At 46.5% G+C, this 60,948-nt stretch overlaps 1 protein-coding gene across 1 annotated transcript; it reads right to left on the bottom strand.

The window, feature by feature from the left end:
* Positions 1 to 1,522: 1,522 nt before the first annotated feature.
* Kcng3 (potassium voltage-gated channel modifier subfamily G member 3) lies at positions 1,523 to 54,669 on the bottom strand. The gene is made up of 2 exons (XM_059248729.1): positions 54,278 to 54,669; positions 1,523 to 2,168 (listed from the first exon to the last, which is right to left on the bottom strand). Exons 1-2 carry the CDS (start codon positions 54,667 to 54,669, stop codon positions 1,523 to 1,525), a joined length of 1,038 nt encoding a protein of 345 aa, XP_059104712.1.
* Between the last annotated feature and the right edge of the window lie 6,279 nt (positions 54,670 to 60,948).

Genomic DNA, 60,948 nt, shown 5'->3' with positions numbered 1-60,948 from the left:
CGAGAAAGAAGTGTGGCCCATGGCAGTTCCTGCCAAACCTAGAGGTGTGGGCAGAAGAAACCGCTGGGCCTGCTTACAGGAGACAAAGATTTCATCCCTCACTCCTTAATTAGTGCACTCTCTCTCTCGCCTTGGCTTTTCTACCCGCAATGGTGGAAGCTGACTGATGGCTAATATTCCTTTAGTGGACACTTCCGGCAATTCTTTCTTTGAAACACACATCCAGGCCCCAACCCACTTCCTTCACCCCTGATAATCACAGTATGCAAACTAAAGTATTGGTGAATCAGTGACTTTGATTTTTGTGTGCGTTCAGATGATTTCTTTATTAAGACTTATTGAAGATTCAACAGTCTAAGTCATAGTGTGAAAATTTAGCACTCAACGACCATCGCTTCTGCGCAGTCTAACACTAGCGATCTAGACAGAGTTCATGATTGCCTGATACCCTTGCAAGAATTTTAGTCTAACTGTGGTTCATGGTGATGGGGAATCAGGACAAATAATTGTGTCTGCACTGCTTACAGCTGGCTTAGAGTTGACTCAGTGACATTGAACTAAGATAGTAACATTTCTCCTTTTATGGCAACCTAAACAACACATAAGTATGATTGTTGTGCCAAAGGCTAAATAAATTATCTTTTCATCTTTTAAACTCATGGCACTGAGGGAGAGTGAAGAGCTGCAGAAGAGAACTATGGGTTCTAACGCTGAGAATATCAGAATATCAAACTATTTCTATCATCATTTTATGTTAGAAATTCTTGGCTATCTGAATGTTAGGACTCTTGTGGCCTAGTCATGGCAATGGATTCTAATATCACCCAACAAAACACTAAATGACACAAGCTCTCTCTGTTTTCACATACTCTTTGGAAGTTATTTCAGGAAAGTGGGGAACCTAACTAGGAAGAGGAAACACACGTAAGGTTCCATGAAGTTGTTAAGACAAGGGAAGTGCCGGGCACAAAAACTAAACTGCAGATCGAGAAGTGTGCAAAGTTTTTCAAATAATATTTTTGCTTGTCTCTAGCTCCACGATACAGTTTAAATTTGGGCCAACTTTTTAAAGTATTTGTTAAACAGTTCCCACATGTGACATATGTTTCCAGGATACTTCTGACATTGATATGAGAAATTATAAAACATTTAGAAACGAAAATGTTAGTCTCAAAAATAACACTGTAAGTTCCAAGCCTCTTCTGAATTCGTTAAGACGGGAAAGCATTTGGAGAATGGTGTCTTTCTGCTTTCAAGTGTTCAAATAATGTGCCTAACAACATCCCACCATGGAACTGCAAGAGCCAAGACCAAAGAGCGCCAGGTTCTAAAGCTTCCTCTTGGTTTGTGAGGTCCCGGTCCTGTCTACTCTTTACCCCTTCAGCTGGGCAGGATATATCGCTGGCCCCACCAGCACGATGACAATGCCCCTACTGGGCTCACCCCGGGAGAAACACATGGATAAGAAGCAGCGTCAAATCTCAACCAAATGAAGTGTGAGCAAGGACTGATCTGCAACGCATTAATTCAGAAACTCAGCCGAGAGGCTCCTACTATATCTAGCCGATCTAAACTTGAGCTCGTGATAACACTGCACAAAGCTATGGTAGATGAAAGTGATCGGTAATGCCAACAGAACAATCCCACTGACAACACAAACTCCTCCAAGGATTCTTCCAGGCACTGTGATAGGATACATATCTCCATAGCCAACTGTCGTCATGGAGATAATCACCCACCAGCAGGCAGCGGGGATGCTGGCGAAGTCCTTGTTGGATGTTTCCAGGTCCAACCCATGTTCAAGAAGCTGAGAAAGTGCACTAAAGATTGCCATGGCAACACAGATGAAGACAAGTAACATAACCATCTCCCGGTAGCATCGCTTGAGAGTCAAACCCAGTGTCTGTAGACCAATGAAGTGCCGGGCAAGCTTAATCACCCAGAAGATCCTCATCATCCGGAGTACCCTCAAGGTGACTCCAGCCCTCTGGAGTTGCGAGTTCTCGCCTGTAAACACGGTCATGAGCACAGAGATGTAATAGGGCGTGATTGCCAGTAAGTCAATGATGTTCAGGGGTCTCTTGACAAACTCACACTTGTTCTTGGAGACGATGAACCTCACGATGCACTCTGCGGTGAACCAACCTATGCAGATAGCTTCAATTATCCTGTCAAGGGATACAAAGGGAGAATTGATCATTGTATTTTTAAGCATTTTAATAGCTCTCCGATTCTTCAGATAGTACTACACTGACATATTAATTCAGTCACTTTTCCAGAAAACATGAAGAACAGACAGTGTTCACATCACCAGACCCACCAGGACGCAACACGACAATAATACTACAATGATAACTGAATTTCAAAAAGTTCTGATGCCTTAGCCTACAGGAAACACCATTTAGAAGAAGTAGGTTGGTTGTTTTTTTGTTTTTTTTTTTTTTTTTTTTTTTAGCCCATCATTAGCACTTGAAAAAAAATCTCTCTCCTATTTGGTGGTGTGAACTTAGCTTAAACTGATCTAACCATGTGAGATCTCACATATTCTTTGAGGACAATGGTTCCCAACTATGGGTTCAGCGGTGGAGGATGGGACAGGAAGGTTTTGTTCCTAGAAAGTGAAAAATGTCCTAAAATGTGACTCTTCTTTTACGTCCCTCCCCCAATAGCCTTGTGCGGGGGACATTGAGGCTGGGGCAGCTTTTACAGATTTCATGAAAGAATACTGCAGAGAAGTTCCAGGTCCACTTCCCTCAGTCTGGAAAAGAGACTAAGGACCCCTGGGCTGGGCCAAACCATTACTAAGAGCTCCCCAAAGACCACCACTACTTGGTTTGTTACTTTCATAATGATTTTTATGCAGCATATAGATGTCTTTATTTTTATTTTTTGTGTATGGGTGTTTGCCTGCATGTATGTATGTGCACCATATGTGTGCAGTACCCACATTGTCCAGAGGAGGTCATCAGATCCCCTGAAGTGGAGTCAGAAATACCTGGAGTTATAGGCACCTGGACTTACAGCCACCATGTGGGTGACAGGAATCCAACCCGAGTCCTCTGGAAGAGCAACAAGTGCCATTATTTCTCAAACTTCCTATACCGCTGCCCATGTTGAAAATGATATTTGCAGAGCATCTTAGAGATAAGGGGCAAGCTTCTTAGAAAGAAGCAGCGGCTGAAAGGCTCCAGCCCCGCCCCCCCATCCCCATCTGCACTGTAAGGCTAAAGAAATCCAATTTTAGCCTACTGGTTAGGAAGCTCTGGCCTGGAAGAGCAGCTAATCCAGAGGTAATTGCAAACTGACTTAAACATTTTAATTCCAAGTTAAAGTTATTTTTGGTGTTACATTATTCACTTTCCACACCTAATCAAGGAGGTGGATGGAAGCAGACAGACAGTATTATGAAAAAGAATTACTCTAAGTTCATACCACAGAACCCAAGCTGCCCTGAACGTCACTTGAAAATGAGTAAATACAATTAACCGGGTTTCCTTATTATGTAGCTTTCCAGGGCCATGAAGATGAACTTTATAAATTTGTACTTATTTTTTGAGTAAATACTCACCTTCACATGGCTCAAAACTACAAAGATGGCCAGGCCTTTTGGCACACGCCTATAGTCTCAGAACTTGTGGAGGCAAGAGGATCAGAATTCATGGCTAGCCTCTGCCACGTAGCAAATGAGAGACCATCCTGGGCTTCATAGAACATACCACCTCTACCCCCCCCCCCCAAAAAAAAAAACCAACAACAACAAAACAATACAAAACAAGAATACAGAAGGGGAAATCTCTCTCAGCCAGGCATGGTGATGTGTGCCTATACACCCCGAAGCTTGGATGCTTAGGAAGGAGCATCACTGTAGCTCCTAAGTTAAGGACCAGCCACAGGGAGACTCAAAGAGTCAGACGGTCTCACTCTAATCCTGTTTCCAAGCCACCCAGTTATCCTCCCCAGAGGCAAGAAATAGTTTCTTGCGAACCCCTACAGAGTTATTTTATGTATGCTATAAACAAGTAATATCCGTAGTGTGTGTCCTCAGCATCTCTTGGCGGATCATTTCTTTCAAGTCAGTGAATAAAAAGTTTTCTCGGTGGGGGGATGGGAAGGGTACATGTAGGGTTGGGGAGGGCGTGCGTGCATTCATGTGCCTATATATTACTCTCTACCTTATTCTCTTGAGACACCGTCTGTCGCTGAACCTAGAGCCAGGACAGAGGCCAGCAAGCCTCCTCACTCCTCCTGTTTCTGCCCACCCCACCCACCAGCACTAGAATTACATGTGTGTGCATAGCTATGACCAGTTTTTTATATAGGTGTTGAGGATCTGAACTCAGGTTCCCAGGCCTTTGCAGCAAATGCTTTTACCCACTATACCAGTGGTTCTTAACCTGTGAGTCATGACCCCACAGGGGTCACATATCAGATATTTAGACAGAGAGCTCTCTGGAAGAAGAAATGGGCAAGTCGCCAGCCAGATGCAGGGGAGGCAGGACATACAGGAGGAGAGGTAAAAGCCACGAGGCATGTAGCAGCATGTAGATAAATAAAAATGGGTTAATTTAAGTCATAAGAGCTAGTTAGAAACAAGCCTTGCCGGGTAATGGTGGTGCACACCTTTAATCCCAGCACTTGGGAGGCAGAGGCAGGCGGATCTCTGTGAGTTCGAGGCCAGCCTGGTCTACAGAGTGAGTTCCAGGAAAGGCACCAAAACTACACAGAGGAACTCTGTCTCGAAAAAAACCAAAAAGGAAAAAAAAAAGAAACAAGCCTAAGCTAAGGTCAAGCTTTCATAATTAATAAGAAGTCTCTGTCACTATTTGGGAGCTGGCTGGCAGGACAGAAAAAGACTCATTACAATGGCATTTGCAGGAAAAGTGAGGCAGGAGAATTGTGAGTTCTAGGCCAGCATGGGTTACATGTTGAGACCCTGTCTCAAAAAAAAAAAAAAAAAAAAGAAATAGGGTGCAAAATTATATTGTACCTGTGTTATGTGTTTCATTTTTTTAAAGACATTTATTTATTTAATGTATGTGAGTGCTCTGGCTGAATGTACACCTTTCCGCCAGAAGAGGGCATCAGATCCCACTGTAGATCGTTGGGAGCCACCATGTGGTTGTTGGGAATTGAACTCAGGACCTCCGGGAGAGCAAACTGCTGAGCCATCTCTCCAGCCCCATGTGTTTTATTTTTTTGAGACAGGCTCTCACACTATAGCCCAGGCTGGTCTAGAACTCACTGGGTAACTCAGGCTGGCTTGAAGCTCACAGCAATCCTCCTGTCTCAGCTTCCTGAGTGCTGGGAAAACAAGAACAGGCTACTAGGCATAGTTCTACATCAGTTCACATTTTTGCAAATGTAACTGTAGGATAAATCCTAGACTTGGGAGAAATTTTTGCTAGATCTTGCCTAACTATTCCCACTAGCAACCCAGGCAATGCCCACAGCACCCCAAAGTAAAGCCCCATGGAACGCGGAGCTCTCAGCCACTCTGACAGATGGGAGCCGCAGTCCCGTGTGAAAGGAAGCTGAAAATATTTTCATATGCTATTTTCTGTTCCATGACCTATGCCACTTGTTCCAGGCCTTTAATCTCCTCGCACACATGATGGAGATACCGCAGGGCATGCAAAGTGTCAGATCAAGTCTGTCTACTTCTCAGTCTCGGAAAACTATCCACCAGCTTTGCCTATAAACGTGTTTGTGTAGGAGAGAACAAGCTAGAGGCTGCAGTCTGAATTCTTCCGGCAGTCTTTTTTTTTTTTTTTTTTTTTTGGTATGACATTTTAATGGTTGGAGGGAGAAAAAAAAATGAAAGAAAAAAATTAGATTCCATGACATGTAGTAACTCCATGAAACTAGAATTTCTGCGGCCATATACGGTCTTACGGGAAGGCAGCCAAACTAGTCTGCTTTTGGCTGTTTTCACGCTACACTGGACAAGTTGAGTGAGGGGTCTTGATGGACCTAAGATGGCCCCATCCGGGGCATCAGGACCTTGGCTGTCTCTTCTGGAGTGAATGGCGGTGTTTTCAGCCCACCAGTCACCAGAAGTAACCTAATGCCCTGGTGAGGGAGATGAGCAGATGACGTCACAGCTGGGCCAGCCCACCACACAGTCACCTAATGTCCTGGTGAGGGCAATGAGCAGATGATGTCACAGCTGGGCCAGCCGTTTCTCCACTGTGGATATGCGGCTCTACTCGTGAACTTCGATTAACAGAAGCGTTCCTGTCCTCGCCAGACTATTGGTGGGTCATAAATCTTGAGAACACCAAAGGACAGTTTTGTTTTTTTAAAGATTTATTTATTTATTATGTATACAGTGTTCTGTCTGCATGTATGCCTGCATGCCAGAAGAGGGCACCAGATCTCATTACAGATGGTTGTGAGCCACCATGTGGTTGCTGGGAATTGAACTCAGGACCTCTGGAAGAGCAGCCAGGGCTCTTCTTAACTGCTGAGCCATCTCTCCAGCCCCACACAATTTTCAAATATACTGCTTGAACAAGCATAACAATAATATCACTTCTACCCGGTTACATTTCCCATATTTCTAGACTCCTTGAGGGTGGGAAGGGTCGTGTGACTTGTTCTAACCAATGGGTGATGAGGACAGGAGTAGAGAGGAGTAGGTGTGCACTCTTGCCCTGCTGTGGTAGCCTGGGAGCCACATACTCTGGTCTGCCGCCACAGGATGGAGGACATCTACCAGCTCCATTCCCTGACTCACTGCGCACAGAGCACAGGCACCTTCCACCCTGACCCAGACTGGGCACGGTACACGATCAATAACTAAATCTTTGTTGTGTTGAGCTCTGGGTCATCTACCCTGCTTGCCGTCCTGGGTCGGTAATAAACCAGTGAATCCAGCAAGCAGTAAATCGTGCACTCAAAAGGAACTCCAGGAAGACACTGTAGTACCAGATGACCATCTAAATCTGAAGACTAGAAACGAGAACTACTCAAGAAGAAGAATCTGGATTTTTGGTTTTTTGTTTTTGTTTTTTAAAGCTTTGACATGATGTTCTACATGGAAAATTCCACACCTGAACTCATGAGATGAGTCACAGTTAAAACAGAATATGCAGGGCGGTGGTGGCACACGCCTTTAATCCCAGATTTCAGGAGGCAGAGGGCGAATCTCTGTAAGTTCAAGGCCAGCCTGGTCTACAGAGATCCAGGACAGGCACCAAAACTACACAGAGTAACCCTGTCTCAGAAAAACAAAACAAAACAAAAAACAGAAGATCACTAAAAGTATAGTAAAAGATCACCTCCAGGCCGCATGTATAAGATATATAGAAAACATAAGTGAATTTCAGGGTCACCCTTGGATAACCTATTACATGTATGGAAATGTGGAGGGAACGCCTGCAAACCAAACCACTTCTGGTCTCGAGCATTTCAGGTAAAGGATTGACAACCTGTAACAATCTCAGCTCTGACACTTGCTTTTGGATAAAATGCGTCTGCTTTCTAACTACTGGATGATGTGTCTTTTCTAGCCAGCAGGGCACTGTACCTGACAGCAAGAAGCTCGCGTTCTCCTCCTTTGATGGGGGAGCCCCAGCCAGCAAGTACCGGTGTCTGTGTTCCCGGGGCCCCGTCAGCTCTTTGTAAAATCCTAAGATCTATTACTTTCAGAAGAGCAAAATTCTTAATTGTGCCCAAAATACCAGAACATTTTCTGACTAATTATTTCCACCAGCAGCCCAAGTTGCTTAGATTAAAAAGGAGGAAATTCAAACGATGTGGAATAATCTTTCAGTAAGGGAATTGAAAGCTTGTCTGTAATGAGGTCCTGGGGGCTTCACGGCCTGCCCCCCTAAGTCGGATGAATTCTCTCCAGATTCGCACTGAAGGGATGGATCAGCCGGACACCCCAGGCACTGCTTTCTACCTTGGCTCATGCCAAGGCAACCTCCCTCAACAAACACCTGAAGCCTGACCAAATCCCCCAGCTCCCAAAGGTTTCCAAACTGCTCTCACCAAAGCACCAGCAACCGTGGGGACAGTCTGCACTAAGGGTGTGCTTCTGAAGGCTATTTCCACCAAATGCAAACAGGAGGACTGAGATGATGCTGTGGAAGAGCACAAATCGGAAGCCTATTCTAATTGCCCTGCTTAAAACAAACAAAAACAAACAAATCATTTCCAAGTTACTGAGGCCCTTCAGTTGGGTACTGTGCTAAGTACCATACAGACAACATCTTGAGTACTCTTTCCAGAATTCTAGGAAGTGTGTATGTGCCCTGACGTCTCTGTTATAGATGACAAAGCCCGACACTGGTGGTTAACCATCTTTTCCAAGGTCACACTAACAGAAACCACAGAGGTATGCATGAAACTCGGGAAAAGTTACAGCGTACAAAGGCCTCCTCTCTCTGGTCCTGGAGGACCTTAACCACGGCCTGCAAACACCAGTCAGTACTAGTAGCTGGCCGATCCGTCACGACAGAAGGTACTTCTGGGAATGACTCTGAGGCTCTCTTAAGGGAAGAAAATGCTTCATAGCATTAACTAGCATCTGTCTCCATCCCATGGGACAGGGCACAAAGACTATGCTGGTGAGGAGGAAGGTCAAGGCCAATGGGTGGTCTCTTTGTCTGTTCCCCATGACATTTTATTACTCAAAACTTTTAAGCATACAAAATTCAAGCAGATGCATCAATGTTTTCCTTACGTGTTTATGTATTTTTTTTTTTTTTTGGCGGTGTTAGGCCTGGCACATGCCAGGCAAGACTTCTAATGCTAAGTTCAAGGTTCAATCACTACCTTAGGTATGTTGTGGTTGCTTATCGCCAATTCTTCTCTTTAACTATCCTTTAATCGTGCTTCTAATGCAGCTCAATTACAGACATCAATTCACTTCCCCCTAAAAAACCTGGAGTGTACTGCAGTTAGTATTTATTTAATGTTTTTCTTTTGATACAAACTTTATGTGATGAAATGTTCAAACCTTAAGGTACATTCATTGTAGTTTTGTTTTTTAAATAATTTATTCTTATTTTATGTACAGAGGTGTATTGCCTGCATGCATGTCTGTGTGAAGGTGTCAGATCCCCTGGAACAGGAGTTTACAGACAGTTGTGAGTTGCCATGTGGGTGCTGGGAATTGAACCCGGATCCTTTGGAGGAGCAGCCAGTGCTCTTAACTGCTGAGCCATCTCCCCAGTCCCATTCACTGCGTGTGGACAACACATTTAGCCTAAACCACTACCAAGTCAAAGCTCTCCCATCGCCCAGAGCTCTCTGCTTGACTCTTCCTTCTGTCTCCCGCCCTCAGCGCCCCCCGCCCCCCCCCCCCCTCTCAGTCACAGAGTGAGCATACGACAGGCAGGTGCTTGTCCAGCACAAGGTAAGTGACTTTTACGGACATGGAAGGCCTGCCATGGCTACTCCACAGCCGTCGGTGGGATTGTTAAAAGGGGCATCTACCAGGTGAAACAGCACTTCCTCCGGAAAGATAGAAGTATCATCAGGCCGGGCGGTGGCGGCGCGCACCTTTAATCCCAGCACTGGGGAGGCAGAGGCAGGCGGATCTCTGAGTTCGAGGCCAGCCTGGTCTACAGAGTGAGATCCAGGAAAGGCACAAAGCTACACAGAGAAACTCTGTCTCGAAAAACAAAACAAACAAACAAACACAAAAAAGTATCATCAGGTTCACGTCTTTAAAAGGATAAAGAAAGGGTGACGTGCAGAGATGCACTGGAATATCGTTCAGCTTTATGTACGCAGGTGTACTCAGCCCTGTACACACGCATGTAGACGCCAGGGACCAATATCGGGTGTTCCTATATCATTCTCCACCTTTTTTGTTTTTTGAGGCAGGGTCTCTCACTGAACCTAGAGCTTGCCATTTCATCTACTCCAACTGACCAGAAAGCTCGGGATCTGCCTGTCCCAGCCCCACAGCCTGTGCCGGGGTTAGAGATCACTCCACCAGGCTCAGCTCTAACACGGTGCTGGAGATCTGAATTCAAATTCTCAGGCTCGCACGGCAAGCGTTTCCCTTGCTGAGCCCTCTTTCTATCCTTGCCCAACGTTTAAAGGGAAAGAAAATCATTGCATGCTAGCTATACCACGCCCTAACCTTCGGCACGTTAAGCTAAGTGAAAACAAGCCGACCCCACAAAGACAAATGCTACGGCACTCTGTCGATGTGAGGAATCCCAATAGTTAATCTGAAACAGAAAGTGGAATTGTGGGTAGCAGGGGCTGGGAACTGTTTGATAGGTACACAGTTCCAGATTTATAGGTTGATAAAGCGTTGAAAGTCTGTTTTACAACCACGAGACTCCTTAGTACCACTGAACTGTACACTTAAAATGTCTTTTAAAAAGTAAAATTTGATATGTGGGCTTTTAAAAGCCACAATTAAAAAAAATATATGGGCAGTGATGGTATTCAACGCCACACCCTCAATACTTAACCTGGAGCCTCAACCTGGCACATCTTACTGCAGAGCCACATCACCCCCCAGACAATGACCAAAAAAAAAAAAAAAAGGGTGTCCAGCTTGCCAGTAGTTAGTTCATATTCTGATACTTCAAAAAAAAAAAGTATGACAAGGGTACCTAGAAAAAAAATGGACAACTAGGTGGAGACGTGACTCAGTGGTACCTCCTAAAACACCCAAGACAATAAACCTGCAAAATAAAATAAGAGGCTGGGTGGTGGTGGTGCACGCCTTTAATCCCAGCACTCAGGAGGCAGAGCCAGGCAGATCTCTGTAAGTTCGAGGCCAGCCTGGTCTACAGAACGAGATCCAGGAAAGGCACAAAGCTACCCAGAGCAACTCTGTCTCAAAAAACCAAAAATAAATAAATAAATAAAATAAAATAAGAGCTAGAACATGCTTTGGTACACAACAAATGCTCAATAAACTGTGACGATCACAGACTTATTATTACGACTCCTACTATTATCGTCCCTTGGCCAGTCTTCTCTTCACACACACAAGATTATTTTAATGTTTTACCGAGTGCAAAGAGACGGGGCCATGGCTTCACTGCCTGAAACTCATCTGAAATTGAGCTGCCACTCCAACAGTCTCAGGAGATGGGTCCTTCAGGAGGGCATTATGTCATCAGGGCTCTGCCTTTGCAAATGGACTAATGTCAACAGTAGCAGGAGAAGGTGGAGAATGATGGAGGAAAATCGGATGTTAGCTTCCCGTCTCCACATGCATGCAGAGGGTGTACAACCCCCCCACCCCCCCTACACACACCCATACCCACACAAACGCGTGCACACACATGCACACCCAAAGCTCAACAGCACCCATCACGAGAGTGGGTTCAGCTCCTTGGAAGCATACCCTCTCTTTTTCTCTTTGCTCTTTTGCTCACAATGTCTGGTGGGAGGATGCCGCGTGAGCAAATGCTCTGACCACACTCGGACCCCTCAGTCTCGACTTCCCCGGCTCCAGAGGTGAAAGCTAATGCATTTTTTTCCCTCATTATTAATTACCGAGGTCTCCTGCAACAGCAGCGCAAGGCGGACGAAGACAGAATTCTTTGAAGGCTTTTGCATATATTCTGACACACTGATAGTTGTAGCATAAAGTGTTCAAATGCCTCACCAGAGCAACTGGCAAGATCTATCAAGCTGAGCACTGCACAGGAGTACCAGCCACCCACGCAGGGATTTATCCCACACAGGCACCCACACACACTTCCAAGAACATGTATGATGAGAGCCATTACTTACAATACCCAAGGATAAAGAATATATAAATGTCTACCCGCAGGAGATGGATTATGTAAGTATGTTTCTAAAAGTTATTATTGGTTCAAACTGTGTGAAATTATCAAACAAATACCCAGTTTTATATCATGCAGCCGTAAGAAGGCACTGTGCCTTGTGCCATGTGGTCACAAGAAAGAGAAAGATGTATCACTGTAAGCTGATGTAGGATATTCCTCAAGACACAGAGTTACGCGAGGGACGGAAGGGCACAAATAACACACTACAGTTGTGTGCGGATAGTGTGCATACGTGTGCACTGGAAATACACTTGAGACTCCAGCCAGGAGTGGTGGCACATGCCTGTGTAATCCAAGCACTCTGGAAGGCTGAAGCAAGGCAACTGTAGTGAGTTTGAGAGCAGCCTAGACTATACAGTGAAACCCAGCTTCCACAACAAAGGGGGAGGGGGAGGGAACGGGGGAAGGGGAGAGGGAGGGAGAAGTGTCCCCCTCTCCGCCCCCTCCCCCGCAGGGCACCCCTCAGACCTGATGCAGGATGGAAACTCACTTTTCACTCTATTCCCCTTTGTATTACTAAATGCCTTACCAGGTGCACACATTATTTTTCCAATTTAAAAACACTTTTAAAAGTAAAAGGCATGGCCAAACAGAAAGGCAATCATCATGATCGGGTTGTTGGAGGGTTGAATCAACCCAGACAACCCCAGGAGAAGCCACAAAAGGAGAAGTTAGACCCACCATCCCAAGCTTTCAGACCTGAATAATGCGCGAGGCAGTTCCAATTTCCAATCACTTGGTTTGTTTTGGTTTTTCGAGACAGAGTTTCTCTGTGTAGCCCTGGCTGTCCTGAAACTTGCTCTGTAGACCAGACTGGCCTTGAACTCGGAGATTCATCTGCCCCTGTCTCCCATTTTTAACAGGCAGATGTTGTGTAATAAAAATTTCCAACCAACAGGGTCGCTGCCTTGGGGACCAGCCTCCAAGGACCACAGGGCTGCTCAAAGGGAATCCATAGAGTCGGCATGTACTAGACTTTCCTATCTGAGTGGGTTGGGGAAAAAGACACTCACACACTCAGATGGTTTCCTTCAGACCTTTTCTTTATCTTTCTTTTGCATTCTCTAGTCTTTATTTTTCTGGTGATTTCCTTCTCTCATTCCTGATGTTTTCCTTCTAACTCATTTTAACTCTCTTACTCTTGATGTGTTCCTTCTAACTCTCATTTTTGAAGTTTTCCTTTTAGACCATTTTAACTCTCTCTGTTCTTTCCCTTACTGCTTATGTACCCCAGCAAAATCTTTCAGGCAATATAAAAATCACATTGTGGCTGCATTCTGTTTTTCTAGTGAATGAATACAAGTAAAAACCAGAATGTTTTCCACATCCCTTACGTGATTAAATATTTTACGATTACAGGTGAAAAACAAATTATCCCAAAAACCCACGTACATTCATACCCCAAGCAACTTGTAATAGATTAACCATGTGGGCAAGCAAGGTATTCTTCTCAGGCAGATCTCTTACTGGCAGGCTGCAGTTTTGCAGTTACAAAGAAAGGGCCAATTATTTTATTACTTATCTTGAAAGGTAATCTTATAAGGAATCTTAAAGGAATCACTAACCTAACCTTTTATATATGGAAAAACCATCCGTCAGCTCTACTTTAAATCTTCAGTGTGCATACCCACCCATCAATAGTTTCTTATATCAGGAGATCGAGGGCAAAAATGGGCACAAGGAATTAATCATCACCTTTGATCACCAACCAACCCTAGCAAGGAAAGTACATCAGCTAATGATAATTGGGCTGCTTTGTTCTTGTTCCCTGACCTTATCGAGTTCCTCATTCAACTATGTGCCTTTCTAAAACTTTAGATCTTGTTGGGTTTTTTTTTTTTTCACCTCAAAGCTATTTGACAAAAACATCTTAGTCTAACTTTAATTTATTTTCAAAGCTTAGTTTCAGCTGTGATGCACCCCGAAACCTGTGAAGATATCTCCCAACATTAAGGTTAAAAGAATTTAAGCTAACTGGGCTAACTGGGACTCAGTTGTTTTTCTTAATCATTAACCTAAGCCACAGTTTGTATGGCTCCTCAATAGAAACTCATGTGTTGTAGCAGTGTGATATTTCCTTGTTTGTGTGTGTGTATGTGTGTGTGTGTGTGTGTGTGTGTGTGTGTGTGTGTGTGTATAAATATATATATATGATATGTCTCTGTGTAGCTTTGCACCTTTCCTGGAACTCGCTTTGGAGACCAGGCTGGCCTCGAACTCACAGAGATCCGCCTGCCTCTGCCTCCCAAGTGCTGGGATTAAAGGTGTGCACTACCACCGCCTGGCTCCTTGTTTATATATTTAATCAACACTTATTTAAACTAATATTATTATTATCATTTAGACAGTAGAACCTAGGAAGAAATTATCTTCAGATTAATCCACAGGTAAAAATGCCCAGTAAGACAGGGATGTTTCCATGAGATAAACACACTACATTACAGGCCGTGGGGATCTCCCCACACTCATTCACACCACACCAGATACCAGAGAAAGATGGCAGCGGCAAACATGGGAAGGTACAGCAGAAGCAAAAAACATTCTGGAGTCTGTGGTCTCGGGGCCTTGCCTGTCCAAGAGTCACCCATCAGGGAGTTTCCTCCTGGTGGGCTGACACCTTGAAGTCAACTGCCACCTGCTGCTCCTCCGACATGGCCACCAGCACAGCATCTCACCGGTACCCACCATATTACCTAGGGTCTTTCTTATGTCCTTGTACCTGTTTTCTCTGTTACAATCAGTTAAATGGGGGAAAGGTGGGCTCTTTTTTCACACTCGACTTTACCTTAAAGGAAAAGAAAATCACATCAAATACTGTGTCATTTATCTTTGGATCCACACTGATGGGAATATGGATAAATAGATGTTGAGCACTTTCCCAAAGGCAAACTACTTTTCTCTAAATGCTCATGTATTAATTCATTTAATTCTGACAGCAAATGTGCATGGCAGGTTTTGTTCTTATCCCCACCCAGAAATGAGAAAACTAAAGCACAGGGAAACCATTTATTCCTGCCACAGAAGAGATCACCACGACGTCAAGTCGGTCATACACTACACCCTATCGGGGATTTGTGGGGTGTTGTTATTGTTGTTAATTTTTAGATATATCTATTTATTATATGTGGATGAATGTTTCGTTTGCCTGTTTGTCTGTACAGCTCATACCCTCTGAGTTCAGAAGAGGATGCTGGATCCCCAGTAACTGCTTCTAAGCTGCCATGTGGGTGCTGAAAAGCCAACCCAGGTCCTCTGTTAGAGCAGCCAGTGAACTATGGAGACATCTCTCCAACCCCTGTGCATTTTCTTATAGTTATAGTTCATGGATACTTGTCATTTTACGTTCACTGCTTGAGATTATTTGCTTACTATGACTTCTGTTAGTCAGCCACTGGTTGACACACAAATTCCAATCAATCTACAAAGAGAAAAGGCTCATCTTTGTCTCAGCATTTGGAGGCTTTGGTTCCTGGTTGTACGGCTCTACTGTTTCTGAGCCTGAGATGTGACAGTACATCCTCATGGCAAGGAGCTTATAAGAGAGCAAAGCTGCTCACTTCATGGATGGGGATTTAAAAAGAGACCCTGCCATCCCATTCAAGGCTATGCCTTCAAAGGCCCTGAAGACCTCCCCGGCTAGGGCCAATCTCTTAAAGTTCCACCCACCTCCCCAGCTGGGGACCAAAACTGTAACACTACACTATAGCACCTGCTGCTGGAAATATGCGGCAGGGTTAGGGTAGCAGTGAATTTAAAGCTACATTTCCAAAGCCAGGGGGACTGCCTGTGGAGACGGGGCTCCTTGTGCAGAGTGAAGGAGCTGATACTAATCGGGTGCACTCTTCTGTCCATATCACCACCAACCCCTCCCTGCCTTATTTCCTTGGAAATGTGCCACTGGCTCCACCTCCCCTAGGGTTCCTCGGTCTCCTGCTTTGACACTATGGACACTGAACTCACACTCTCTGCGGGCAAACAGGGACTGACGGCCCTCTACAAAGGAACAACCGAGCTCCCGCCTGCATATCCAAAGACTCCAATTCTAGCCCTGCCAGAGTGGGGCCACACACCCAACACCACGGTCCATCCAAGAAGAGTGTTTCTGTGGAAAAACTTCAGGAGATTGCTACGAACAACCCTCACCTCCTCTGACTCCACGGTCAACCCAAGGATATGACTGGAGTGCACAGCGACGTACCCGAGGTACTCTCCTGCTAGGAATGCTGTCCTGCTAATGTGACTTAGTGGAGATGGACTCCCAACGCTTCAGAAAGAAGTGTTTTTGGTTCTCCCATGTTAACAGGCCTTTCTCAAGCTTCTGAAGCGGAGAAATGAATCACTCAACATACAACAAACAGGAAGAATGGTATCGTGACCCTCCAAATACCAAGTCCCAGCTGATACCCAATTGTGCCCCATACATCTCCATCCATTTTTCTTTTCATATTATTATTTTGAGATCAACCTAAGCCTATGAGAATATTATTCCATAGGAGTGTGACGTGAAGATGTGGAAGCCTTTCTACCTCACCACAGGTGGAAAGCGCGCGCGCGCGCACACACACACACACACACACACACACACACAAAAGGAAGAGGCCAGAGTTCAGCATTTGCTTCAAGATCATGGTCCAAGGATCTCCCTCTTCCCACCAGGCCAATGACTCGCTTCCACTAACTTCTAATAGCATCGGAGGCTAAACAGCCACACCTTCAGCACGCAAGTCTTCGGAGGATGGACAGTCAAGACTCAAACTCCAACAGTGGGCAATCACCCCGGCATCTCTTCTCACTCTCCGGACCCGGCAGGTTAACCAAGCATTCATGAAGGAAATGTTTATTGGTTTAGTCTCCAGGTGTATTCGGGATGACGTAATGTCCAAGAGTAAGAATGGGATGGAAATCTCTTAACCTGGATGTGGTTTCAACCCCACAGGACACATTAATTCTATCATCATGCAGTAAGTTTAATGAGTATCTACTGTGTGCTAAGCTCTACAGAGCAGCAGAGGGTGGCAGGAATTCACTAGAGATGGAATTATAGTCACGTAAAATGCAAACATGGAAGCGGGGAGTTGGGGGAAGGACACCCCAGAACTCCGCACTGTTTTCACAACTTCTTGTGAATAAAAAACTATCCCCAAATAAAAAGGTTTTATTTGCCGGGCGGTGGTGGCGCACACCTTTAATCCCAGCACTCGGGAGGCAGAGCCAGGCGGATCTCTGTGAGTTCCAGGCCAGCCTGGGCTACAAAGTGAGTTCCAGGAAAGGCGCAAAGCTACACAGAGAAACCCTGTCTCAAAAAACAAAAAAACAAACAAACAAAAGGTTTTATTTAACATTTATTTTAGCTTTATTTATGTGTGTATGTGTATTGCACATGTGTGCAGGTACCCAATGATGCCAGAAGAGGGCGCTGGATCCTCTGGCAGTGGAATCACAGGTAGCTGTGTGTCACTGGATATGGGTGTTGGGAACGGAACTCAGGTCCTCCGGAAGAACAAGTGCTCTTCACCACTGAACCATCTCTCTAGCCTGGTATTTTAATTTTTATTACATTTATTAATTGAAGTGTAGGTGTGTGCACACATTAATGAAGTCAGAGGACATCTTGCAAGAGTCAATTCTCTCTTTCTATCATGTAGGTGCCGGGGAATGAACCCAGAAGGTCAGGCTTGACGAGTGCCTCTACCTAGCTCACTTGCCCTAAAAGGATTTTTAAAAAAAAAAAAAAAAAAAACAAAGAAGAGGGGCTGGAAAATGGCTCAGTAGTTACGAGTACTAGCTGCTCTTGTAGAGCACCGGGGTTCGGTTCCCGGACTCACGTGGCAGCTCACAGTTTCAGGAAATCCAGCACCTTAATGTGGGGTTGGCAGCACCAGGCATGCACGCGGTGCATACAGATACATGTAGGCAAACACGCATATACATAAGATAAAAAACAAACACATCCTTAAAAATAACGAGAAAACTCAGCCTGAAAGAATCTGCTAAATAAACCGAGTGTGGTGGTGCACGCCTTTAATCCTGGCACTCCAGAGGCAGAGGCAGGCGGATCTCTGTGAGTTCGAGGCCAGCCTGGTCTACAGAGCAAATGCCGGGACAGCCAGGACTGCACAGAGAAATCTTGTCTCGAAAACAAAACAAAAGAGAATCTGCAGAACAGTGAGCAAGTCCAGGTACACGAACTCAAGAAAAAACAGACGGCACGAAGTCTGTACTGAGCGACCCAGGCTCTTCCTGAAAAACACATCAAAAGGGTTCAGGGTGTAGTAGTTGGCCATCTGGAGACTCTCCTCTGTCTTGGATCCTCTACTCGTGGTCTAAATACGAACTGTGCTTGCTCCGAGAGAGCCTGGTGACTTCTGGACACGTGTCCAGGGGTGCCGAGGTAAGTTCATTGGGGATGGATTTGGCTGTCACAGTGGAGGCAGACTCAGGGTCCAAACCAAACACATTCTCACCTGGTTAACTTCATTCCCTTAGAATTCTTCTTAGTTCTATTTTATTGGTATTTTTCCTGCATGTATGTCTGAGTGAAGGAGTCAGATCCCCTGGAACAGAAGTCAGTTGTGAGCTGCTATGTGGGTGCTGGGAAAATGAACCTGGGTCCTCCAGAAGAGCAGCCAGTGCTCTTAACTACTGAGCCATCTCTCCAGTCCCCTCTTAGAATTCTTTAACTATGTATCACGCTAAGAGATAAAAATGTCAATAAAGTAAAAAATAAGGTGTATAACAGATATGAAAGTGATAAACGTAGTCATTATACTTAAGTTCAGAAAAAAAAAGTTCACGAGGCCAGCTTGGGCTACCAAGTGAATTCCAGGAAAGGCGCAAAGCTACACAGAGAAACCCTGTCTCGAAAAACCAAAAAAAAAAAAAAAAAAAAAAAAAAAAAAAAAAAAAAAAAAAAAAAGTTCAGTCTTCCTTCACTTGGGCAATCACAGACGCGTCTTTGAAAACAATGCGATTTAATCTGGCATGGAGAGACCAGCACAGGGGAAATCAGGGAAGAGCTAAGTAAGCAATAACACTTTTAAAGCAAGAAAATAAAAGAACAATAACAAAATCCCTCGGGAGGTAACGGGTAATAAAGATGGAAAGGGAAAGCTGACGCTTACCTAGTGGTATAATGTGGACCACTCTTTGAAATGGCAGCTGAATTGGTCCCTGAAGAACATCATGTCATAGCTACAGGTAAGTACCTAGGCAGATTATCAAGTGGCTAACAAGATGTGGCAGTTTGAATAAAAATGGCTCCCAGAGGCTCACTGATTTGAAGACTTGGTCACTAGGGAGTGGCACTACTTGAAAGGATCGGGAGGTGTGGCCCTGTTGGAGGAAGTGTGTCACTGGGGGTGGGCTTTGAGGTTTCAGAAGCCCACGCCAGGCCCAGTGGCTCTCTTGCTGCTGCCTGCAGATCCAGATGTAGAAATCTCAGCTCCTTCTCCAGCACCATGTCTGCCTACATGCCACCATGCTCCCTGTCTTGATGACAATGGACTGACCCTCTGAAGCTGTAAGCCCGCCCCTGTTAAATACTTTCCTTTATAAGACCTATCTTGGCCGGGCAGTGGTGTGCACGCCTTTAATCCCAGCACTTGGGAGGCAGAGCCAGGCGGATCTCTGTGAGTTCGAGGCCAGCCTGGGCTACCAAGTGAGTTCCAGGAAAGGCGCAAAGCTACACAGAGAAATCCTGTCTCGAAAAACCCAAAAAAAAAAAAAAAAAAAAAAAAGACCTATCTTGGTCATGGATGTCTTTTCACAGCAATAGAAGACTAAGACAGCGGGGTTACCAGATATGGGGCTGGTAGAAGGATTGTAAAGTAAAGGACTGTATTTGTGAGTTTTCATAATTGGAACGTACAGTATTAACTGTAATTTTAGATTTTACTACGCGCGCGCGCATGTGTGTGTGTGTGTGTGTGTGTGTGTGTATGGAGGTCAGAAGGCAATTTCTGGGAGTCAGTTCTCTCCTTCCATGGTTGAGTTCAGAGTCAGCCATGAGGAATGCACAGCAAGTGTTTTTACCTACTGGGCCAGCCAGGACTATTTCATTTTTTAAAAGAATGTTTAGGGCTGGCAAGGGGGCTCATTAGGTGAAGGCATTTGCTGCCAAGAATGATAACCTGAGTTTATTCCCTAGAACCACATCACGGGAGGAGAGAACCAACAACAAACCGTTCTCTGACCTCTACACATGTGCACCTGTGAGCATGTGCATGCATGAACGAACACACACACACACATACACACATACATGCAGCAGTCCGCTGGCTCAAACGCCATTACAAGATGGCGCTGGTTTCCTGTTTATCCCGAATGCTAATGTGTCGCTCTCCCGCCCGATAGTACTGACCAATCAGCTTACCGCCCAAGCTCCGCCCCCAGAACCTGCATATAAGCCAGCTTGCCCCGGCGCCCGGGGCCCTCCTCCCGTACCAGCTCTCCCGAGAAGCCACAACCGAGCAGCGTTCAATAAACCGTGATAGAGGAAGAATCTTGGAGTCGTGTCTTGCTTCCCCGCTGGTCGGGGCGCGCCGCAACTGGTGCCGAAACCCGGGAAACTTCGGACCTTGCGAACGACTCGGAGGAGGGCCGAAGATTCAGAACCTCACACGGGAACGGTGAGTACTCATAAGGTATGACTGACGCCTATGACACCAATCTTGCCTTTTTGCTGGACTTTTTCCCGTTGATAATTTTTGTGTGGGTTATCTTGGTGATTGGGTGCTGCTTTTGGCTGCGCTGCCACCGCGCGGAGGAAACTTGTTTGTGTTGCTGCGAGCGAAACGAAAGTAAAGCTCCTTAGTGGGGACTGCCGGAGATAAGATAGTCTTTCGTTAGCTCGTTGTTTTCTTTGAGTATAAATCAGTTTCAAAGATGGGGAACTTTGACTCACATATTGAGTTTTTTGTCAAACCTGTGAAGGAATTACTGGGTGCAAGGGATATTAATGTATCCTCCGGTTCTATAAAAAGGGCGCTTAAAGAGATAGATCAACATGCGCCATGGTTCGCGGTATCCGGTGATCTCACAATGAGTTCCTGGGAAAAGCTAGGAAAAGATTTAGAAAAACACAAACAAGATTTAGGAAAAGCCACCTTGCCTTTTTGGAGATTGGTGAAATCTTGTCTGGATGAGGAAAAGGCACAGGAAGCAGTAGCAAAGGGGAGAAAGGCTATGGCAGAATGGCAGGATAGTCAGTCCGAAACCGGTAAGGAAACAGAAGCTAGCAAAGAAAATTCTAAACATAAAGAAAATAAAAGAGAAAAGAAAAAACAAAAATTACAACATACAGAAAGGGAACCTTCAGCACCAGCGTACCCATGGTCGGAGCTGGCCGCTATTAATTTGTCTGATTCTGACTCAGAGTTAGATACTGAGGATGAGATAGACCTAGAAAGGGAGGCTGCGGGGTATGAGCGTGAAAGCTATGGCCCAGGGCCCGGAGCCGAGCTATCACGACCACCGCCCTTCGCTCCTAACTCACAAGTGAGTACAGGAAGCTGCGCAGGAAGTCATCGCATTCCTCCCAAAACCTGGACTAAACTAGCAAATGCTTTCCCGGTGTTCGAGGACCCAAACACACAGGTCAGGTCTCATGAGCCTGTATCTTACAAGATGTTAAAAGATCTAGTACAAGCAGTTCAGACCTATGGCCCAACTGCCCATTATCCTCTGTCTATTTTAGACAGAATAGCTAAGGATGTTTTGACTCCGGCAGACTATCAGGAAGTTGGAAGGGCAGCTTTACCCCCTGGTACTTATCTAGAATGGAGGTCTCTGGTCACAGACCATGCCCAAATTCAGGCCCGGCGTAATGCACAAAATGGCCAGCCAGCCTGGACGGCGGATATGTTGTTGGGTCAAGGACAATGGGTAAATAACCAGATAAACTTCCCCATTGAAATTTACAATCAAGTGAAAGAGATACACGTATCCGCCTGGAAAAAACTGGTCAGAAAAGGAGAAGTGAGTGGAAACCTTACTAAGATCATTCAAGGACCAAATGAGCCTTTTGCTGATTTCGTAGCCCGGATGCTTGATGCTGCGGGAAAAATTTTTGGGGATATGGAAACAGCTCTCCCCTTAACGCAGCAACTTATTTATGAACAATGTACAAAGGAGTGCAGACGGGCTATCACGCCCTGGAAACAGAAGGGGCTTGAGGCTTGGTTGAAAGCATGTAGGGAGATAGGGGGCCCTCTCACCAATGCTGGCCTCGCTGCAGCAGTTATGACAGCTGTCAACCGAGGAAGTGGCTCTAAAGGAAAATGTTATAATTGCGGAAAGCCAGGACATCTAAAGAAAGAGTGTCGGTCTCCTTCAGGAGGAAACCAACAGAGGATGCCAGGCACCTGTCCCCGATGCAAAAAGGGAAAACATTGGGCAAATGAATGTAGATCAGTGAAAGATGTTAATGGGCAGCCCCTCCAGCCGATGTTCCCTGCGGTCTCAAAAAACGGATCACGGGGCCCGCGACCCCGGGGCCCGAAAGTGTTCGGGGCTATTCAGAACGAGGCATCGGGGGAATTCCCCCCGCCTCCCTCCAATCAGGGCAAAGAGCCACGTCAGCAGCCGCAGGGTTGGACTTGTGTGCCGCCTCCTCAATGGTACTGACTCCTTCTATGGGGGTGCAGGCCATTGATACTGATCTTATGAATCCATTAAATAAAAATGAGGTGGGCCTTATAATTGGGAGATCAGGTAGTTCCATTAGAGGGTTGATGGTTTTGCCAGGTGTTATTGACCCTGATTACCAGGGGAAAATCAAGATTATGTGCTGGTCTCCCAAGGGATTGTTTTCAATTGCTCCAGGAGACCGCATAGCTCAGATGTTAGTTCTCCCCTCTCATCATTCTAGATTTCCAGCTTCTGATAGGGAACGAGGCCTTAATGGGTTTGGATCTACAGGGAAAAATGCCTTCATGCTTGCCATGGGTTTGGATCAGAGACCTACGTTAGAATTAATAATAGAGGGAAGGCGATTCCTTGGATTATTGGATACAGGAGCTGACCGGAGTGTCATAAGACAGGAAGAGTGGCCCTCAAAGTGGCCACTTACTATCGCCTCCCAGTCCCTTCAAGGCTTAGGATACCAAGAAACACCTAGCATGAGCGCTAAGGAGCTTACTTGGCGCTCAGAAGAACAAGAAGGAAAGTTCCAACCTTTCGTTGTATCACTCCCCGTTAATCTATGGGGACGGGATGTGCAGCAACAGATGCATTTGCAGCTTACCAATGAGTATTCCCCTGCATCACAAGCTATCATGAGGAAACAGGGATATTTTCCAGGAAAGGGGTTGGGAAGGAACCTTCAGGGAAGAAGTAGTCCAGTTCAGCCGTCATCCCATAGGTATAGAGAAGGGTTGGGTTTTTCATAGGGGCCTCTGAGGATAAGCAACCATTAAAGATACCCTGGCAAGTTGATACACCCGTTTGGACACCTCAGTGGCCCTTGTCAAAAGAGAAGCTCCAAGCGGCAAAACAATTAGTTGCAGAGCAGCTTCAGTTACATCATATTGAGCCTTCCACGTCACCGTGGAATTCTCCCATCTTTATTATTAAAAAGAAATCAGGAAAATGGAGATTGTTACATGATCTACGCTCCATAAATGCACAAATGGTTATTATGGGACCCGTACAACGAGGTCTCCCTATGCTTACAGCATTACCAAAAGGATGGCCTGTGATAACAATAGACATAAAGGATTGCTTTTTTTCTATTCCCATTCATGAAGAGGATAGACCTAGATTTGCTTTTACAGTTCCAGCCGTTAATCATGAAGCTCCTGATGAACGCTTTCAATGGCGAGTTTTACCACAAGGCATGGCTAATAGCCCGACTATGTGCCAACTTTATGTTGGCCGCGCCATTGACCCTATTCGAAGTCAGTTTTCCAATTTGAAAATTATACACTATATGGATGATCTTCTTATAACTGGAGAAAAGGTTGAGCAAGTAGAAGAATGCTTGCAAAGCCTTTTGAAAGCTTTAGCAAATGCAGAGCTTTATTTTCTTGGTACCCGTATTTCCCCAGATGAGATTATGCCCCAGAATATTACCTTACAAACTTCATGCCTTCATATGATTTTCAAAAATTTTTAGGAAATGTTAATTGGCTAATGGGATATTTGAAAATTCCAAAAGGAGACCTTATGCCCCTATATAAGATATTGGAAGGTAATCCTGATTTGACCTCTCCCCGACAATTGACATTGGAAGCTCAAAATTCTATCCAAAAGATACAGGAAGCGTTAAAAACAGCTCAATTAAAAAGATTAGACTATACTCAGTCATTCCAATTAGTAATCCTCCCTACAAAGGTTGTCCCTCTAGGAGTGGTTTGGCAGAATGGACCTCTTTGGTGGCTGCATGGACAAGGATTGGGATCTAAAAATGTCCACTATTATCCTGATTTAGTGGCAAGGCAGGCGTTAAATGGCCTGAAGTGGTGCCTTGAGTTTTTCGGCGAGCCACCAGCAACATTGATAGTGCCCTACACCAAAGAACAAATTGAGATTTTAACAGGTGCGACCTCATGGTGGGCTATTCTTGTGGTTAGTTTTGCAGGAAACATCCTCTGTTAACATTTGCCTCGGAGGATACTGTTTATTTTCCTCGAATCACATCTCAAAATCCCATCATGAATGCCCCTGTAATTTATACTGATGGCTCAAAGACCGGCAAGGGTGCCATGTCCATCGATGGTCAGACCTACAGTTTCCAGTTTCCTACCACCTCCCCTCAGGTAGCAGAATGTCTTATTATACAAAAGGTTTTTGAGAAATATCCTAATATTTCTTTTAATTTGGTCTCTGATTCCCTATATGTTGTCAATTTACTTAAAAATTTGGAAATTGCTGCCTATATACAACCTTCTAGTATGGTGGCGCCGGTATTAAGACAGATTCAAGCCTTGATGTTACTTCGCTCTCAACCTTTTTATGTGACTCATATTCGAGCACATAGCGGGCTTCCAGGGCCAATGTCAGCCGGGAATACGTTGGCAGATGAGGCCACCCGCATAGCCATAGCTGCTTGGATTATGAGTACACCTTGTGAACAGGCACAAAAGTTCCATGATAATTTTCATGTATCTGCTAACACCTTGCGCCTGAAGTTCAATATCTCCAGGGAACAAGCTCGTAATATTGTCAAAAAATGCCAACAATGTGTTGCCTTTCACCATCCACCGCATATAGGAGTTCTCCCCAAAGGGCTGAAACCCCTAGCCTCGTGGCAAATGGATGTTACCCACATCTCAGAGTTTGGGAAACAAAAATATGTTCACGTTTCAGTGGATACCTTTTCTGGCATTATTTTTGCCACTGCCATGACTGGTGAAACGACACGCCATGTCATTGCCCATTGTCTAGCTGCATGGGCCAGCTGGGGTAAGCCTTTGTTCTTGAGAACGGATAATGGTCCGGCTTACACTTCTTCCTCATTCCATTCCTTTTGTGCAACAATGGATGTTCAACACTCCACTGGCCTCCCTTATAATCCACAGGGACAAGGCATAGTGGAACGTGCAAATCGTACTATTAAAGAACTGCTTCAAAAACAAAAAGGGGGAATAGGGCGCACCCCTGGCGAGCGCCTCTCCTTGGCTCTTTTCACTCTTAATTTTTTAACTTTGGATGAAGCATCTAAGACCTCTGCTGATCGCCATGTGGGCGCAACACCAGTCCTTCGGGAGATGGTGTTATGGAAGGATGTGCTAACAAATAAATGGATGGGCCCTGACCCCGTATTACGTAGGTCAAGGGGATCTCTTTGTGTTTTCCCACAGAATGCAAGAGACCCGATTTGGGTGCCGACAAGACTAACACGAGGGGTACAACAACATGAGGAAGATGGAGAAGATGATGCTGACCTTCCTGACGATCAGCCCCTCCCTGAATCTGGCCTGGACTCAGGATGACATATTCTGGGCTTTCCTTCGAGCCTGGCCTGTGCCCGCTCCTGTGTTTTTAACGGATACTCTCTTTCCACAATTTCATTCCACCATCTGCAGGCTGGAGGATGAAGTTTGTTATCCTACCACCTATCAAACTTCAAGCTATAATAGCACTGATTTTATTTTCCAGTTCAAAAACAGTGCTTAAACAGTAAACCTTTTAAACCAGCCAAGAATAAGTTAGGATCCCTGTTTCAGGCATATAACAACAAAAGTCTGGCAGGGTACCCCTGGGATATGAGAGAGAATTTGAAATGTTACAATTGAATTTCACCGCCTCTATTGCTGCCCTAAATCAGACGCGTGCTCATTTGATCACCTTGGGAGAATTTACTGATTTTTTGGTCACAGCTGCATCTTATGTGAAGGAATGGGCTGGGGTGTGGGCGATGGGAACAGTGGGCTTGATTGGTCTAGTCATACTGGGTTGGATCCTCTGTAGGTTGATAAAGCGCAATCGTACAGAGCGTACACTTATGCTATGGCCGCCCTGGATGCTGGCGGTTCCCCAAGTATCTGGCTGGCCCAGCTGAGGGAACTGTAGGCTGTCCTTGCACTCGGAGGGCTCTGCCCATTGCACCCGATTAGGAAGCCTATGATACTGCTCCTGCACACGGAGAGCTATGCTCATTGCACCCGTTTTGAGAGTATCATTGTTCCTCCTACTCAGCACTCGCCCATCGAGCAGGAAGCTCATCATGAGGAGACTCCTAGCTCTGGGTTGCCAAAAACAAAAAGGGGGAACTGCAGCAGTCCGCTGGCTCAAACGCCATTACAAGATGGCGCTGGTTTCCTGTTTATCCCGAATGCTAATGTGTCGCTCTCCCGCCCGATAGTACTGACCAATCAGCTTACCGCCCAAGCTCCGCCCCCAGAACCTGCATATAAGCCAGCTTGCCCCGGCGCCCGGGGCCCTCCTCCCGTACCAGCTCTCCCGAGAAGCCACAACCGAGCAGCGTTCAATAAACCGTGATAGAGGAAGAATCTTGGAGTCGTGTCTTGCTTCCCCGCTGGTCGGGGCGCGCCGCACATACACACACACACACACACACACACACACACACACACACACTAAATTTTTAAAAAAGCAAACAAACCAAGCCTCCTTTAGGTATAAATTATTAGCACCCTTCAGGGTGCATTGGTTTCATGTTACCATGGTATCATACCTATTTTCCAGATGAGGAAACGGCCCCCTGGCATAGCTGGGGTGCTGGGTCACGGACACTTCTGCTTGGGGAGAAGCTAGTTGGGGACCAGAACAAAATTGAAAAAAAAAAGAAAAGAAAAAGACTCCAAAGCATGTGTGGGAAAATGAGAAGGGGTAGGCTAGGAAGAGAACAACACACCTCAAGGTACCCCAGAGTCCTTGGTGGCCAAGTTAGGTGGGAGACACTAATGACTGACAGGCAAAGGGATCTGAAGGTCAAGTTGTAGCCTTAAAGGCACAGGAAATCCATTGAAGATGTGACAGTAGGTGGGGCCATTCATTCATTCTTTTTTTTTTTTTTTTTTTGGTTTTTCGAGACAGGGTTTCTCTGTGTAGCCTTAGAGCCTGTCCTGGAACTCACTTTGTAGATCAGGCTGGCCTCGAACTCACCGAAATCCACCTGGCTCTGCCTCCCGAGTGCTGGGATCAAAGGCGTGGGCCCCCACTGCCCGGCTCCTTCATTCATTCTTGTTTCTTCGGTGTTACTATGTGCCGGCTCCTCCGGTGCCAGGCCTGTGAGGTGGGATGCCGGTGGGTGTGGGAATACTCAGGGCTGGAGGTATGGTCTGTCAGGAGGCACCAATGCTCACCGGGGAAGCGCAAGGCCAAACTGGCAGATGCCAGGCACAGAACTAAATAAAACAAAAGGGACCCATCCAGGAGCCTTTGACAAGAAGACCCTGCCCCTGGCTGGCCATGCACAGAGTTGTCATGGCAGCAAGGATGTGGGCCAGCCAGCATCGCACCCACAGGCACAAAATGGACATTTGTTTGCTGTCTTCCATGGAGGGCCTGGGAGTGGTGAGGGTGAGAAGGAGCCGGGCAGAGCCCCCGAGGGAGGCTTTCTCTCAACCGAAAGGCAAGTGAGGAAAAGAAAAACCACTTAGAATCTTACCTCACGACACGGTCACATGGATCATTCTCTAGACTTTGGAGTTGTTTCCCTCCTTCGACCTTCATATGGGTCCCGGGAATCAAACCCAGGCTGCCTGGCTCGTACGGCACACCTTTTGCTGTTACGTCATCTCACCAGCCCTCCCTTGGCTTTCTTAAGAGCTGGAAAAGCAGTCATGATCTTTTAGGAGCTGAACTAACTTAGGAATGTCATCAACCCCGTCCTCGGTTGGGCTGTCTTGTTCTTAGCTCTGAAGTGGCGCCGGAGAATCAGGAACAATGAGTCTCTCTGACGGACCAGGAATCAGGGGCGATCTTTCACCAAAGCCATAGCCCGGGTTTCAGAAGACTATCATGTTCCAGGAAAGCACTCAGAGAACACAACCCAGACTCTATGGCTCTAAAAGAATTGCTAGAGGCCCACAAAAACCCACACCAGCACCGGCCCCCACCCACCCACCAGGCCTCATTCCCCATTCCATCCGGCTCCTCTCTCAGCTCCATAGAGCAACTTCAAGGCTCCTTCCACACTGCTCCATGTACAGGCATTAACCGAAAGAATGCTATAAGGAACCCCTTCAATGTGAGCCCCCCCCCTTCCACACAGTACTGAGCCATGTGGTTCTCTGCCCTTTGCATTCAAATGGCAATTCGTTCCTAAAAGAATCCTAAGACAAAGGGACATCAAACCAGGCCCCTCTTCAAACAAGACCTTACAAAAACTGATACCAATTCTTTTCCTTAATGAGGCTCTAGCATTTTGACTTCAACTATAGCTTTGTATCTACCGATCAACTATAGAATGTATATGTAGAGATAAATACTGTATGTATAAATGGAGAAAACTTCAAAAGTTCATTTTTTTAAAAATTAGTCAAAATTACTCTTTTTTTTGAGTCATTTTTTTAAGTGAAGTCATTGGGCTGGTATTACTTGCCATTTTCTAACCACATATAAATAATACATCCAGAGTTCAGGATTATTTTGAATAATTGTAATTATTCAGTTATATATAATTGAATTATTATAAATCTAGACTTTTCCATTTAATTTCTGTATCCTAGGTACTCGCTGCAAACATTAAGACGTCAATAATCAGGGGCGGGGGAGCACTTCTGCAAACGCAGTTTCCAACATACATATAAAAACAGAGTTTAAGTAGGGCAGGATAATTACAGGCGGTGACCCTTCCAGCACTTCCGAGGTAGAGACAGAGGATTGTAAGCTTCAGGCTAGCCTGGTCTACGTAGTGAGTTCCGGTATAGCCTGGGCTCGGAAGTGAGGCCCTTAAAAAAACATTCCATCCAGCAAGCTCTGCCCTGGTTAGTTTTTTCACCACTGAGATAAAACAGGACATGGAGACAGAAACAGGGGAGAGACTTCACGCTGGCTCAGCTTCGGAGGGAAGTCATACTCCGTGTGCGGAAGCCACAGGAAGCTCATGGCAGCAGGGTCAGAAGCAGGTGGCTCCTCAGTCATTTGGCGGACCAGGAATGGGAGCTCATGAGAGACAGGAGCAGGGCTAACACTCCCCCAAGGGCCCACCCACCTCCTCTAGAGAGGCTCCATCAAACTGAGCACCATCACCTGAGGACCAAGTGTGCAAACACACGGGCCTCGGAGGGGTCACTTCAGACAGGAACAGGGATGTGCTCCCCACCCGAGGTGGTTCTGCCCCACCACAGGCCCTGAGCAGGGAGACTAAAGCAACCAAGGGTGGGTCTTTCAAAACCACCAGACAAAACCACAGCACTCAGGAGGAGCCAGATCTGCTCTGAGGACTGAGGAAGACGCCCAACCAACACCAGATGACATTATGTATAACATGACCATTATGTCACAAAACACCTGGGCCACTCTCTGATTCTCCCAGCAAACAGGAAACAGGGCAGTCTCCGTCACCGCAAGGCCCCTGTCTTCACACACATACCTTCCTTGGTATCCATCAGGCTTTCGGGTCTGGTCTTAAACATGACCGACCCACACACCCTTGAAAGTCTTAGGGTTGACCCGAAGCGTGTTTCGTGTGTGTCACGGTGGTCTGTGATTATTTTGTCCCAGTTGTAGACAGCAACTGCTTCCTTTAGAGTGTGTGTGTGTCGTCTGTCTGTCTGTGGGCATGTGTTTGGGAATGCAGGTACCTGAGGAGGCCAGAAGAGTTTGAGATCCCACGGAGCTGGGGTTGAAAGGTAGAGGGCTGTGAGCTGCTGGATGGCGTGGGTCCCCAATGGTGGATGTCGGAAAGCAGACCTAGGTGCTGGGCAAGAACAACATGTGTCCTTAGCCACTAATACCCCAACTGCCTCTTTCTGAAAGAAATTCACTCCTTTTGTGTGTGTGTGTGTGTGTGTGTGTGTGTGTGTGTGTGTGTGTGTGTGGTGTTTGTTTTTAAGGCAAGGGTTCTCCGTGTAGCCCTGGCTGTCCTAAAACTTGCTCCATAGACCAGGTTAGTCTTGAACTCAGAGATCTGCCTGTCTCTGTCTCCTAAGTGCTGGGATTAAAAATATGTACCATCACCACACACACACACACACACACACACACACACACACACACAAATTGCTGGGCAGTGGTGGCGCACGTCTTTAACCCCAGCACTCAGGAGGCAGAGGCAGGTGGATCTCTGTGAGTTTGAGGCCAGCCTGGTCTCCAGATGTAGTTCCAGGACAGCCAGGAGGGTTACACAGAGAAACCCTGTCTCGAAAAAAACCCAAAAACCCAAAAAACCAAACAAAACAAAAAAGTGTACACCACACCCAGCACTACGTTTTCTTATAATGGCATTAAGTGACATGTTTACTGCATTAATGCTGTAATAAATTTTACCACTTGCGAATCTAGTTGTTTTATCAGTCTAGTGAAACACTTCGGACAAAATAAAACGGGTTTGGGTGTTAATTAAGAAGACAATGGAGGGCTGGAGAGATGGCTCAGCAGTTAGCGCATGTGCTGCCTCTGCACAGGACCCAGGCTCTATTCCCAGCGCCCACATGGGAGCTCACAATGGTGGCTCACCCACAGCTCCAATTCCTGGGATCTGGTGCCCTTTTCTAAACTCCATGGGCACCAGGCATGCATGTAGTACACGTCCATACATGCAGGGAAAACACTCATACATATAAAATAGATAAGTAGATCTTTAAAAAGAAAGAAAACAAGCTATGCATACACGAGAGGCAGAAGTATATTGAGTTGGAGGCTAGCCTGAGCTACACAGCAAGTCACAGGCTATGCAGGGCTCCATAGCAAGACTCTGTCTCAAAACAAGAACCATTTCAGGAAACGAATAAACCATATGGCTAAGGAAATTGGTGAGGACGGGACCTGCTGTACACACAAGGACCTGAGTTGGACCCTCAGTTCTCACTACAAAGCCAGGCACTGGGGGACCGAGAGAGTCCCAGGAGCTCAATGGCCATCCTAGCCTTGTCAGTGAGCCAGTGACAGACTCTGTCTCCAAAGAGTAAGACGGTTTCAACTCTTCCCTTCAAAACAAAGCAAGGTGGACTGCTCCAGAAGACACCTAAGGTTAGTCTTTTACCTCCACACACTTGCATACACATCCACCTGCACATGTGTAAACAGGCTCATACGTATTTGTGTACACATGTGCACCCATGAGAATGACTAGCTAAGTCTCCTGCAGAGATCGGAGAAAAGAAATTTACAAGACATTTGGCAAAGTATTATCATGCAGAATGTATGAAAAACTCCTAAGACTCAATAATAAATGCAAATATACCAATTTTAAAATAGGTTACAGGGGCTGCAGAGATGGCTCAGTGGTTAAGAGCACTGGCTGCTCATCTTGAGGACCCAGGTTCAATTCCCAGCACCCACATAGCAGCTCACAACTGTCTGTACCTCCAGTTCCAGGAGAGCTGCTGCCCTCTTCTGGCCTCTGCAGGAACTGCACACATTAGTGTAGACATACGTAGCCAAATAACCATACACATAAAACAGAAATAAATATATTTTTTGTTTGTTTGGTTTTTGAGATAGGGTTTCTCTGTGTAAAACAGCTCGGGCTGGCCAGAAACTAGAACTGTAGACCAGGCTGGCCTCGAATTTACAGAGATCTGCTTGTCTCTGCTTCCTGAGTGCTGGGATTAAAGGTGTGTGCCACCATACCAAGCTAAATAAATATTTTTTTAAAAAGCAGGGTACATATTTGGACAAACATTCCACATAGTGAGATATGTAAAATGCCAACATGCACATTAAAAAATGATCAGCACTCTTTATTATCAAAAAAATTAAAATGACTTCAGTATGGTGGTCATCTGAAATGTCAGCACTCAGGAAGCTGAGGCAGGAGGATCGTCATCAATTTGAGAACAGCCTAGGTTACACCACGTGTTCCAGGCAAACCTGGGCTACTGAGTAAGACCCTGTCTGCAAAAAGGAAAGGAAGAGAGAGAGAAGGAGGAAGGGGAGGAGGAAGGAAGGAATGAGCCAAATGTGGTGGGCACACCGTTAATCCCAGCACTCAGGAGGCAGAGGCAGATGGATTGCTGAGTTCGAGGCCAGCCTGGTCTACAGAAGGAGTTCCAGGACAGCCAGGGCTATACAGAGAAACCCTATCTCAAAAAAAACCAAACTAAATCAAATAAATATATAAAAATAATAAAAATCTAAAAAGGAAGGAAAAGGGAAAGAGAAATGAAAAGCACAATGAGATACTACCACCTACCCAACAGAAAACCTAAAACTATCCAAGCCAGTACTAACAAGGATGGGAAGCCACTGAAACTCCCCAGACTCTAAGTGTACAACCACTCTGTGGTGTTCACCAGGCTCTCACTCTGCCAGCAACATATAGGCCGTGGCCTCAATGTCCAATACGGCATTGTTTTTTACAGGACCAAAGATCAAACTCAAACTAATGTTCTGCCAACTGATGCCCTGATGCCTCTAGGGGCTTCTGCTGTGCCAGAGCTCAGGAAAGGAAAAACACATTCCAAAATCTAAGTCCTGGAAGTGTGTCTCTGTTCAAGGGCACTGTGCACAACTTAGAAGCCAAAAACACTGAAGGGAAGACAGGACAGAGAAAGAAATAAAATAAATAAATAAATAAAATAAAATAATAAATATACAGTTGTAGCAGGAATCTTAAAGAGTCTTATTAATAAAATCAAACCTGAGGCCAGTTATTGGGGTGAACCCTGGAAGATCAGAGAGACAGAACAAGCCACAGCTAACCTCACCTGGCCAACTTCTCAGCTGATCTTGTTTCCTCAGACTGGAAGCCTCTGTGTCCTCATATTCAAATGGCTCTCAGCTTTGAACTGTGCTGCTCAAAACCTAAAAGCTTAACCAGCCAAATGCTTCTAGTTCCTGGTCCTCACGCCTTATATACCTTTCTGCTTTCTACCACCACTCCCTGGGATTAAAGGCTCGCTTTCTGGGATTAAAGGCGTGAGTCACCATGCTTGGCTGTATCCTTGAACACATGGATTTCTGCCTCTGGAATGCTAGGATTAAAGGTGTGTGTGCCACCATTTTCTAGCCTTTGTATCTAGTGGCTGTTCTGTCTCTGACCCCAGATAAGTTTATTAGGGTGCACAATATTTTGGGGAACACAATACCACCACATACAGTGAGTGATCAACACAGTCGGGCACATCTATAATCCCAGCACGCAGACGGAGGGTGGAGGCAGGAGACTGCACACTCTGAGGGGGAGAAGCAGGGAAGGTGTGTGTGGGCAGAGCTTGCCGCATTTACCGGCGGGCACAGCAGAAAACAGAAAGTATCTCATTTGGTTTTCTGAGACAGGATTTCATGTCCGCCAGGCTGGAGTGCAACTCACCGAATAGTGAATAACCTTAAACTACTGATCCTCCTGCCTCCGCCTCTGAGTGCTGGGATCTCCAGCGTAAGGGTGGGAGACATGCCTTCTGATGACAGAAGCACTGTGTGAGCTGAGTCCTATCTGGGTTCTCCCCAGGGTATCCCCTCTGCCTCCGGGGAATCTCCAAGCAGATACATCCATTTGTCTGATGTCAACAAACTGAATACTTGAGAATGTTGTATATTACATGAATGATATCTCAATAAATTTGACTTTAAAAGGTATTTCCTGTGTACCAAATCAGCAGCGTGAATCTGATAACAGCAGCCAGCTAGGGCACTGAGCACCGAGGCTATTATTCCTGGATGGAAAGAGCATAAATCCATGCGCCAACTCCAGCAGCTGCTGGGAGAAATGCGCATACCTTCCCACCTACAAATCAGTCCTAGGTAGATAAATTAAAGGCATTTTCCTATCTGCGCGCTGAGACGTGAACAGAGCTCCTCACGGCTGCACCACAGTAATGGAAGGTTTCTACAGACAGAAGTACAGCTATATCTCTGCCTACTGTACTTAACGTGCAAGGACTGCAGCTATGGAAATCTGCATCACAAACAGAAAGGGCACGCGGCAGGCTGGGCTGTGGTGCCATTCCTAACAGCTGTGGAAACGCCACTACGGTCTGAGTGCGGGATGTCCCCCAGACACCCATGTTCAAGGCTTGGCTTCCCACCTGGTACTGTTACTGGGAGGTAGTGGGAATTTTACAAGGTGGAGTCCAGTGGGAGGTCTTTAGGTCATTGAGGGCATGACCTGGAAGTGAAAAGCAGGACTAGTCTCTTCCTCTTCCTTTGTGTTTCCTAGCTTTGAGGTGAGCGATTCCGCTCCATCGTAAGCGTCTACTGTGATTTACTGTTTCATCACAGACACAGAAGGAACGACAGGACCAACCAGGCATGGCCCCCCAAAACCTCCCAAACTATGAGTCTTTTCTCTCTGTAAGATGACTGTCTCAGGTATTTATCATAGTCATGAAAAGCTAACCGGCAGGAACATACACGTCTGTGCATACATACAATTATTCTGGTCTCACTATGGTAGACCAGGCTTGCCTCAGTCATGCTGTGTAACCCAGACAATGCTTGAATTTATGGCACTCCTCCTGCCTCAGCCTACCAAGTGCTGGAATTACAGGCATGTATCATCACACTCAGCTTATAAGCACATATATACATATAATTTACTTATCTGTATGTATGAAGGGACACGCACATGTCCTGAACCCGGTGTGGAGGTCAGAAGCCCACTTGTGGGAGTCAGTTCTCTCCTTCCACCACGTGGGTTCCAGGGATGGGACTCAGCACAAGTGCCTTTGCCCACTGGGCCACCTCCCCAGCCCATAACTGTATTTTTAATGTACACAAGCGAGAAGACAGTGTTGTTTCAGGATATTCCTTTACACTGTGTGAAGACGTGTCGTTGTGATTGGTTTACTAAAGAGCTGAATGGCCAACAGCTAGGCAGGAGAGGATAGGCGGGACTTCCCGGGAGAGGGAGATGCGGGTGGGATGCTTTCGTGTGAGCCAGGGAATCTTTCTACGCATTCTAGGCTGTCCTGGAACTCAATACATAGGTCAGGCTAGCTCTGAACTTGAGGCATTCTCCTGCCTCAGCCTCGGACGTGCTAGGACATGCTTGTGCAGCCACACCAGCTCTGTAATCTGTATGTTTTTCACACGCCTCAGAGACTCTCTTATGCATAATTTCCTCCTCCAACTTTTTTAAAAATCGTACCCCAGCAGCGCCGCCCCCCCTTCCCCCCCCCCCCCCGTTTGAGAAAGGATCCTAGGCAGCACATGTGGACAGATAGTCGAGGATGACCTTGAACTCCTAATCCTCTGGTCTCCACCTTCAGAGCACTAGCATTACAGACCAGCACTGACATACCCTTCATAAAGCATGTCTTTTACTTCACACGCCCAATTTATTCTGCTTAAGTTTTGGTAAATGTTATTCAAAGAAAACACATTTTGATTGGCACAAGAAAGTCTTCATTTAAAAAAAAAATGCCTGAATTTTGTTTTGCTTTCAAGCCTGTCATATTTAAGAAAAATCCTTCAGAAGATTTACCAGAATACCTCACTATGAGCATTTAAATAAATTATACAGGTTAATTGAGACATTGGAACAATTTGTTTTAAAAACTCATTGTATACTGTGCTGTTAACTGGTGAGATTTAATTTGTATCTTTCTAGGGACTGCAAAAAAAAATCTTTTTCATTGAACTTAGTTCTTAAGTGACATATATAACAATAACTATCAATTAGGTTTAATTTGGTCTTTAATTTGGCTTTTGTAATGTGAGTCGAAATTCCCCATGCATCATTTATACACCCAAAGAGAGAATGTGCTGTGCAGGAAGAACTGGAGCTCGGCTGAGCACCCTCTGGGACCAGGGGCTGCTATCCCCAACCCTCCCCCATCACGTCACCAACACCACTGATTCCCCATCGTCTCCCCTGAACTGAAGACGCTGGCCACCTCAGCATATTTTGAAACAAACAAACAAACAAAAAGCCCTAAGACAGTTCATGTCATGCCATCGCTGGGTATGTAGAGTAAGGTCTACCATATCTCCTTCACCTGTTCTAGGTCACATACACAGCGTGCACGGAGCAGAGGTGTTCATATGGTGACGAGTCAAAACAAGAACCATCTCTGTTTGACTCCAGTGCGTCCCATACGAGGTCACGACCAGGTCCCTGGCGATCACCTATGGCCACACACTGTAACCAAGTGGATTTCGATGAAAGGCAAACGCCTGAAGTCCCTGGACTTTTCAGTACTATCTAGGGGTCCCTTCTTCCTTGACACGGTGTCCCTACCTGTAAAGCTACAGTTACTTAATGCCCTGACTGAACTCTGTCTGACCTGATGCCCTCGCTGGCCACCCGCATCTCCTGACCCTCGTGACATTATGGCAACTTCCTGACCTGTAACAACATGGTCCCTAAACCATCCCGCAGTTCTTGCCTGGCTAAGTGAGCTAAGGCATGGTGCTCTCAAAACAGGGCACCCTTGAAAGGTCTTAGAAAAACTATGTATCCCCTCCAACATTTTTATTTTGATACAACTCTGTGTGTGTGTGTGTGTGTGTGTGTGTGTGTGTGTGTGTGTCTATATGTGAGTGGCTCTGTACATGTGGGGTGGCCAGGAGGATGCTGAGGTCACGTTCTATTACTCCCTGCCTTATCCCCTTAAGACAGGGTCTTTCACTGGGCTAACCAGCCAGCCAGAGAGTCTCCTGTCTCTGCCCACCCCCTCCACCGACCCCCCCACTAGATTTGCTGGTGTTCACAGCCACCCACCCTGGTTTTACCTGGGTGCAGGGGATCCAAACTCAGATCCTCATACTTAAATAGCAAATGTGTTACAGATTCAGCCATCTCCCTAGCCTGACACATTTTTTTTAGTTAAAATAATTGCAAAGTATGTAAATTATAGCATATTGTAAACACAAAACCTTTCTATCTAAACTGATAAATGAAAGCAGGGGTGTAGCTCAATTGGCAGGGTGCCCACCTTGCGTGCTCGAAGCAGGGCCTGCCATCCCCAGTCACCCAAGAGACTAAGGAAGGAGGATCAGGAGTTCAAGGACATCACAGATTACATAGCAAGTTCAAGGCCAGTGTGAGACAAATTAAAACCGAACTTCAAAAAGTAAGATAATAAAATGCTTGCTTATTAGCGGACAGAGATTGAATGGAGCATCAAAGTTCTCACCACAAAGGACAAGTACATCAAGTGCATGGGATGACAGACATGTTAGTTAGCCTGATATGATTTCACAAGGTAGCCGGGGTCTCCGGCACTCTAGAGGAAGGAGCTGGCAGATCTTTGCAAGTTGGAAAGCAGCCTGGTCTACACAAGAGTTCTAGGCCAGCCAGGGGTACACAGGGAGACCCTGCCTCAAAACCAGAATGATTCCATATGGTGAACACATACAAGGTCAATGGTACCTTCTAAATACAACTATTATTTGTACTTTAGCACACGTTTTGCAGGGCTGAGAATCAAGCCGGGGCCAGGCAAATGCTCTCACTGAGCATCTGACCCGGTGCTACGCTACACTTAAAAAAAAAAAAAAAAGAAAGAAAACAATGGACTCTAATGATATCTTCTGTCAAATCTATTCCATTCTTTGTGTTGAAATCAAAAAAGGGATTGAGAATCAACTAATTCGCAGAAGGATTTATTGCCCATCATTAGAACTATGCATTTTCTCACTCTGTAGGAAGTACTGCGTAGGAAATTACTCAGCTACATACACACTTTGCTTTTCTACTTAAAGGCACCAGTTTGGAGGGGACATGGTGGCACACGTCTGTAATCTCAGCCCTTGGGAGGCAGAGGCAGGGGGATCACTATGACTTCAAGGCCAGCCTGGTCTACATTCCAAGTTCCAGGCAGCAGATACTGAGAAGAAGGTTCATTAGGTAAAGAACTTACTACCCAAGAAGGAGGGACTGAGTTTGGGTCTCCAACACCCACAGAAGAAGCCAGGCCAGGCAGTTGGTAAGTTCCAGGATTAGTGAGAAGCTCTGTCTCTAATAATAGTAATAATAATAATAATAATAATAATAATAATAATAATAATAAATAGTAGTAGTAGTAATAATAATGTGGAGAGAGACATTGATCTCTAACCTACACACACACACACACACACACACACACACACACACACACACACACGACTTTTGACGAACAGTCTCACTGTATGAATGGCCCTGGCTAGTCTGGAATTCACCTATGCAGAGTAGGCTGGTCTTGAACTCACAGAGATCTGACTGCCTCTGCCTGGAGTGCTAGGACTAAAGGCGTTCATCACCACATCTAGCACAAATTAATTTTTAATTTTTTAAATATATTTATTTTATTTTACGTGTATGCGCTGTTTCGCCTACATGGATGTATGTGTGCCCTGTGCACGCCTGCTTCCTGCAGAGGTCAGAAGACAGTCACAGATGGTTATGAGTCTCCACGTGGGTGCTGGGAATCGAACCTGGGTCCTCTGCAAGAGCAGCCAGTGCTCTTAAATTCTGAGTCATCTCTCTGGTCCCATGAACGAATAGTTTTACTTGGGAAGGGTAAACAGAGAGCTTGTTAGGAAAAGCAACTGGAAAGGGGCAACAGCAGGAACTTCCCGAAGCTTCTAGAAGAGGGGCTTGGATGTCCACACTAAAACTGAGACTTACTTAGCTGCGTTTGGGACATTTTTGTTTCACACAGGTTTGATCTATCAATACTTGTGTAAGACATAAGGTAGGGATTTTTGAATTATTTGTTGGCTCATTTAAAATAGTAATAAATAGGGTCTGAGAACATAGTTTAGTTGGTAGAGCACTTGCCTAACACTACATGACATCAACTGGACAGGGTGGCGCTTGCCAGAGCTGAGGTGGCAGAGGCAGGAATATCTCTGAGTTCCAGACCAGCCATGGCTACCCCGGAAGATCTTGTCTCAAGAAGTAAACAAAAATAGGGATAGAGAGATGGCTCACCAGTTAACATGTTTACTGCTTTCCCAGAGGACCCAAGTTCAGTTCCTAGAACCCACACGCGTCAGCTCACAATTACCTGTAATTCCAGTTTCCAGGGCATCTGGCGCCCTCTCCTGGCCCCCATGGGCACCTGCACTCACATGCACATAACCATACACACACACATCATTTTTTGAATTTTATTTTTAACTGTATGTATATTTGTATGTCTGTATGTGCAGGTGCCCATGGAGGTTAGGAACATTCTCCGCCCCGCCCCCCAGAACTGTAGTTACAGGTAGTCGTGAGTCAACTCTGGTCCTCTAAAAGAGCAGTGTGGGCTCTTAACCAACGAGCCATCTTTCCAGGTCCCAATTTTTAAAAAAATCTTTAATAAATTTTTTTTTTTTTTTTAAGGAGAAGAAATTTTACTAGCCCTCTCATATATATAACTGCAGATACTGGCTTCGGCGCCACTATACCAAAACTCCAAAGGGGACGTCTTCTCAGAGGTTAGACAGCACCTGGGACAGCACTGACCTCTGAACTGTCTGAGACAAGGTTGTGAGAGCGCACCAGTGTCTTTGACACCCCCGATGGGTTCTCTTGCAGCACAATTTTGTGACATCTGGGATGACCATTTAGGATGTACCGACGTGCTTGAGTGATGCAGACTACAAAATGCTGACAGAGCTGTATGTGGGTCCAAGGCTGGCCTGGACCTCTCACACCATGTAGCCTAGGCTGGCCTCGAATCCTCAACCCTCCGACCACAGGTTCACATGACCACAGCCAGGAAGTTTACAGCTACTAATCTGGACCTTCAAGATTGAATTTTATCAACAGCAACAAATACTGCCCACTGTTCTCCTCCAAGACTTACCTGATTCATTTCAGAGCTGCCTTCGACTCTGAATCGATGGAAAATATCAGAATATCAGCAGTGTTGAGGGGGGGGGGCCTGCTAGTTCAGCTCCCACCTCAGCCCCCTGTGAAGTACTCTCCTTTGAGACAGTCACAGTGTGTCACCACACACAGAGGTGCCTTCTGCAGCCTCCGGATCATCGCAGATTATTTAAAAACATACACCAGGGCTGATGTCATTGCACAGCGGCAGAGCCCGGGACTCACAAGCCCAAACCAGCCCTCTCTAGCACTGCGGCTGTTTTTCCTTAATTTCAAATATGTAGCAAGGGTCAAGTTATAATGAAAATCAATAGTTTGATTGCTTTGTTCGGGACTTTTTTTTTTTTGAGACAGGGTTTCTCTATGTAGCCCTGGCTGTCCTGGAACTCACTCTCTAGTCCAGGCTGGCCTTGAACGCACAGAGATCCACCTGGTTCTGCCTCCCAAGTGCTGGGGTTAAAGGCGTGCGCCATCACCGCCTGGCTGTCTAGGACATTCTTAAATGAACCCTTTTTAAGAACCAAGCCCACGATGGTAGAGAATACAATGCCTGGCGCAGTTGGGTTGGCTGCGCGTCCGTGTGCCTGGTATTGGAGACTTCCAGCTCTGCCCCTCGCCAGTTTCCTGCCCTCTGTGGCACCACCTCTCCTCATCAGCGACCCCTGGTCTCTTCTCCCTCCTGAAAAGATGCTGAGACCAAGGCTGTGTCTTCCTATGCCACAGGGGCAGGTGGGTGGGTACCATACATACAAACCACGGCCCCTTTTACTGTTTTCTGAAACAGGGTCTTGCTATTTACCCAGGCTGGCCACAAACTCATGATCCTCCTGCCTCGGCCTCCCGAGGGCTGAGAGTATAGGAGTGGATCACCACAGCAGGTTCAATTTCCTGTTCTTATATGTACTTAACATTCATAGAAAATCATAAACTTAGCCAGGCGGTGGTGGCGCACGCCTTTAATCCCAGAACTCGGGAGGCAGAGGCAGGTGGATCTCTGTGAGTTCGAGGCCAGCCTGGGCTACAGAGTGAGATCCAGGACAGGCTCCAAAAGCTACGCAGAGAAACCCTGTCTCGAAAAACCAAAATAAATAAATAAATAATCATAAACTTAAATTTTATCTACTTATTTACGTGTGTGTCGCAGCATGCAAGTGGGGGGTCTAGGGGATAACTTGTGGGGGTCAGTTCTCTCCTTCCACTGTGTGGGCCCCAGAGATCAATCTGACCATCAGGCTTGGCAATAAACGCCCTTTATCTGCTAAGCCAATGATTCCCAACCTGTGGGTCACGACCCTTTGGGGATGAAGGGCCCTTTGACGGGGGTCACCTAAGACCATCAGAAAACACAGAGATTTACATTATGATTCGTAACAGTAGCAAAATTAGTCAGGAGGTAGCAATGAAAATAATTTTATGGTCGGGGGTCAGCACCACCTGAGGAACTGCATTAAAGGGTCACATTTATGAAGGTTGAGAACCACTGCTCTAAGCCATCTTAACGGCCCTAAAATCAACTTCTAAGATGCTGCTGAAGTGCCTGTCCCTGTTTTAACAGGACCTAGTTCATGAATCCAGGTTCTGGTCACCCATCCCCTCTCCGTTTGCCAGCACAGGGCACGTGACAGCTGAAGTCAGGGTGCAGCCTCTCACTGCACGTACTGTACCCTGCCGTCTCACAATCAACTCCCACGCGGTGAACCTCTGAGGTTTCTGAGACGGAACCCAGACATGAATATCCTGACAGAGGAATGTGATAAATGAGGAGAGGGGAGGGGTGGATGAATGTGATCAAAATGCCTTGTATATGTGTATGAAATTCTCAATAGCTGAATAAAAATTTTTTGAGAGAGAGAAGTTTCATGGTCTGCCTGGGCTACATAGAAACTCCCACGCCAGCCTAGGCAACTTAGCAAGACCTTGTCTCAAAATAAAAACAAAACAAAAAAACTCGCATGAAGCTAAGCACAGTGGTGCACCCTTTAATCCCAGTACTTGGGAGGTGGAGGCAGGAGGATCTCTGTGAGTTCAGTATCAGCCTGGTTTATACAGCGAGTTCTAGGAGAGCCAGAGCTACATAGTGAGAGAGACCCTGTGTCAAACAAAACAAAACAAAACAAAACCCAAACAAATAAATACACACACATGAATTAGGCAAATCTAAAATAAACAGGATGGTTGTTAGCATATGAGAACTTGATTTCCCTTACCAAGCAGAGATAGTAAACACAAGTCCTCAGTCCACCCCAACTGTGACTGGATAAAAAGTTCCGGTAAGGAGAAAGCAGAACCATCTGTGTGTCTGGATGCCTCAGCAGGATCCGAGGGCAGCATCTGACACCAGAATCTCTAGAAACAACCGTAAGTCATTCACCTTCTCAGACACCCAAAAAGGTAGTACCATTGCTATGCTGATTTCTACAAAGTAGGAAACTCAGGCCCAGGGAAGCAGTGAGCCAGAGGAGTCTCAGTTGGACACAGAGGACAAAACACAAGCTTGGGTCAGGCCTGGTCACAAAAGTCTGTCATCCCAGGTGAGGCTGGCTGGACGCTCACAAGTCCTGAGCGGGCTTACAGAGCCCAAGACCAGCTGATGTAACCTACTAAGATTTTGTGTCAAAATTAAAAAAAAAAAAAATTAAATAAACGATTTAAGCATACAACTCAAAGGTAGAATCCTTGCCTAACATGTGCAAGCCCCTAGGGTCAAGACTGCTGAACCACCAAAATGGGTGAACTCATTAGATCTGAGTGAGGCCATCATTTCAGAAGGCCCCGGGGCTGGCAAACTTCCTCTGTAGGCAGCCAGGCTTTGAGGTACATAATGCCTCTTTGGGGGCTTGCTTTCTGAGACAGAGTTGCATGAAGCCCAGGTTGGCCTCGAACTTGAACTCTTGATCCTCTTGCCTTTGTCTCCAAGTGCCGGGCTTTATTATTGGCATGCACCATCATGTCCTGCTGAAGGCCATATACTACAACTGCTCGATTCTGCCAGACAATGAGTAAAAGAATCACCATAGCTGCTTTTCAATAAAACCTTAGACACAGACACTGAAATCTGAAGGCCATACAATATGTGGTAGTTTGAATGTAATTGGTCCCTATAATCTCATAGGAAGTGCTATTAGGAGGTGTGGCTTTGTTGGAGTGGGCATGGCCTTGTTGGAGGAAGTGTGTCACTGTGGGGGTGGGCTTTGAGGTTTCCTATGCTCAAAATACTGCCCATTGTCTCAGTCAACTTCCTGTTGCCTGCAAGATGTAGGACTCTCTGCTACTACTCCAACACCACATCTGCCATGCTCCCCACCATGATGATAATGGACTGAACCTCTGAAACCATAAGCGATCCACCCCAACTAAATGTTTTCCTTGTAAGAGTTGCCGGGTGATGGTGGTGCACACCTTTAATCCCAGCACTTGGGAGGCAGAGGCAGGTGGATCTCTGTGAGTTTGAGGCCAGCCTGGGCTACAGAGCAAGTTCCAAGACAGGCTCCAAAGCTACACAAAAAAAAACCCTGTCTCAAAAAAAAAAAAAAAAAAAAAAGAGTTGTCGTGGTCATGATGTCTCTTCACAGCAATAGAAACCTGAACTAAGACAGAATGTTGAGTCACAAAATACTTCAGGGTTTTGGTTTTTAAAAATGTTTGAAGCTTTTATTTGAGGCAGTACTCCTGCCTGAGCCTTACAAGTCTATATATCAAGAGACCTAGTTTTTCTTTATCTTTTGCTATTTAAAAATCCAACCAGTGAGTGGTGGGATGCACAGAAAATTCCAGCATATTTTTTACTTCTATAAGCTCACAACCAAACCATAGGATTAAAATAGTATGGACTGCCACTTGCCTATGCATGGGTTCAATCCATACAGTAGAAAACAATGATCATTCAGTCATCCATTCCTGTGTGTCAGAGAGAGACAGAGAGAGGACAGACAATAAGACATGGCCTAAGAATTGAAAAAATAGTGAGTTTGAGGCCAGCCTGATCTACAGAGCTAGCTCCAGCACTTCCAGGACTACACAGAGAAACCCTGTCTTGGAAAACAAAACACAAACAAACAAACAAACAAAAAACAAAAGAATTGGAATAATAAAGCCAAGAAAATCTACTTAAGGCTGTGGTACACACACACACACACACACACACACACACACACACGCGCGCGCGCGCGTGTTATAGCTATTACTTCCCATTACCTGGTGAAGCTGTCCTCAGGCCCATGAGTATCACAGATCCCTCTGACTTGTCCACTCATCAAACAGTGAATACAATTCTCTCCTACGACCGCTGCCTCCCATGTTAAGGTGTCATGAGAAGTGTCTAGCAGGGTGAACCCCAGGCAGCGGTTGGTGAGTGGAGAGTCAGAGGCCATTTTCCACACCATGTGACTGAAATCATCTTGTCGAAAACAGTCCCAGACATATGCTCGCTAAATGAATCATGGCTTACTCATGCACTGGAATACTACACAGGTATCAAAAATAACAAGAGTACCAGGCACGGTGTTGTACACCTATAACCCCAGTACTAGACAGGCAGGTGATCAGGATTTCAGGGCCAACTGAAATCTAGGCTTGACTGCCAGATTCTCTTAAGAAAAAAAGGGAAGAAGAGGCAAAAATGAACTGATATGGACAGAGTCCCAAGATGCACTGTTAAGTGACAAAAGCAAATTCTTGGGAGGCAAAGAGATGGCTCAGCAATTACGGGTGTGTACTGCTCCTGCAAAGGCCCCGTGCTTGTTCCCTGAACCCACGTTAGTCAGCTCACAACCACCTGTAACTCTAGTTCCGGGGATCTGGTGTTTCTGGCCTCTGCAGATGCATGTGCATACCCATATCTATACACAGACACATATACACACACACACACACACACTTAAAAAAAACTTTAAGGTAAACTACTGAACAAGCTTATAGAGTAACCCCAGTTATACATATTTTTAACATATTGTATAATGTACACTCTTATCTACGCATGTAATTTGCATGTATGTGTGCATGTCTACGTGTATAGTGCACGGAACATTCCTGAAAGAATACTCAGCTACTGGGAATGGAGCAGGAGGATCAGGAGTTCAAGGTCATCCTCGGCTACAGAGCAAGCTGAAAGCCAGCCTGGCCTGCGTGAAAGGCCAAGAAAGGAACCCAGGAACTGCACAGGGCGTGAGGAGAGAGGGGCATACTAGTGCTTGACACTCTACCCTCTCCCCGACCACCCCCCCTCCCGCAAAGATACTCGGTGAGGTTTTCATTAAGAATAGATAAATAAGAAGAGCATTTAAAATGACTTGCTCATCAAAATGAGAGAAAAAAAAAAAAGCCCTGTACTAGAAAAAAAAAAAAAAGGGCATTGACAAAATAAACCTTTCACAGAACCTGAAAACTGGTAACAGACATAAAAACCCTCCCCACACTTAAAAGTTCAGGGTGAAAGAACAGGGTTTAACTGAGGTCCTGGGTTACGTCCAATCTTATCAGCGATCTATTAATTACCAACTTGTGCAAATCACCGCCTTATCTGCCGAGTGAAAGCCCGTGGACCTTTCCTCTGCAATTTCAAACAGTGCTCTTATTTTTAACACACTCCAAAGCCCATTGGGTTTATGTAATATCGAACACAAAGGCAGTGGAAATAACACAATTGATTTTTAAATTTCCATCACCTTGGTGCTGCGTTCTGACTTCCGAAATTCTCTTAACAGGGGCTTAAAGTAACACAAGAAAAGTTAAACATTTTACAGTCTCCTCAAATTCTTAGCACCACAACAAAGTGATACAAATTAAAGATCAGAATCCCCACACGAACCAACCGTAACAAAGAACCAAAGGAAGAACAGATCAAAATTATCAAAAGGCTTTGCATGCCGGACTGATTAAAAACTCAGACCTCGTCTACGGAGACTGATGGAGAGAGAGGACCAAGTCCACAGATAAAGCGATCAGACAGAGCTATTATACCGGACCTGCCTGCCAGAAGTCAGACCTTCCCACAGGCAGCTATCAAAGGGTACATTTTTATAAAATAGGCACCCATGTTTAGTATTTTTTTTTTATTTCTTAAAAAGGATTTATTTACTTTTTTTTTTTTCTTTCGAGACAGGGTTTCTCTGTGTAGTTTTGGTGCCTGTCTTGGAATTCACTCTGTAGACCAGGCTGTCCTCGAACTCACAGAGATCCATCCGCCTGCCTCTGCCCCCCGAGTGCTGGGATTAAAGGCCTGTGCCACCACTGCCCAGCGATTTATTTACTTTTATGTCTATGAGTGTTTTTGCCTACATGTATGCCTGTGTTCTACATACATGCAGTACCCTCGGGGGCCAAAAGAGGGCGTCAGAGCCCCCCCGGAACTGGAGTTGCGGATGTCTGCAAGCTGCCACGTGGGTGCTGGGAACAGAACCAGGTCTTCTTCAAGAGTACCAAGTGCTCTTAACCACCGAGCCCTCTCTCCAGCACAGGGTCTCACTACGTAGCTCAGGGTGGTCTCAAATTTGCAGTCTCCAGACTTCAGCTCACTTAAGTGTTGGGATTGTGGACATGTGCCGCCACACCAGGCTGACGCTTAGTAATCTTACGAGGTAACTTGTCTATATGCTACAGTGCCAAAAAGAACCAGGAATCTCTTTTGGCAGGAGGAGACTCAACCACAGCTAAAAGGCAAAACTGCCTGGAGAATCTACTTTACCTCATCACTCAGATAAAGCAAGAACACGCTCGCCCAAAGATTAATTAGTCACATTTGTTTATCTGGGGGCCTGTAAGTACATTCACTACAGATTTTAACTAAGATGACGTTATAGTCCTCTCACCGAGATGGCTTCAGTCATACAGCATGGGGAATGTTCTCTGACTCCTTTCTCATCAACCCTCTGGGGTCCTCCTCACAACACCCCCAAAGAGGAAGCAGGCCCCATAGAAAAGAACTGTATTCAGTGCTCAGTCTGTGTGGGCTGAAGTGGTCGAGCCAGGGGCATTGCATGCCTGCAGGTCTGAGGACAACTCACTCAGTTATGTCTCACACCCTCCTAGTCCAGTGAACCCTTACATAATGAAGGTCCCCAAGGCCAGGCACTGAAGGACTCTTGGTAACAGGAGGTGGGGGCCTACGAGAAAGGAATCAGTCCACTGCAATGGTATCCTAAATGGGATACTGGGACCCTGACCCCTCCCTGTTGTGGAATATTAGTTTAAGATGTGCTACATTTGTTTATGCTCTGGGATATTTGTTTAATGATGCAAAGATGTGCTGCATTCTTTTTATGCTGCATTTGTTTAACTCTGTGAAGCTGTGTTACTGTGCCTGTCTAAAACACCTGATTGTTCAAATAAAGAGATGAATGGCCGACAGCTAGGCAGAAGGGAGAAACAGGCGGGGCTGCCAGGCAGAGAGAATAAATAGAAGGAGAAATCTCGAGAAGAGAGGAGCTAGAAAAGGAGAAAGAGTGGACACCAGGGGCCAGCCACCCAGCCACACAACCAGTCATGGAGTAAGAAGGAAAGAAAGACATATAGAATAAAGAAAGGTAAAAAGCCCACAGGTAAAACACAGTTAAAGAGAAACTGAATAATTTAAGTTAGAAAAGCTGGCAAGAAACAAGCCAAGCTAAGGCTGGGCATTCAAAGTAAGAATAAGTATTTATCTGGGAGCTGGGTGACAGGCCCCCAAAGAGTAAGGAGTTAAAAACAAAACAAAACAAAATTAAAAAAACAAGAAAACCAAAAACCTACAACTTCCTATTCCCTTTGCTTCCCGGACGTGAGGTGAGCATTGTCTCATGCCTTGGGCTCCAGCCATGAGGGCTGCACAAAAGTCCCAAAGTCACAGGACCAAAAGTCCCCGGCTTGAATCCTGGAAGCCATAAATCAAGCTATACCATGCTTCCTTTCAAGTTACTGCTCTCGGGTATTTTCTCAGTGATGGGAAGCTAACACACCTGTTCTAGGAGATGCTGTAAAATGGAACCCATCACTGGCCTAAGTCCAATCTCTTCATCTTCTCCACAGCTGTGCCCCTAGGCCGAGGCTCACCTTCCTGCCTGACTGTCACTGATCCCCAAGGGGCTGGGAATATGGCTTAGCAGGTGCCTGCCAACATGCACGAGGCCCTTGGCTTAATCACAGTGTGTGTGTGTGTGTGTTACATCAGAATATATATATATAATTTCTTAAAAAATCTCCAGGGGGCGGGGCTGGAGAGATGGCTCAGAGGTTAAGAGCACTGGCTGTTCTTCCAGAGTTCCCGAGTTCAATTCCCAGCAACCACATGGTGGCTCACAACCATCTGTAATGAGATCTGGCTCCCTCTTCTGGCCTGAAGGGATATACACAAGCAGAACACTGTATACATAATAAATAAATAAATTAAAAAAAAAAAAAAAAAAAAAAACCTCCAGGGGGCTGGAGAGATGACTTAGTGGTTAAGAACACTTGGTCTTAAAGAGGACCTGGCTTCAATTCCCAGAACCTACCTGGTAGTTCACAACTATCCATAGTTCCAGTTCTAGGGGATCTCAGGTCCTCTTCTGACTTCCACAGACACCAGGCATGCATATGGTACACAGATATATAGGAAGGCAAAACATATATAAAAAAATAAATCTAAACAACAGCAAAACACTTCTGTGTCTGGAGATATGGCTCAGCAATTAAGAGCACTGGCTGCTCTTCCAGAAGATCTGGGTTCAATTCCCAGCACCCACATGGCGGCTCACATTTGTCTGTAACTCCAGTTCCAGGGGATCTGACACCCTCACACAGACATACGTGCAGGTAAAACATCAATGTACATAAAAGAAAAATAAATAAATCATTAAAAAAAAAAAACACCTTCCAAAGCTTGTGTCATGCTTGAAAGAAAATGCAAACTCCTTCCATGGGGGGGGGGGGGGATTCCTCAGCTCTCTGTCAATGTCTTCCACATATTTGTCTTGGAAATAAATTCTAGCCTACCAGACGGACTTCTATAAGCTGGACCCACTGCCTTCTCAAAACTTCTTCAATTACTGTTCTTCCTACCCTGAACACCCTTCCCTTGAGTTTCCCACAGCTAACTCTCTCATATCCAATGTCCCCTTTTGCAATCTGAAATTCTTTTTTTTTTTTTTTTTTTTTTTTTTGAGACAGGGTTTCTCTGTGTAGCTTTGGAGCCTTTCCTGGAACTCACTCTGTAGACCAGGCTGGCCTGGAACTCACAGAGACCCGCCTGCCTCTGCCTCCCGAGTGCTGGGATTAAAGGCATGCGTCACCACCACCCGGCGCAATCTGAAATTCTTATGTATTTGTTGACTGTGTTTTCTGTCTCCCCACCCCACTATCATCAAGTTAGAACGCTCCAAAAGAACAGGAACCCCACCTGATAAGCTTGTGCACCCACAGACTACCACAGTCACAGAAACTTACCAGGTGATGAATGCTCAGAATCTCCCCCGCCACACATACCCTCAGAAGAGGTTGCACTATGTAGCCCAGGCTGGTCCACACCCAGCCTCACGATAATTTTTCAACTAGGATCTATTTTTTTCCTCAATAAGCAGCAAAAATCTGCTAGAACACCAGGCAGTGTTCTGTTAGAACATTAGGCAATGGTGGTTGTCTTTTAATGGGGGTCTTAGAGAATAAAGTATTTCAATTCCTAAAGAGCGAAATCCAGAACTTTACCCCTAACAGCTCTTTAAACTGTGTGGTGGTTTGAAAGAAAATGGCCCCCAAGGGGAGTGGCACTCTTAGGAGGTGTGGCTTTGTTGGGGTAGGTGTGGCCTTGTTGGAAGAAGTGTGTCACTATGAAGGTGGGTTTTAAGGTCTTGTATATGCTCAAGCCACGCCCAGTGTCTCAGACCACTTCCTGTTGCCTGCATATCAAGATGTGGGACTCTCAGCTCCAGCACCAGGTCTGTCTGCACACCACCGATGATAATGGTGTGCACCATGATGATAATGGACTGAACCTCTGAAAACGTAAGTCACCCCAACTAAATGTTTTAAGAGTTGCCATGGTCATGGTGTCTTTTCGCAGCAAACAGAAACCCTAACTCAGACAGACTGTAACAAAAGATGTATGCCAATCTGGAGAGATGGCTCAGTAAGGTACCTGACTTCAGATCCCCAGCATCCACATAAAAGCAGGACATGGCAGGCCAGGTCTGTAATCCCAACACTGGAAAGGGAGGTCCCTGAAGCTTGCTGGCCAGTCAGCCAGCCTAGTGGAATCCATCGGCTCTAGGTTCAGTGAGAGAGACCCCGTCTCAAATAATAAGGTAGAAAGTGACCTAAGAAGGCATCTGACATCAACTTTTGGTCTCTGCATGTACATGCACCTGTACACACACACACACACACACACACACACACACACACACACACACCTCTGTGTGTGCACATTCCACACACCCCGAGCCTGTAATCCTAGCATGTGGGAGGTAACGTTAAGCAGGAGAATGCACAACTCAAGGTTATCCTTGGACACTACTGAATCTCAAGCCACCCTGGGCCATATGAGATGCTGTCTCAACACCCACCTACCCCCGAGCGCCCAAAGGGAGGGAAAGTATGTTTCAAGCTGACATGTAGTAGTACACACCTGTGATCTCAGTACTAAGAAGGCCGAGGCAGGAAAACCATCAAGTTGAGCCACATAAGATGGACTCAAAAAATAAAATGGCGGCATGTATGTGAGGTGGGGTATGAATGAGTTGACCTGCCTTCATGGGCTTTTCTTCAAACCCAGTACAGGAGCTACGGTGTGTTTATGAGGAAATGCCATCTAGGAAGGCCATGACAAATGACACAGGAAGAGCACAAACCAGCAACCCCTCAAGGTGGGGAGGAAATACCTCATTTACGAAGGCGGCCCACGAAGGCTTCGAAGAGAACCTGAGCTGGGCTTGAATGATCATTTCATTAGGTTAGGAACTGCCCTGTGAGGGGGCACAGAGGTGGCCTGGGGACAAACAGGCAGGGCTGGCCAGACCGACGGAGCCTGTGAGTGGTACTGAGTGTTCCCAGCTCCTGGAAGTCGGCCTGGTCAGACCCTACGGCTCCCATCTTCGCAAGGCTCTGGAGGAATTTCAGCTCTTTCACAGACCAGAGTTGTTATGTAGTCTCTATTTTCACAAGCCCAAAGCAATACAAGCTCTCAGACCCCACGCCAAGACCTCCCAACTCTTCTGTTTTTTGCAGGGCTGGTACTCAAACCCAGGGACTTTTGACAGGCAGTTTAGTACTGAGCTAACATCCCCAGCCCTTGCTTCTTTTGGGGGACAGGGTCTCGCTTCGTTGGAGCACAGGCTCCAACTCTTGACCCTCCTGCACAGAACATGAGTGGAACAGTAAGAGCTGTGTGCCTCCATGCCCAGTCATCTTTCCTGTGTCCAATCTCCTCCCTCTCCGAGCATGGTCCACACTTACCACATTCTCTGCTTTCTATGAACAAGTTCCTCAGCACAAATGATACAAACCAGCCAATAGGTAGCCATGGCTGCAACTAAAGGGTTCTTCCCCTTATTCGTATATGCTCTCCAGCCACCTCACACTCTATCACCGGATTCACACTCCCTAAACATAACATACAAGTTTCATGCCTATGCCCACGCTGTTCCTTTTGCTGGAAAACTCTATTTTGTTCTTAAGCAAGACCCAGGATGGTGCAGGTTGCATAAACCAGTTTATGTAAGTGACGCCCCCCCTGCCAGTGCTGGACAGTGCACAACCTTTCCAGGATGGCCTGTTTCCACCCTCCGTGACCTTGAAGGCTTTCTCGGAAGACCTCGACTCTTAGAAATCCACTGTGCCTCTGAGTCCTACATCAACTTCTCTTTACAAGAAAAGTTAACAGCATTTGGAACAGCTTCAGTGAGTAGAAGAAGGGCACACTCAGGAAGGACACAAATGCGTGTTGAGATGAAACAAGACTGGTGAGTTGTGAGGCTGGGACATAACTAAGTGGCTGGACACTTGCTTAGCAGGTGACGGTTAAGGTCAAGTGTCCGAGAGGATGGACGGAGGGGACTTTGGCTTTATTCAGCAGATTCCTGGTCAAAGGACTCATTTTAGCTGCCACAGGCTGGCAGGGACCGAGGGACTCTACCATGCCAGCTGAGGAGACCAGTGAGGGGCTTCCTGGGCAATGTACAACATCCTCATTTGGCTGTCCTCCAGCGTGTCTGGGATTACAGACACTGGCTTTCTTATACCTACACTCAGAGAGAGAAGCTTCAAACTGGGCCATTAAGCCAAGAAAAACATGCATTTGCCTGAAATATCTGTGTCTCTAGGAAACAGTTTGACTTGAATAATTACATACATACTTTTAAGATACATATACACAAACGAAGCCTTACTCCATCTTCTTCCCCTCCTTGGCAGCTCCTCCTCCTCCTCCTCTCTCTCTCTCTCTCTCTCTCTCTCTCTCTCTCTCTCTCTTTCTCCCTCTCTCTCTCTCTCCTCTGCCTCTTCTCTTTCTTGTTTCTTTTTTTTTATCTAAAATCAGTATTCATCCTAATGCTTTACATGAATGATCTTTCTCCCCAAACGCCTTCCGTCCTTCAAAACAAAAGTATCACTCACTCAGTTCCCTGTTCTTGCCTACTCCTCTCCCTGTCGTCATCTTCCCCAGAATCTATACTTCTCAGACAAACCCTCCCGTTTCCTTTGCTAATGAGCTCGGTCCATAGCCTTCGAATTCGACATCGACTGATGAACCATTTCAAAGCCGGTCCACTCGTGGCTCATTTTTCTATGATCCTCTCTCCCCCGCCCCAAGAAAAATCAAGGTCCCTTTATTTATATATAGAAGTTAATTTCATTGCATGATTGGGGCACCAGGGAAGTAGTTCCCATCCGTGAAGTGAAAACATAAAACCGTGTTGCCTCACGAGAGCACCATAACCGAACACACCAAAACATTACAATGAGTTCCCTGATGTATTTCTTCTCCAAGCACAGATCTTGGATTTCACACCGAGGTGGCATACAGGTCATGGGTTCTGCTACTAGTCCACTGTATTTACTCCTAAGATTGATACAGAAATCTTTACTCCCTAGAGGAAGAATATTCTGTGGGAGCAATCCACTGTCATACCAACAAACACCGCCATCCCTAAGCATACCCAGCCCATCAGGAAAAGATTACAGGGTGCAATCTTGGCTTGAAAGTGAATGGCGAGAAGAAAAATTAAAACAGAAAGTGACTGGAGAGGGGGAACTCTCCAAAGAGCTATCCAACAAAGGGTAAAAGAGATTACACAGTTTGGGTTTTATGCCCAAAATGGCTGTCTCCTCTCAAAGTCCAACTTTAGTTCTGCTTATTCCTCCCACCAAATATGCAAAATAAACTCACTTGTTCTAAAAACAGAAAAGTGTTATCGCCATTAAGAGGTAAGTACGAACCCAGGAAAGATTCAAGTGTTTTCCTTTCATCCTAGTAAAGGAGGGTGGAGGTGGGGGTGTGTGGGGGGGAACGCTTTAACTACCGAATCTTGTTCCTGGGTTTGGAGAAGTTTCAATTTTTCTTCTCTCCCAAGGTAAGAGTTGTTGGTGTTTTCTTCCCCACACTGAAGACCCTCTGCATGAAACCGTAAATCTTGAATACCACACAGTGGACAGGAATGTGCTAGGCCCGTACTTGGTTGGAAATAAGGGAAAAGGGCACCGACATCCATTATTCAGAGTCTAACGCTAAATTAGCCTCCTTTATAATACGGCAATTCCATCCCAGCACACATTATGCCAGGGGCAGGGTGTGCAGAATGTGTGGGCAGTGTGCAGCAGACCACATTTCTACGGAACGAGACAGCATCATCTTTTCAAACACCACCCGTATTGGCACACATTTCAAAGTGCTCTTAGCTCAAATTGAATTGTCGTGTAAATTATTGTATATTAGCAATAAAAGTTTAGAGAAATCTAGTTAGAAGATTGCTATTTGCTTAGAATTAAACTACAAAGCCTGGGGGTTTTATCCTGAAAGGTGAGGCCCACGCACACTGGCTGGCTGTGCCTGGGAAAGAGGGGCGGGGTTGGGGACCCACACATCCCTGAGTTGGAGCGCTAGGGGCCTCGTGGGACAGGAACAAGCCTGGCAGGGCCACCAGGCAGACAGGACGGAGACTGGACGGACGGACGGCACGGATGGACGGACGGACGGGACGGGACGGGACGGGACGGACTGGACGGGCAGAGAAGCAGTGCGTCCTACCCGGAGGGCTCCCTCCCAGGGACGGCGGAGTACCTGCTCCGGTCATCCAGGCTGCGATTGTCGGCGGCCGCCGCGCGCCAGTCGGGCAGCGTGCTGGCGCACAGCACCACCATGGACACGATCACGAACACCACGGACACGCTGGCCAGGATCTGCGCGGCCAGCGACGACGTGGGCTCCTCGAAGGTCCGCCTCATGCGCTCCAGCCAGCGCCGGGAGGGAGCCGCCTCGGGCCCGGCAGGGCGAGCCTGCTCGCGGCCCAGCTCGTCTGCCGCGTGGAAGGTGTGGGTGTCGGACATGCGGTCGTCTAGGCGGCGCTGGCAGCAGTACTCCAGGTGCGCGCCCTCCAGGCCCCAGTAGATCATCTCGTTGTAAAAGGAGAGCTCGCACATCCGCGGCGCGAAGCGCAGCTTGCCGTGGCCGCGCACGTACAGCAGGATGAAGCCGAAGGCCTCCGAGTGCCGGTCGAAGAAGTACTCGTTGCGCTCCCGGTCGTAGTCGTCGCACACCTCGAGCACGTCGCGCTCCGAGCGGCAGCCGTGCAGCCGGCTCACGCGGCGCAGCGGGAAGTCCTTGAGCAGCTCCCGGGACAGCGAGTACCGGGCGCCGCCCACGTTCAGCACCACCGAGGCCGCCCCGCCGCGCACGAAGGTCATGGCTGGCCGCCCCGGGGGGGCCTGGCCACCGCGCGCACGGGGTGGCCGCGCCGTCGGGGCCCGCGCTCCCCCGGGGGCTCGCGCCCCGCGCCGCCTGGGTTCCCCTCCGCGGTGTCAGTGCCGCTGCCGCCCCGCGCTCCCGGGTTCGCCCTTCGGAGTCCCGGTGGGTGTCCGCGGCTCCAGGTGGTGCCGGCCTCCCGGAGGGCGCGCGTTAGCCGAGGCGCCGTGGGCAGGGCTCCACCGGTCCCCGGTGCACGCAGCCCGGCCGCCGTCCAGAAGCGAGAGGCAAAGTAAGCGGGCTCAGCGGCGGCGGCGGCGGCGGCGGCGGCGGGGAGCGGGCTCCGGGAGGCGGGGGCGGGGCCTCCCTCGCCGTCCTCCTCCTCGCCCGCCGGCTCGGCGCGCTCCGCTCCCTCCGCGCGCACCTCCTGCCCGCCCGCGCCCGCCCGCACCTCCCGGCTCGCTCGGGCTGGGATTCCCCGGCGCCCCGCCCCGGACCTCGGGCTCCCCGCCTCGTGACGCCGTGCGCCCCCGCCCGCAGTGGCCGGGAGGGCTGCGCGGGGCGTTGATGCTAGCTGCGGGAAGCCCCCGGGGCCATCGGGATGACCCGCACACCTCCTCCCCTCCACCCCTCCACCCCCCGACCCCGGCTCCTTTAAACTGTCCCCGAAGGGAGGGGCGGGAGGGAGGGGGGCAGAGGTGAGGACCAAGGTGCGGGGTTTGAAGTAGGGAGCAGACGGCGTCTGGGTGAGCCATTGCCAGAGACTGTTCGGAACCCGGGTCGGCTCCTAAGGCCGCCCCCAAAGGATTTCTTAAAGCAAGCAACCGAGTCGCGGCTTGGCCTGCCGACTTTGCGCTTCCCTCTCCGCGCGTGGGGCGCCCCACGTGCGGTGCGCTCCGAAGGCGGCCGCGCACCCCGCAATCCCCCCCACACCCGCTCCGCGCGCGATTCCCTGGGCCTGCCGACCCGCCCCACCCGCTCCCCCTCTTTCCCAGCCTCGGGTCCAGAGAGGGCGCCGACACCGCTCTCACGATGCCTCCCGTGGAGTGGGGTGGCAGTCTGGAGAGAATCTTTTCACTGGCAAAACCAGAATGTCTCATTGCCTCCTCGGTCTTGCGTTCGTTCTCCTTTTCATGCTCTCTCGATGTCCACTCCTCCCCTCCCCCGTTGCACCCCCATGCGGCTGCGGCACCGGCCCCCCCAAAGGCGGAGACCGTCTTAAAGCTTGGTGAAGCCTTGGTGCAAAGCCACGGGGAGCGGGGGTTCCACTTGGCAGGCATTATTTCAAACAGCAGTTCACACATCCGACACCCGCAGCCCAGCCCGTCAAAGGCAAGAGACAGGTGAGTTGTATGTAAGGGAGACGATGTTCGGATGCAAAACAAACACTTGGAAGAAGAAAATAAATAAGGAGGGTGGAGGGGTGGGATGCGGTCCTGCGACCACGGAGTACCTGGGGAAGGAAGGGTTTTACTTTCCTCTCCACTTTTCGTGATTTTGTAGGACTGCCCCGCGCCCGCTAGAGGTCACCATAAAGAGCCATTTGCTCTGGTTCTCGGGTAGATACTTCAGGAAAACACAGCCGCTTCTGCAAATTTGAGTTCTGCCTCTTGACAAAGTCACCCTCGGTGGTTCTTAAGAGAATGAAAATCTCTGTAAGCTGTTTATCTCTAGACTCGGACGAGGTTTGTTTTTTTTTTTTTTTAAAGCACTTAATGTGATTAAAAGCTCAGAAGCAAGAGTTGTTTATCTGCTAAGTAGCTACTAAGCGAGGAAAACATCCTGAAGGAAGTGAATTCAATACAGAATGGAAAGGAGGTGTTGGCAGTGAGTTGGCAGAAAGGGCGAAGGATTCCCAGGAGCGACTGTAAAGGAAGCTGGTGCATTTGTCTGGCAGAAACAATGGGAGTTCCGCGACCTGTGCCCGCGCCTGGGCTATCAGCAGTGGGATCCCTGAAGCTTTAATGACCGAAAATGTGGCCACATGAAAGCCTTAGTTCAGGAAGATGCCCCGCTCTGTGAGTTCTACTAAGGAAAAGACCCTTTCAGCGAGCCAGGAATAGAAACCCCAGCCTCCTGTCGGTAAAAATGAAGGCCAGATAGGAGAAACCCAGGCCAGTATCTAGCAGGTCTTAGAAATGGATAGATAGATATATCACAGGACAGCGATGTAAGAGAGAAACCAAAAATTAGCAGGTGAGAGCCAGCCAAGAGCCTGGCTTCACACCAGAAAGAGCAAATTCATCAGGAAGTTGTTAAAAAATACTTTCTAAAAGCATCCTATGCTGTGGGATGGTCTGTATGTCAAGTGTGTTGCTGATTGGTCAGTAAATAAATCACTGATTGGCCATTGGCTAGGCAGGAAGTATAGGCGGGACAAGGAAAAGAATTCTGGGAAGTGGAAGGCTGAGAGAGAGACACTGCCAGCCGCCATGAGGACAAGAAAGATGTAAAGTACCGGTAAGCCACGAGCCACGTGGCAAAATAAAGATTAATAGAAATGGGCTAAATATAAGAGTAAGAGCTAGACAATAACAGGCCTGAGCTAATGGCCAAGCAGTTTAAATAATGTAAGAGTCTGTGTGTTTATTTTATAAATGGGCTCTGAGACTGGTGGGACTTGGTGGTGGGAGCTGGAGAAAAGAGACTGGCGGGACTTGGTGGCGGGAGCTGGAGAAAAGTTCTCCAGCAACAAATGGCGTCCAACGTGGTGGCAAGAGTTTCCACCTAAAACCTGAGTAAAAAGATTCTAAAACGGAGCTGAAAACAGTTCCTAGTTGTCTCTATCAAGTTAGCGGCAGCCTGCGTGTTTGAGCTACTGCTGGCGGGTTCCTAGCGTGCGTGCTCGACCTGCCGCCGTATGGCAGGAATGAGGCCTCTGCAAGTAGCACATTAAACTGTGTGGTGAATTTAGCCTTTGCTAGTACAAAACAAAAAAAGAGGTTTCTGGGCTACACGCTACTTTGGTAAAAGTGTAGACCCACTATTTCTGAGAGTTATGGCTCCCAGAGCTGGCGGAAAGCGGCCCGCCGCCATGTTGGGAAGCTGAAGTGGGCGGAGCCAGCAGCCACTGCGCCGTTTCAGGCTTAGAAGGCTGCAGTTTAAAACAATAGGCTCAAGCTAATATAAAAAAATAAGCCACGTAAAGATGACTACCACACAGAGAATCTGGATTATGTTCTCTTTGATATTCGTAACTGCAGAAAAACATTTGATTGTAAAAGCTGTTGAGTTATGCCAAAATGTATATTTTAAAGGTACCTTGACTTCAAAATTTGGATATAAGGATATGTTGCTTTGGAAAAGAGTCTCTGCTCTTGTTTCCACAGAAAGCCAGAGACTATGGATTTGTTCCAGATTAAGATACATCAGGTTTGACCAGCCAAGACCCCCTGAAAGGTCTCCAATGACACCATGGCCCAGATGATTCAACATCCAGAATGGTTTCAAGTCAACTGGCTCAGATATACAGCCTCACGGACTACTCCATGATCCTAAAATTTTCTTTCTGTCTCCAGAAGATACAGCGCCCCCCTCCAGCAGGAAGTAGTAAGAGAAGCTACGCCCAAATTCCCAAATATACCAAGCTGGCTTTAGAGATGGAATTGGCTCACTCCCCCTCTAAACCCAGACATATTGCTCAAAAAAAAAAAATGGTTAAGAGATTCTTGTGTCCCAAATCAGAAGAGCCCTCTGGTGTGGGACAGAGAAAAAACAATATTTTTATTTAAATCAGGTTGATTATAAATACAATCTCTTTCTAAAACAAAAAGGGGGATAGTTTAGATATGATAGGATGAAAGGGTAGATTAATGAACCTACTTTTAAAGAGTAACAACTTGTTTAAAATGTTTTACATTGCTATAGATTTTAGTTTATTGATACAAGTTTAAACTTAATTTTGTTATACTGTATATATATTTCTATTCTTGTTTGAGGTATTATGTTTATGTAACTCATTTAAAATTATAATGGATAATTAAAAAATAGATTAATAATTAGTCATCTATGATAATCATATTTGTAGCCATGTTAGTTAAGTCTTCTAGGTATACATAGTTATATTTCAGATAGATAGGTAGTCTTCAAACACTTCAAAGACCTACAGAATATGGCATTTAAAATGTTTTAAAAATTTAGACTTTCTGGACAGTGAGACATGTCTGCTCCTGACAGCACCGATTTACTTCAGAGAGGAGGATGGGCATCGAAGACACTCCATACGGAGTTTATCTTCACCTTGACAAAAATAGCCATTTGGGCAAGAAACTGTTCTTGCCTGGACTGCCTGATCAACTGGACATGCAGGACCCATACAAAGGTGACCACTGAACTTTGCTTGACAAAATGGTCCTTCAGGTTCCTGCTTTGCAGAGAAAACTGCCAGACATTCTACAGGACACAGAGAAAAGTGAATAAGAGACTCTAGGCCTATGGGCTGAAGACAGATGCCCCAACTTTACAAGAGAACTTTGAATGACTGTCCAAGCTGCCAGCTGTCTCTGTCTACCCTACAAGACTCCTAAAAGTTGCTTATATCCTTCTCCATTTCTCAGGTAGTAGTATATCCTTCTGAGGTCTTTGATGTGGTTAAAGACTAGATACTTACAATTTTCCTTAGTTATAATAAAAGATAAGTTAGATATAAAACCTTAAACTTACAAATATAAGATAGATAGGATCTCTTCTTTAATATTGTAACTGTAATTCTTGCTTGATAATTGTTTTGTTATATGTAATTTTACTATGTTAAAGTTAAAACCTTCCTTTTTAAGAAAAGAAAAAGGGGAAGTGCTGTGGGATGGTCTGTATGTCAAGTGTGTTGCTGATTGGTCAGTAAATAAATCACTGATTGGCCATTGGCTAGGCAGGAAGTATAGGCGGGACAAGGAAAAGAATTCTGGGAAGTGGAAGGCTGAGAGAGAGACACTGCCAGCCGCCATGAGGACAAGAAAGATGTAAAGTACCGGTAAGCCACGAGCCACGTGGCAAAATAAAGATTAATAGAAATGGGCTAAATATAAGAGTAAGAGCTAGACAATAACAGGCCTGAGCTAATGGCCAAGCAGTTTAAATAATGTAAGAGTCTGTGTGTTTATTTTATAAATGGGCTCTGAGACTGGTGGGACTTGGTGGTGGGAGCTGGAGAAAAGAGACTGGCGGGACTTGGTGGCGGGAGCTGGAGAAAAGTTCTCCAGCAACAATCCTAAGCAACAGAATAGCTTTTGTGTTGGTTACTTGCTTGAACATTACTAAATTTATTTCCTGTGCTCTGTATTCCAAGCCCCTTTGCAGTCTGCTGTTGGAAGCAGTCAGAGAAATACCTCTTTTTAAATTAAATTTGAGCCTAGGAAACAAATTAATTTGGTGACAATGCAGTTTATGTTTCATGAGTACGTTTTTCACAACACTTCTTGGCGAGATAGGTTTAAATCATTTCATTTGTGTTGAATGCCATATTCTTAGTTGATTGTAATATCATTAGCCACTATGGCAACAGCTATACCCAAATCCTTTCCTTAAACAACGTGCACAGAAAGATGCAGAAATGATGGGTTTGTCTCAGTATAATCTGGTTTAAAAAACATTCTTGAGAACAATCCTCTTTCATTATACTCTGAGAAGAGGATTATGCTGAGAATTATTACACCTGAGCGCTTGTCGGGGTTCAGGATGGGATCTAGGGCCCTCGTATGTAAATCCCCGGCATGCATTCAAATTTAAAAGCATCAGGCAGGGTTTGAGTCTGAAAGAGTCTAGAGGTTTTTCACTCTCAGTTTACCAACCCAGGCAGATGTGGCTGGAACTTGCTGGCCATCCTCTAGCCACAGAAGCAGGACAGGAAGAAGGCTTAAGCCACTGCCATCTCCAGCATCGAGACTGTCATCACAGCCTTCTACCCATTTCTGCCATTCTTTCCTGCCGTGGTTATCCCATCCGGTGCCACCAGACATTCTGTCCATTTCCCCTAGGGCATGCCTAGTTCACACTCTAAAAGGAAACCAGGGAGTGGTGGC

Source organism: Peromyscus eremicus, chromosome 22, assembly GCF_949786415.1.
Source record: "Peromyscus eremicus chromosome 22, PerEre_H2_v1, whole genome shotgun sequence".
Classification (NCBI taxonomy): domain Eukaryota; kingdom Metazoa; phylum Chordata; class Mammalia; order Rodentia; family Cricetidae; genus Peromyscus; species Peromyscus eremicus.
Note: the sequence above shows the minus strand (reverse complement) of the source record. Positions and strands in the feature narration are given on the sequence as shown.

What these genes read in the sequence shown, in the direction of transcription:
- Kcng3 (XM_059248729.1), bottom strand. Translation starts at nt 54,669, where the DNA reads ATGTGCGAGCTCTCCTTTTACAACGAGATGATCTACTGGGGCCTGGAG. An exon ending in CCTGGGAGGGAGCCCTCCGG is followed by an intron (nt 2,169 to 54,277) that starts GTAGGACGCACT and finishes ATCCCTTGACAG; the next exon opens with GATAATTGAAGCTATCTGCA.